We start from the raw sequence: 72089 nt of genomic DNA on the forward strand, positions 1-72089 counted from the left end.
CCCCTCGGTGCCATGAAACCCACGGTGGGAATGCGCCATTGGTGGGACCAGATGATCCTGCCAACCACAATGGCCAGAGAATGTCACCCCTCCCCCCTTTAGTCAATGGTTTTTTTTTAGTCCATAGTTTTTAGTCATTTGCTACAGTAAAAGTTTCAAATTGTGAAACCATTCTTTCAGCTGATAATCGGACGTTTTAACCCTTCTCTAAAGCTACCAGAGTCTATGGAAGTAGTAACATTTTTCAAGGAGGCTTCAAATCCACTCAGTTTGGCAGATATGGCTCCTGCTCTGCCCAAGACCGCAAGAAACTACAAAAGGTCGTGAATAAGACCATAAGACCATAAGACATAGGAGCGGAAATAAGGCCATTCGGCCCATCGAGTGCACTCCACCATTCAATCATGGTTGATTTCAACTCCATTTACCCGCTCTCTCCCCATAGCCCTTAATTCCTCGAGAAATCAAGAATTTATCAATTTCTGTCTTGAAGACGCTCAACGTCTCGGCCTCCACAGCCCTCTGTGGCAATGAATTCCACAGACCTACCACTCTCTGGCTGAAGAAATTTCTCCTCATCTCTGTTCTAAAGTGACTCCCTTTTATTCTAAGGCTGTGCCCCCGCATCCTAGTCTCCCCTGCTAATGGAAACAGCTTCCCTACGTCCATCCTATCTAAGCCGTTCATTATCTTGTAAGTTTCTATTAGATCTCCCCTCAACCTCCTAAACTCCAATGAATATAATCCCACGATCCTCAGACGCTCATCGTATGTCAGGCCTACCATTCCTGGGATCATCCGTGTGAATCTCCGCTGGACCCGCTCCAGTGCCAGTATGTCCTTCCTGAGGTGTGGGGCCCAAAATTGCTCACAGTACTCCAAATGGGGCCTAACCAGTGCTTTATAAAGCCTCAGAAGTACATCCCTGCTTTTGTATTCCAAGCCTCTTGAGATAAATGACAACATTACATTTGCTTTCTTAATTACGGACTCAACCTGCAAGTTTACCTTTAGAGAATCCTGGACTAGGACTCCCAAGTCCCTTTGCACTTTAGCATTATGAATTTTGTCACCGTTTAGAAAATAGTCCATGCCTCTATTCTTTTTTCCAAAGTGCAAGACCTCGCACTTGCCCACGTTGAATTTCATCAGCCACTTCTTGGACCACTCTCCTAAACTGTCTAAATCTTTCTGCAGCCTCCCCACCTCCTCAATACTACCTGCCCCTCCACCTATCTTTGTATCATCGGCAAACTTGGCCAGAATGCCCCCAGTCCCATCATCTAGATCGTTAATATATAAAGAGAACAGCTGTGGCCCCAACACTGAACCCTGCTGAATGTAGCCCAATCCATCACACAAACCAGCCTCCCATCCATTGACTCTGTGTACACTTCCCGCTGCCTTGGCAAAGCAGCCAGCATAATTAAGGACCCCATGCACCCCGGACATTCTCTTTTGCACCTTCTTCCATCGGGAAAAAGATACAAAAGTCTGAGGTCACATACCAACCGACTCAAGAACAGCTTCTCCCCTGCTGCCATTAGACTTTTGAACGGACCTACCTTGCATTAAGTTGATCTTTCTCTACACCCTAGCTATGACTGTAACACTACATTCTGCACTCTCTCCTTACCTTCTCTATGAACAGTATGCTTTGTCTGTATAGCATGCAAGAAACAATACATTTCACTGTATGCTAATACATATGACAATAATTTTTTTTAAATCAAATTCTAGATTTATTCTCTTATTCATACAATGCATCTTGTGTGTGAATGACTAATGAGAATCTTTCAGACCATGACCAAGACTTTTCCATCCAATAATTTAAATAATACACTTTTTATATTTATTTTTCCCATAACTAGTTTGATTTATTCGCTCTTACATGATGATGCTTACTCATACTGGAAAATGGCACCAGAGTTTTCTGCAGTCTGTTATCCTCTCATCGAAGTTCTTACACTAAGCCGAGACAATAGGGTGAATTTTCCCATTCCGCCCGCCATGGGAATTGGAGCGGGCGATTATGGAAAGGTCTATTGACCTCGGGAGGGATTTTCCAGTTTCGGGGCAAACACGGCTGGAAAATCCCACCCCACAAGTATGAAGATGGTGCTCTCTATAGACACAGATATTGACAAATGTGCATTTAGGCAAGATGCATGATGGCATGACTGGAATGGTATTGAATATGTGTCATCATCCCAAAAACAAAATAAAAGGATAAATTAGTTGGAATTGTTTTGGGTGTGGAGCCTTTCAGATAACAAACGAGATTTCTATACTTTCCATGGACAAAATAAGTTGACAGGTAACAGCCATTGATAACTATGTGGTGAACCATCGTTGGTTCCCACTGTGGGATTGTTCTAATGTTGTTGTTGGGCTAGGGTGGGATTGATACACCTGTGGTTGTAACTGTTGTGGCACATCCCAGTCGGGCTCCACCTCCTGGGAGAGGTATAAGACCCCCTGCTCGGGCAGGACCTCTTCAGTCTGGGATAGTGTGTTAAAGTTCTGATAGTTCCATTGTTAGTTAATAAAAGTCTTCTTTTACCGAAGCTTTGTGCCTCGTGTCAAAGTGATGCGCATCAATTTTATTAACTAACATTAAACTCTCGACGGAGGAAAAAAAAAGAAAAGAAAGGAGAGTATGGAGCAAATCCTAAAGCCAGAACGTCTGACGCTAGATCCACGTGCGGTGGGCGCTTCTAACACCTTCGACCACTGGCTGAAGTGTTTTGAAGATTACCTAGCAGCCTCCGCAGCGGTCACCACAGACGATGACAGACTCCGGGTCCTCCATGCGAGGGTAAGCGACACAGTCTACCTCGCGATCCGTGCGGCCACCACTTACCCGAGGGCCCTCGAGCTTTTAAAAAAGCGCTATACGAAACCTCCTAACGAGATCCACGCTCATTACCTCCTCGCTACACGACGTCGGCAGTCGGGCGAAACCATGGAGGATTACGCCAATGAGCTCTTGCAGCTAGCCAGGGGCTGTGACTGCAAAGCTGTATCGGCTGAGCAGTACATGTACGACCTCGCCCGAGATGCATTTGTGGCCGGGGTCGGGTCTTCATACATCCGTCTCAAGCTGCTAGAAAAGGGAAATCTCAACCTGACCCAAGCTATGGAATTAGCTGAAATGCTTGAGGCGGCTTCGAAGAGCTTGGTCCTGTACCCGGAGGACCACGTGGAGACAACGTGGCAGGAGCAGTCGCAAATCCCTCCTCGCCCCACGGGCTTGAAGTGCAGTGTTATGGCGTGCTCCCATGTGGACCAGACGACGGCTGCAGCCCCATGCGGCCCGCGGTGCTACTTCTGCGGAGGAGCCAAACATCCACGACAAAAGTGTCCCGCTAAAGCGGTCGTCTGTACCTTATGCGGTAAAAAGGGGCATTATGCGAAGGTGTGCAGATCAAAGCCCAAGAACGGCAGTGCGGCCTGTGACCCTTCGGAACGGGGATCATCACCATCGTCGTCGAAGTACCCACGGGGTTCGTCCACGTGCGAGTCCAGGACGACGCCATTGCGGTCGACGGAGTCGGAGGAGGATGACCACCAGGAGTTGCTACGTTTGGCGCCCTCACCCATGTGCGATTCATGGGGGCGGCCATTTTGGTCGACGATGACCATGAGCGACCAGCAGGGGTCCTCAGCATCGACCTCAGCTGCCTGCAGTGACGTTCACGGACCAACAGTGGCGTCGATCACCCTGGACCAGGCTAAGCATCACAGGCTTGATTGTTCGATGATGGATATACAGGTAAATGGTCGTGCAATTTATTGTCTGTTTGACAGCGGGAGCACTGAGAGCTTTATTCACCCTGACACTGTGAAGAGGTGTGGACTCCAGATTCAACCTGCCAAACAGACAATCTCTATGGCATCAAGGTCCCGGTCTGTCGCTGTGCTAGGACGTTGTGTGGTAACTTTGAAAGTGCAAGGCACAATTTACGAGCGATTCAGGCTCCTTGTGTTGCCGCATCTTTGCGCACCAATTCTCCTCGGACTAAACTTTATGGTCCACATGAAGAGTGTGATCCTACAGTACGGTGGGCCACTCCCTTCGCTGACAGTGGGGGAACAGCTGCAGTCTCCAAATTGTCCAAAGCGCCCCGCCTGCAATCTTTCTACATTAAAGATCACCACACCCTCTTTATTTCAGAATCTGGTACCAGGCTGCAAGCCCATCGCTACTAAAAGTAGGCGTTACAGCACTGAAGATCGGATCTTCATCAGATCTGAGGTTCAGCGACTCCTCAAAGAAGGGATCATACAGCCCAGTGATAGTCCGTGGAGAGCACAGGTTGTGGTGGTCAAGAGCGGGAACAAACCCCGGATGGTCATTGATTACAGTCAGACCATTAATCGATATACGCAGCTGGATGCGTATCCCCTCCCGCGCATATCTGATATGGTCAATCAGATTGCGCAGTACCGGGTGTTCTCCACCATAGACCTTAAGTCCGCCTACCACCAACTCCCCATTTGCCCAGAGGACTGACATTACATGGCCTTTGAGGCGGATGGTCGTCTGTATCATTTCCTTAGGGTTCCATTTGGTGTCACCAATGGGGTCTCGGTCTTCCAGCGTGCTATGGACCGAATGGTGGACCAGAACAGGCTGCAGGCTACATTCCCGTACCTGGATAATGTCACCATCTGCAGCCGTGATCAGCAGGACCATGACACAAATCTCCAGAACTTTTTACGCACTGCATCTCGCCTGAATTTGACCTACAACAGGGAGAAGTGTGTATTCCGTACGCGGCGGTTAGCCATCCTGGGATACGTGGTGGAAAACGGGGTCATTGGCCCTGATCCAGACCGTATGCGCCCCCTTGCTGAACTCCCCTTGCCCGCTAGCGCAAAAGCACTGAGAAGATGCCTCGGCTTCTTCTCCTATTATGCGCAGTGGGTCCCCAACTACGCGGACAAAGGCCGTCCGCTTATTAAGTCCACGACTTTTCCACTCACGCCAGAGGCCCAATTGGCCTTCAAGGAATTGAAACACGACATCGCGAAAGCCACGATGCACGCGGTAGACGAATCCATTCCTTTTCAGGTGGAAAGCGATGCATCTGATTTCGCCCTGGCCGCCACACTAAACCAGGCGGGCAGGCCCGTCGCGTTTTTTTCCCGCACCCTCCAAGGCCCCGAAATTCGGCATTCAGCGGTGGAAAAGGAGGCCCAGGCCATTGTGGAGGCCGTCAGACACTGGCGCCATTACCTGGCGGGAAAGCGGTTCACCCTGATCACGGACCAGCGGTCCGTGGCGTTCATGTTCAACAACACGCAGAGGGGCAAGATCAAGAATGATAAGATCTTGCGGTGGAGAATTGAACTCTCCACCTATAACTACGATATCATGTATCGTCCAGGGAAACTCAATGAGCCCTCGGATGCCCTCTCGCACGGAACATGCGCTACTACGCAGGAGGATCGCTTGAACGCCCTCCATAATGACCTGTGCCATCCTGGGGTCACTCGGCTCTACCACTTTGTCAAAGCCCGCAACCTGCCTTACTCGGTGGAGGACGTCAGGTCGGTGACAAGGAGCTGTCGGATTTGCGCGGAATGCAAACCGCACTTTTACCGACCTGACCGGGCACATTTGGTCAAGGCCACTCGCCCCTTCGAGAGGCTGAGTGTGGATTTTAAGGGCCCCCTTCCCTCAACAGATCGGAACGTGTACTTTCTGAACATAATAGATGAGTACTCCCGGTTCCCGTTTGTTGTCCCCTGCGCGGACACGTCGGCTGCCACGGTGATCAGGGCATTCCGTGATCTTTTTACCCTGTTCGGGTACCCCAGCTATATCCATAGCGACAGGGGCTCGTCGTTCATGAGTAATGACTTGAGGCAATTCCTGATCTCATACGGGATTGCCTCTAGTAGGACCACAAGTTACAACCCTAGGGGTAATGGACAGGTGGAACGAGAGAATGCTACAGTCTGGAAGGCTGTCCTATTGGCGCTGAAGTCCAAAGGCCTTCCAGTCTCCCGTTGGCAGGAGGTCCTCCCTGATGCGCTTCACTCCATTCGCTCCCTCCTGTGTACGGCAACCAATGCTACTCCCCACGAGAGGATGTTCTCATTCCCTCGGAAGTCGTCCTCGGGGATATCTTTACCAGCCTGGTTGACGTACCCAGGACCCGTCCTCCTGCGGCGACATGTAAGGGCCCGCAAGTCCGACCCCTTGGTTGAACAGGTCCACCTCCTCCATGCCAACCCTCAGTATGCCTATGTGGCATATCCTGGCGGGCGAGAGGACACAGTCTCGATCCGAGACCTGGCGCTCCCATACCCCCAGTGACGAATCCCTTATCCCTTACTTCTCCCCCGGACGTGGCGCGGACAGCATCGGGACCAATGCTTAACAGGTTTACTCCAATGCACAGCTTGCCTGAGCCCCGAAGATCGGCGCCATCGCAGAATGTATCAGGATCCCCTGCACTACCGCTTCATCAGGGTCAACCGGCCTGTGAGTCCGTGGGAGAACAGCTGGACGCTGTTTTGGGGAGAACGCCACCGCAAGCACCTACTCCGGTGTCACCGCCGGTATTGAGGAGGTCACAACGATGGTGCGGTCCTCCAGACCGTCTGAACTTATAATCTGTTGACATTTTAGTCTGTTTTCGTACCCCGCCGGCCTTTGTTCTCAAAGGAGGGGTGAATGTGGTGAACCATCGTTGGTTCCCACTGTGGGATTGTTCTAATGTTGTTGTTGGGTTGTTCTAATGTTGTTGTTGGGCTAGGGTGGGATTGATACACCTGTGGTTGTAACTGTTGTGGCACATCCCAGTCGGGCTCCGCCTCCTGGGAGAGGCATAAGACCCCCTGCTCGGGCGGGACCTCTTCAGTCTGGGATAGTGTGTTAAAGTTCTGATAGTTCCATTGTTAGTTAATAAAAGCCTTCTTTTACCGAAGCTTTGTGCCTCGTGTCAAATTGATGCGCATCAAACTAGATTATCTATTTTGATTGCTAATTCATACATAGCTATTTTGGAATTAATCCAATATCCAATAAAAGAGCTAATCTTCAATTTAGAGACTTTTATGGTCAGAACCTGTGCAATATTATGTGGGAATAAATCATATTCTTTAATCTGCTTTGTGCTATATATATGCAGGAGTTCTTAACAAGATACACATCAATGAAATACTGTCAGATTCAACTGAATAATTGCTTATTACCTACTGTGCAGGAACTGTTAATGGTTAACACTTATTCTTTTTTAAAATCTTCTAGAGATCATTTCTACAATTTGTAACTTGAAAATTATGCTCATACAGTGTCTGATCTGTCCTTATGAGTAATTGAATCATAGTAGCATTAAACATAGAAGAAGGCCTGTGCTGAATCTTTGAAAGAGCCATCCGTCTGAAAGATGTGCTGGTTAGATGCATTGGCCATGCTAAAATCTCCCTCAGTGTACCCAAACAGGCACTGTAGTGTGGCGACTAGGAATTTTCACAGTAACTCCATTGCAAAGTTAATGCAAGCCTACTTGTGACAATAATAAATAAAACTTTAAAACTTTAAACTTTAAAACAATGCTTCATATTCTTCTACTGATTTACCATTGCCCTGCAAATATTTCCTGAACAATTATATATATATCCAATTCAATTTAAAAGTTACTATTGAACCTGTTTCCATCACTCTTGTATACCAACAACTCACTGGGTGGTATCTTATAATATTTTTTCTCAGCATCAGGCTCAAAATGAAAGCTGGCATATAGCTCTCCAGTTGCCCACACCAGTTTTCTCTCCAAATCTTGATCCTCTCTGAATAAAATAAATGAGTGGGTGGGGTTGATGCTGTCACTCTGGTGGGGCAGGGCCTGATAGAGCAGGCAAGCAGCTCCACAGAGACTGGAGTGTGCCCAATCAGAAATGAAGATCAGCCCCCCCTCCCCGCCCCTGCCCCTGCACCCCCCTCCCCACCCCTGCCCTGCACTCCTCATCAGACAATCATCAGTGGCTCTCCCTGCCGCCACCAGAGAAATATCACCAGCATTCCCTCTCCCCTCAGTGCCCGTTCCCTCCTCCCTCCTCCACTGTGTCTGAAAGTTCCTGCGTCAATGCTCGTCCTCTCCCCTCACACAATATTCCTCATCCCAATGGGGCTCCCACAATGGCCCGTCGGCAAGTTTGAATATTTTATGAGGGAGGAATCATGTGGCAGAGGTGTTGGGTAATGATATTAAAATTTATTCAAATCCATTAAAATGAGGTTCTTGCCCTTTGTGGGCGTGAACCTCATGACATCACCAGTGAGGAGCAGCGTAAATCAGGAACCTCGCTCGAGAGAAACATGTTTCCCAATTCCCTCTGGACTTTCCACCCATGTTGCTGTTCTCTCTGATAGCGAGCATGGACTGAAATTGCCCCAAGAATGTCAAAAAAAAGTTCTCCTCATCTTTCTTCTGGTTCCATTGCCTTCAATATGTGTCCTCTGGTTAACAAGTCTCTGGTAAGGGGAAACCTTTTGCTCCCTTTGTATTCCAGCAAACCCTCATAAAATGCTCAACCTCTCTATTTAATTTCCACACTAAAGAGAACAATTCCACTTTCTTTAAACTATCTACCTTGCTGAAGTCCCTAATCCCTGACGTTATTGCAGAAAACCTCCTCTACATTCTCTTCAAGATCTTGACTTCCATCTGAAAGTATGGTGCCCAGAATTGGACTAACCAGAAATTTATCAAGGTTTGGCATAACTTAGTTTATTTTGTACTGTATACCTCTACTGATGAAGCCAATAGTCCCATGTGCCTTTTTAACAGCCTTATCAAGTTGTCTTCCCACCTTCAAAAATTTGTATAGATAATACTCCAGGTCTCTCTGTTCTTTTATCTCCTTAAAATTGTACGATGTAGCTCTGTTTGCTTCTTCTTGGTCTTCATCACTTCTCCACGTTAACTTTCATCTGCTTTCTGTCCCTAATCTCATGGTTTTGATTTTACTGAAAGATTTATCGCATGCTAACATATCAAACACTTTTGGAAAGACCAGACAAATAACGTTAACCACATTAACTCACTGTTACTTCATCAAAAAATGTCACCAAAATTTCAAACACAATTTCCCTGTGTCAATGCAATGCCAGCTGTCATTTATCAAACCATGTCTGCCCCAGATTACTGTCTGGAAAAGTTTTCCCACCAATGTTCGACTAATACATCTGTAGTTTCTGGGTTATCCCTCTTCCTTTTTTTCAAATAGACATTAACTGTTCATGCCTCTCCAGTACTCTGCTGTCACTCCCATATTTAAGGAGGATTGAAAGATTGTGGCCAGGTTCTCCATTATTTCCATGCTTACTTCCCTCAGCAACCAATCCCATGCCAATCAGGTGCTTTCTTCATCTTGAAACACTGTCAACCTTTTAAGTACCTCCTCTTTACCTATTTTTAATCACACCCAATTTTTCTCCTTCCTATTGCTGTGACATTGGAAGAGTCCTTTTGTTTTGTGCAGATGGATGTTAAGTATTATTTTATTACCTTTGCTACTCTCTGAGGGGCGTTTTCCCATCCTGCCCTCCACAAGAATTGTAGCAGGCTGGGTGGATGATGCAAAGTTCCATTGACCTCGGGTGGGATTTTCTGGTTTTGGGTTGAGCACAACTGGAAAATTCCACTCTCTACCTCCACAGGAAGTTTCCCCTTTTGACCCCTAGTCAGCCCGATCTTTCCTTTGACTATCCCTTTACAAGTTATAGATTCTCGATCTACTGGTCCTGCCAATGTCGTAAGAAGTTTAACAACACCAGGTTAAAGTCCAACAGGTTTATTTGGTAGCAAAAGCCACACAAGCTTTCGGAGCTGCAAGCCCCTTCTTCAGGTGAGTGGGAATTCTGTTCACAAACAGGGCATATAAAGACACAAACTCAATTTACATGAATAATGGTTGGAATGCGAATACATACAGCTAATCAAGTCTTTAAGATACAAACAATGTGAGTGGAGAGAGCATCAAGACAGGCTAAAAAGATGTGTATTGTCTCCAGACAAGACAGCCAGTGAAACTCTGCAGGTCCACGCAACTGTGGGAGTTACAAATAGTGTGCCATGAACCCAATATCCCGGTTGAGGCCGTCCTCGTGTGTGCGGAACTTGGCTATCAGTTTCTGCTCAGTGACTGTGTGTCGTGAAGGCCACCTTGGAGAATGCTTACCCGAATATCAGAGGCCAAATGCCCGTGACCGCTGAAGTGCTCCCCAACAGGAAGAGAACAGTCTTGCCTGGTGATTGTCGAGATTGCTACCAAATAAACCCGTTGGACTTTAACCTGGTGTTGTTAAACTTCTTACTGTGTTTACCCCAGTCCAACGCCGGCATCTCCACATCATGCCTGCCAATGTCAACAGGTTTTCCTCCTGTTCATGCCATCTGGCAAGAGGGAACCCATGGTGGTGGGAGGCAGGGTCCCATCAGTGGGTGGAAGATCCCAACAGCGGGAACAGCCCAAAAATCCTGCCCATTGTGTTCCATTCAATGTTATTAATCGTCTCTAAAACACTCACTTTGCCCCACTTATTTCCTTTTTCGGTTCTCCTCTGCACTTCCTGTATACTGCCTTATCCCCCATTGTATTATGAATCTGACATTTATTATAAGCCTAATTTTTCTGTTTCATTTTAATCTCTATATCTTCAGTCATCCAGGAAGCTCCAGCTTTGGATGCCGTTGCTTTCTCTCTCAGAGGAATGTATCTAGTCTGCACCTGAACGATCTCTTCCTTGAAGACTTGTCATTTCCCATTTACTCTTCTGCCTGTTTGCAATCTATCTGGATTCAGATCCCTTTCCAGCTCACTGAAATTAGCTTCACCCAGTTGAGTGTCTTTGATAGCTCCTTGTCCCTTTCCATAATTAAAAATTTAAACTTTATTTATTAGTGTCACAAGTAGGCTCACATTAACACTGCAATGACGTTACTGTGAAAATCTCCCAGTCGTCACTCTCCGGCGCCTGTTTGTGTACACTGAGGGAGAATTTTAGCATGGCCAATAACCAGCACATCTTTCAGACTGCGGGAGGAAACCGGAGCACCTGGAGGTAACCCATGCAGACACGAGGAGAACATGCAGACTCCGCACAGCCAGTGACCCAAGCCAGGAATCGAACCCAGGTCCCTGGTGCTGTGAGGCAGCAATGCTAACCACTGTGCCACCATGCCATCCCTCCTCCAAACCTAATGATATAAAGAGCAAGGGATAATGTCATGAAGAGTTAATGGAATTTAGTCAAGAAGACTAATTGGACTTCTCTGTTAATATTTATTTGTTTGAAACCTTTTGCTTGAATTGGTGATTTAACTCTAATTCCTGTTTGGGCTAATAGTAATTTTCCCTCTTTTGAGTCCAGGGACTCGCTCTGCAATTTCATAACCATTGCCATTCTTCATTTCTTTTCTTTCATCAAATGTGGGCACTACATGCAAGGCCAGCATTTGTTTCCTATCCCTAATACCCCTTGAAATTATTGGCTATTTAACAGGACAGTGAAAGGTCATCCACATTGTATGGGTTGGGTGCCACCTCTAGACCAGACAAAAATAGCAGATTTCCTTCCCTAAAGAGCATCTATGAATCAGATTTTTTTAATGACAATCAGTGATAGTTTCATGGTGACCCAGACTAACTTTCAATTCCACAATCATCCCCCACCTAACTTCCTTGCCAAGGCCCAATCAGGCATACTTGCTGGTCTTCCTGCCCATAATGACCGCCTGCCAGCTAAAACATTGCAGCCAGGTGTCAAGTGGAACTTAAGTGGCCATCAATTGGCCATTTAAGGACTGCAATTGACACAAAGACAATCAAGCTGCACAAAGCCTCACCTTCTGCCCGCTGACCAGGTCAGGGCAGGCAGGTAAGTGGTGGAAAAGCACCTACAGAATTTTAAGGGCTTGCAAATCTGCCCCTTGCGAGACTGTAAATATCTGCACTGGGATAATTGATTTTTCCCTATAAATCTGAGTCAAATATGCATTCCCCTTTAGTCACTTTTTATTTCCACAGCATTCCCCATCACCTTACTGAATTTTCCATCGCACCCGACCTACAATCACTTTCCAATTCACTGAGACAAAGGATGGAATATTCCAGCTCTGCTTGTTGTTGGCCAGGTCACCGAATCTCCCACACTGGCTCCTGCCACAACAGCACCAGAAAGTCCTGGCAAATCCACCAGCATAGACTTGCATCCCTCTCTTTCCTCAATTCACACTATCCATTTTCTGCCCCAACCCTTGGCACACTCCATAGGGTCTACATTAGATGCTGTTGAAGACAGGCCTGAGGATTGGAATGTCGGACTGATTTGCACCAGTTCATTGTGATCTGCATCCTATTGTTTTAAAGGATTCCTTAGTTTCCAGACTTCCCGGGGTTTTAGAATAGTCGCTGCAAATTCAAAGGTAGAAAATGTAACTCCAGTAGTCACAGGCTCAATAACACATTGGTTAGCATTGCTACCTCACAGTGGCAGGGACCCAGGTTCAACTCCAGCCTTGGATGACTGTTTGTGTGGAGTGTGCATGGGTTTCCTCCGAGTGCTCCGGTTTCCTCCCACAGTCCAAAGATATGCACGTTAGATGGATTGGCCATGCTAAATTGCCCCTGTGTGTCCAAAGTTGTGTAGGTTATAGTATTAACTGGGTAAATGTGTGGGGTTACGGGGATAGGGCAAGGGTGGAGAGTCAGATGCTCCGTTGGAGAGTTGGTGCAGACGAGATGGGCTGAATGGCCTCCTTCTGCACTGTAGGAATTTTATGATTCTATGGATCAAGAAAGGAGAGTGAACTGTTGTTTAGTTTGATGATGCTAGCATGGAAAAGGTGAGAATCTATTATTAGAGATATGATGACAGAGCATTTAGAAAAACATAACCTCATAGTGCAGAGTCAACAAGTTTTAATGAAAGGAAGATCATGTTTGAAAACACCTGTTAGAGCTTTTTGAGGTTGTAATTAGTTGGGTAGGGTGATGGTTAGCTCAGTTGGCTAGGTGATTAGCATAATTGGAATAATGCCAAATCCTTGGGATTCGATCTCCGTTCTGGCTAAGGTGGTCTTAGGGCTTACCTTCTGCCCCATGTTAAAAATCACAAAATCACAGCACAATCTATGGTTCAATGACCCTCAAATAACCAAGGATGTGGCCTGGAGAAAAAGGAGAACTAGCTGGGTAGATAAGGAAAATGAATGGATGTAATGTACCTGGATTGTCAAAAAGAATTCAGTAAAGTTCAGAAGAAAAGGATAGTACACAAAGTGAGGGTTTATGGGGTTGGGCGTAATATATTATCATGGATTGAGGATTGGTTAACAGACAGAAAATAAAGAGTAGGAATAAACAGGTCTTTTTCATGCCGACACGGTGTAACTAGGAGGCATATCAAAAGGATCATTGCTTGCACCTCAGTTACAATCTATTATCAATTACTTTGATGAGGGAATAGAGTATTTGCTGACAATACGAAGCCAAGTTGGAAAGTACCTGTGAGAAGGATGCGAAGAAGCTACAAATTAGGTGAATGGGAAAGAATATGCCAACTGGAATATAATGTGGTGAAATGTTAGTTTATCCACTTTGATCAGAAAAATAGGAAAACAGAACAATTAAGTTTGGAGCAAGTGGTGGCAATCATGTTGAAGTGGATCTGATCTGGTATACAGTGAAGAGTTGGGGTCAGTTTAGCTCAGTTGGCTGGACAGCAGATGCAGGGCAAAGCACAGGTTCAATTCTTGTACCGGTTCAGGTTATTCATGAAGGCCCCGCCTTCTCAACCTTTCCCCTTGCCTGAGGTGTGCTGATCGGGGGGGGGGAGGGGGGGAAGCAAAAAGCCCTCCAGTCAAAAGGCAAGGGAAGCAGATAGCCATGGAGGTCATACTACATGGATGTGGATGAAGTACTGCAAGTTCAATGACCTCACAAGAGGTCATTGAACTTGCAGCCTTTGGATTAGATAGGGTGGATAGTGAGAGCCTTTTTCCTCGGATGGTGTTGGCTAGCACGAGGGGACATCGCTTTAAATTGAGGGGTGAGAGATATAGGACAGATGTTAGAGGTAGGTTCTTTACTCAGAGAGTAGTATGGGCGTGGAATGCCCTGCCTGCAGCAGTAGTGGACTCGTCAACATTAAGAGCATTCAAATGGTTATTGGATAAACATATGGATGATATTGGAATAGTGTAGATTAGAGGGGCTTTAGATTGGTACCACTGGTCGGCGCAACATCGAGGGCCGAAGGGCCTGTACTACGCTGTAATGTTCTATGTTCTATGTCAGTGAATGCACCTTCAAATGCCTTGTCACATCAACTGCACTGTGAGCCTCATACACTGCTCAATTCACCACATCCCCTTCACTCACAGGCAAACATGTTTGATCAATAATTTACTTAATATTCATATATTTCACAGTGTCCTCGCTCACCTTAATCTTTGTGTCTTTCTTCTTTCAGCTACCTAGAAGTATAATCTGACCAAGCAGTGGTGGAACCCCACAAAGAAAGTGATGGGGAAGACACAGTTTTGTCACTTAATTTCACACTTACAGTCAGTAGCTCAAATACTGACACTGATCGAATGTCAAAAGATAGCTTAGAGTTGGGATTTGCATGGGATCAGACACTAGATATGAATGGCTTGTAACCAGGGCAGGTGCCAGAGATGGTGCAGATGCCAACTCACTGGACAGTGAGGTCATACTGGGTGGTACTGAAGAAGACTCAGATGACCATGTGCATTAGGGTATCTTTTAGAAAGCTTATGGCCTTGTCAAGAAGAATGACAAGTCCAGCACCAACTTGGCACAGGGCTTTGTGCAGAATTTAGAACTCATCCCCTCCAGACTGGAAGTGATAGCCATTGCAGCATCTGATGGCCGGGGTTGCATCTCCCATTGCAGCACAAGCAGCAGCTATTCAACATCTGAGTGCTGCAGTGAGAGTTGTCCTGCAAATTCAGATGCTATCACGTAAACTGAGATTTCTGCCATCATGACTGAGGGTTAGTGCAAAGAGACATGTGGGCTCATTTGGAAATGTAGTAATTTAACCACCAAAAGATGAGTAGGATTGCTGAGCCACCATCCTGGTGGAGTGGCAGTGACTCAGTGATGCACATATCTGTTAGCCTTTCTCAGGAAGACAGCATTCATCCTCCCGCTCACACCATTCTGCCAATGCCCTTGCCATTGCCTCATAGCAAGCAAGCCTAGACTGCTGCCACCCATGCCATGCAATCTAAGCCAGGCATCTAAACCCAAGGCCACTTGAGGACATCTGCAGTCTCCTCCACTAAAAGACAGCCACTTTCCACTCTGCAGCTATTGGAGTAGTGAGCACCAGGATCAGGTAAAGGCATACAGAAGACAAGCACTAAGGGAGTGCACAAGGGTGATATGTTTGCTTTTGCGTTCAATTTGGCATGATTTCATTTAGAAATGTGGTTTGGAATATTTATTTTGTTGGAGGGTGGGGGAGTATTTCTGCATCGTGGCTGAGTGAATTTTTTTTAAATACTTTTCCAAGTCAATCAAATCAAATCCAATTCAGAGTCTCAACAAGTTGAGACATTTCAGATCCAGGCTGACAAGACAGGGCGAGCGACCAAACCACCCTGTCCTGGGCCTGATCTACATGAGCCAAGCTGATTGGAGGAGAGGGAGGTTCCTCTTCCAAGACTTGAGCTCATTTGCATCTTAGCCAAAAGGCCGAGATGCCGCTTTTTAAAATTGCTTCATATGAAACATATGAAGCCTCAGCGTAACCTAATGACCTCAACCAAGTGCGGCCGACCATGGGCCGCCGACCATACTACACTTGATCTTAGCCAAAAGGCCGAGAAGCGATTGTGGCTGAGTGAATGCTGTGATGATCAGTGACAGAGATAAGAAAAGGTTTGGGACTGTTGATGAATGGGGAATTGAAGTTTTAGTTGCTCTCACATTTGGATGAGTATGACCTATACCCTCACCAATGTGTCAGGTGCTATTTTCCCTACATGCCTGTGTGAGGGCACTGCTGACACATTGGAGATTGTAGGACATTGTTAGCACTCAGAAAATAATGCGCCCAACTTCTCACCCTCTTTTGCCCTTGTCTCCTCAGTATTGCTCTATAAGGACCATACATTGACATTCTTCTCTCTGACCAACACCAGTCTTGGAATTTTCTCTCTCCCCCATTTTTCTTATCCAGGATAGCGCTCCATTTTTAATTCTTCAGGGCTCTAGATCTTGTTGCAATTCTGAGGAGTTTCCATTCAAAATTAGGGCATTGACAACAGGTAGGATCCTTGAGTGGCACTGACAAGGGAATCCCACAGTACAATGTGAGCAGTTCTAACAGCAGTGCTGAAACAGATAAGCAGAATGCTGGCTGTTCATGTTGAATACAAACAGTTAGTACGTGTTTGTGCAGATATTTGAGGATGGCATTCCAACGTTCTTTATTTCTTTGGTCAGCCCACTGACTGCGAAGAGGTTTTGCTGATTTTCAAACAGGATCCCTGTTCAAATATGCACACGTTGCTCCTTCCAGAGCAGCTGTATGTACACACATAGATGCATACATGAGTTGTGCCAGTGTCTATGTCCAGCACAAACATGTATCCCTTTTCCCAGTAGTTTAACGCAGAGTGATTGTCCAATCCCTCTGGTGGTGCTTCTAAGTATTTAGATCTAGTTCTTAATAGGTAGACATGAGGCAGAATTAATTTGTCCAAGCTCAGAATGTTTGTCTGGGGATGAATAACTCCAACATTCTCTAATAGTCTTAACCTAATCATAATCCATCACTAATAGACATTCCTTCATAGAAAATGGAACCAAAGGCATTCATTATGATTAATTGAAGCTGGTCCCTGGGGGAACTCCATACTACCAATTCTGATGAGCACTGAGCAGTGAGTGTAGACCTTGTGTGTTTCATATAAAAAGTTTCGTATAAAAATAGATTTGAAGACAGTAAGGTAGAAATTAATGACTGTAGTGAGCAGCATTAACACAATTGAAGTTGATCTGTATATTAAGAGATCCCCATTTTAACACCAATATGCTAACATCTTTCTGATATGCATGAACTGGGTTCTGACCTTCAGTGTTGTGTATAAGCTTTCTTCCAGGGAGACCACACAGTCCTGCCAGAGACAAGGGGGATAAAATAAACTCCTTTATCAAGAGCACACTTAGCAGCAAAATAACTAATGTCTAATTGACTTAGGGCAGCACAGTGGTTAGCACTGCTGCCTCAAAGTGCCAGGGACCCAGGTTCAATTCCGGCCTTGGTGACTGTCCATGTGGAGTTTGCACATTCTCCATGTATCTGCGTGGGTTTCCTCCGGTTTCCTCCCATATTCCAAAGATGTGCGAGTTAGGTTTTTTTGCCCATGCTAAATTCCCCCTTAATGTCAGGCGGATTAGCAGAGTAAATATGTCCGGTTACGGGGATAGGGCCTGGATGGGATTGTTGCTGGCAAAGGCTGGAGAGACCAAATATCCTCCTGCCCTGTAGGGATTCTACGAAATCAGTAAGAATGGCTCCACTTAAACTAATAATCATCAGGGAGATACCAACAAGCTTGACAATAAGGGCGGCACGGTCGCACAGTGGTTAGCACTGCTGCTTCATAGCTCCAGGGTCCTTGGTTCGATTCCCGGCTCGGGTCACTGTCTGTGTGGAGTTTGCACATTCTCCTCGTGTCTGCGTGGGTTTCCTCCGGGTGCTCCGGTTTCCTCCCACAGTCCAAAGATATGCGGGTTAGGTTGATTGGCCAGGTTAAAAAATTGCCCCTTAGAGTCGTGGGATGTGTAGGTTAGAGGGATTAGCGGGTAAAATATGTAGGGGTAGGGCCTGGGTGGGATTGTGGTCGGTGCAGACTCGATGGGCCGAATGGCCTCCTTCTGCACTGTAGGGTTTCTATGATTTCTAATATCACAGGAATTATTAGAAAAATAATCGCAGAGAAGCATTGCTAGAATACTGACAGTATATGCACTGTAATCTTTGATTCAATCTCTGTTCTGCACTAAACTTGATGATCTCAATCTAAAATTGATTTTTGCATTGACAGTAAGGAAGATCAAAAGTAGACAAGTTGCCGTTCCTGATACCAGGGTTGAGGTATTTAAGTTATGTGGGAAGATTGGAGAAAGCGGGACTGTTCTGCTGACAACAGAGAAGGAAAAGAGAGGGTAAATAGGGGTAATAAAAATAATAAAGGGTTGTGATAAAGTAAATAGGGAGAAACTTTTTAATCTGGTAAATTTTGGAAACTGAACATTCTTCTATTTACCGCAAACATATCAATCATATGATAAGGATTGACTAAACAATAATGTGGGTCATTTATTAAAGATGAAATTATATACATACAGTGTGAACTGGGATGCTGAGAAGGCACATCTGCCTTGCAGGGCTGCTGCTGTGTACTGAATACAAAGACATGGGGTTAAACATCATGTCGAGCAGTGGGTAATGATTGGCAGCAGTTTATCTTTAATGTTACATGTACATCATATCATAACACTGCCCTTTTTCCTATACTATAGGTCTACTTTTTAAAAAATCAAATGATTCACATGACAGCAAAAGAAAATAGCATTGTGTCTGAACATGCCCCTATACAATGCAATAAATTTACTAGTCTCTGAAACATAGTTCACCTACCAGACTTAGCTACAGTGATTGTGGTTGGAGGCTGTTGCATGTTTTCTGAATGGTTAGGCATGCTTTGTTTGTGCTGCATCTTCGACCATGTTTGATTTGGAATAGGGTTGCTCAGTGTTTTTTGTTGTGGTATTGTTCTGATTTGGCATCTGTTTCTTTGCATTGCATTGTCATGTCATTTGTTGTTCATACTTGAAATGATCTTAGTTCTGGGCATATGCTGACAATTACTGCTGAATTCCACGCGCCATCAGTTAGATGTTGTACTCAAGCTTTTGTCTGACATTCAGATTGGATAATTTGTTACCCACAGGCTGGTCATGGACATCTTTGATCTTCTCCTGTTTTTTGATTAATGCAACTCATGCTCCTGGGAGTAATGGTGAGTGGTAACTGGGTAGATGTGTCCACACCTATCTGCCAGATAGTGATTTTGCATTAGTTCTGCAGTACGATGAAGTTTGTGAGTTTGGAATCATTGGCTTGATTACCATGGATGGTGACCAAGGACTGGAGGCTGCACGCCAGTTGGCCTATTATCATTGGACACCTGGTGTCCACAACATGAAGTATCAAGGGGGAACCATGGTGAGTTTTTGAGGGGACATTCAAGTGTAATGGATTCCAGGGACAGAATCTCCATGCACTTGTACGTGGTAAATTTGGCAACAGTAGATTGAACCATCACTCGCCATTTCTGTGGATAAATATATTTCCGTTTGTGAAGTAAAAAGATGGTATCTAGTTTTGCATACAGTATGTGCCATCCCCGTACCTGCAGGTATATAATCTGGATGGTGCAAAGGTGTTCTGTTGATGCCACTATGCCAAAAACATTATTTGATGATTACTGTGTAGAAAATCCACTCACTTTGTGTATCAATGATTTAGTTTTCACCTGAACATACAGCTTCACTAGACATTTTGTAGATTTTGCCTTGATGTTATTTGTTATGTGGTTTTTGTTAGTTAAAATGCAGCATCTACTTGGCCCATGGTTGTGGCTTCTTGTGACATCAAACCACTTATTCCGGCGATAGCTTTCTACATTGGTGCTTCCTGTGAGTCTGATGCTACATGTCTTGCATACATCCTTAAAAGCCAGGAAATTTCTGGGTGCATATATGAGGCTGCATCATACACATTGCTTACTAAGCTTGCCTGCATTGGCTATTGTGCCAATGCTGGATGAATTACATAGACTCTCAACCTAGTCATATGACTTTGTTCCTGTGTCAATTTTGCAGTATCACATCCACGCTGTAACCTTTGAGTTGATCCAAGAGTCTTTTTAGAATACTTCTATTTGAGTAGATGTCATCAGGAGTTTGATTATTCTGTCAGCCAGCTCTGACATCTTGGACTTGTAATCATGTTCCTGCATCTACTTATGAATTCATAAATGGCCTTAGTCATTTGTTGCCTAAAGACCTGAATTCCAGACAGTACATTTTGGAGTTGAGTTTCACTTGAAATTGATCTCTGAGTGTTGACCAGGGATCACAGGTTTACAATAATTGGTTAAAGAACCTCTTCGTTGCATAAAATATTTTTTTCTTATGTCATCTGATTCTTTTGTCAATCACATAAAATCTGTGTCAGTTTTTCTGCCGATAGAAATAGTTTCTATCTACTCTGTCTAAACCCCTTAATATCTTGAACAATTCCATCAAATCTCATCGCAATCTTCTCTTCCCTGGGACAATAACCCAGCTTCTCTAACCTATCTACATAACTGAAGTCCCTCATTACTCAAACCATTTTCATAAATCTTTTCTGTATCCTCTGTAAAGCCTTTGCATCTTTTATGAAGTGTGGTGCCCAGAATGATTTGAGTTGAGGCCGAATTTTTTTATTAAGGTTCATCATAACCTTCTTGCTTTTGTACTCTATTTATAAAGCTTAAGATCCTGTATGTCTTTTCTCAACTTGCCCTACCTCCATCAACGATCTGTAGCTATACACCCCAGCTTTCTGTGTGTCTACACCGATTTAGAATTGCACCCTTAAGCTTATACTACTCCTCTTCATTCTTCCTACCAAAATATATCACTTTGCATTTCTGCTTTAGATTGCTTCTATCACGAGCCCACCCATTCTACCAGCCTGCCTACCTCTTTATGAAGTCTATCACTATACTCCGCACAGTTCGTGATACTCCTGACTTATGCCTTATAGATGATAGAGAGTATCTGAATGCTACAATCTACCAGTTTCAGAAAATATAGATCAATTGAATTTCAATTGGTGTGGAAGCTGATTGGATACACACACTTGCTAATTCAAGATGCAATGGAGATGGGGGAGATAGCTTAATGGGTTTGAGTGCTGGGTGGAAACTGTTTCCACCCAACTAAGAAGATCAACTGATAGACTCATTTCTACTCAAAATTCAATTTTCTGCTTGGCTGACGTTCACCGGGAAATTTGCTGATACCCAAAGGATAAGCACACAGTCTGTTCCAGTACTTTGCAACCATCTACTACAAACTCGGAATTGTTAAATTATAGCACACACTGCTAACCAGTGCAACAAATTAGAGGGTGTATTTCTGGTTTTAACTACTGGGTGTACAGTTTAAATCTTATGTAAATGATCTTGCATCTCGCATTCAACCTTCAGGTATCACCACCTATAATTTGCTTTGGCTTTTCCTAATTGCCAACTGAAGGGCCAAAAGTATAAAGAGGTAGAGCTAAAGCCACTCATTTCTGATGACTGACCTAACCTGTGTAACATTGATTCTCCCCAAGAGGCTAGATATTTGCAAGCAACTGCCAATCTATCGAAACTGAACTTCAAAATTAGCCTCTAACTGACCTTGGGCCACACCTTTAGGGCAACTGCCCCCATAGCGTGCCAGGAATGGGGCTTGAAAGGAACACGTTTTAAACACAGCTCCCTCACAGTGCGAGCAGTGCTCCAGATCCAACTACCTGCAAGCAAAAGCATGAGAATCATAGAATCTTATATGCAGAAGGAGGCCATTCAGCCCATCAGGTCTGCGCCGACCACAATCCCACCCAGGCCCTATCCCCATAACCTCATACATTTACCCTAGCTAATCCCCCTGACACTAAAAGACAATTTAGCATGGCCAATCCACTTAACCCACACATCTTTGGACTGTGGGAGGAAACCGGAGAACTATGAGGAAATCCACGCAGACATGGGGACAATGTGAAAGCTCCACACAGACAGTGATCTAAGCTGGGAATTGAAGCCGGGCCCTGGCGCTGTGAGGCAGCAGTGCTAACCACTGTGCCACCGTGCCGCCAGAAATTGGCAGGCTCCTGATTGGTCAGAATGTGGAAGGCTATTTCTTGCTAGCCAATGTAAATTATGTGAGTATATGCCTCCTGAATGCAGGAAAACCCCCTCAATCGTATTTTTATCCTAGATGTTAAAAGTAACAATATTCCAAAATAATGTATAAGTGATATCATGTTACTGTTTCCCAGGCTTTTTTGAAATAAATTATAAAGAGGAAGAAAATAAACTTATTACAGGGCTGATAACATGGCCCAGGTGTAGCAATGTTGGGTCAATTACTGGTTCACTGATGCAATTGCCCCGTGCCCCATGTTATAGGATAATCAGCGCATGTGGTGAACCATAGATGGTTACCACTATGGGTACTGAACCATAGATGGTTATCACTATGGGTACTTGTACATATGTTACTCTTGTTACTGTTGGGGTTAGGGTTGGGGTGTTCCACCTGTTGGCATTGTTCTGTGGTACACTCCGGTTGGCTCCGCCTTCCTATAGGAGTATAAAGGTCACTGCACTTCCTAGTGACCCTTTAGTCTGGGATTGTATTGTTAAGCAGTATGCTCTATTCTTGTTGCTAATAAAAGCCTTTATTTCCCGGGTACGATCCAGCCTCCCGAGTGAATTAATCGCGCATCAGCGCATTTCAATACATTTATGAAACCCGGAACACATAGTTCATATTCTATAATGCGCAGGGAGGACCAAGAGGTTGACTCAAGTTTTCCACTGATAGCTACTCCTAAAGGGCTGGAGTTGATCACACTTGGAGAAACAGTTTAAAAAATAAAATATGGCAGAGCAATGAATGAAGGTGGAATGAAAATCTACTGTAGGAGATGCCATAGAAAAGGGGAAACCTATGGAACAGTAGGGACACCCTCCAGTCATAATTATTTCTAGAGTAGCAGAGTTGGGGATGATAGATAGAATTAATACTGTCTCAGTCATGATGAGAACTCTGGGAGTAGGTTTGGAAGAATGTTATCGGATTTGCAAATTTGAGAAGATACGTGTGTTCACACTTTAGCTAATTTAACAGTATTACTTGATATTATTCCAATATAAACATGCACAGCATTATTGACAGACAACTCCATTTTCTAAATGTTCATATGCTTCCTAATTGCATAAAACATGCAGGGCAAAAATTCACAGACCCATTCTGTGACAGAATGTCTGAAGGAATGGAAGTGCTGCTATGCCTGTGATTTCTTCTCGTGGCTCTACCAGAGTACCCAGAATCAGAATGGCATCTATGAATTGTAATATTTCCAGCAGGCTCTCATTCCTGTAAGGACACCATCTCAGAGTTCACCAAATGGATGAGAGATGATTCCAAGAAGGAAGGTTGCAACACTAGCAAGGCATCCAAAAGAACAAGTCATCTACCTCAAACATTATTTTTTAACATGTGATGATCAAACACCTGCCCCACTTCTTAAAAATGGGCTAATTTACCTAATGCTGCCAGCAATCGCCTGGAGTGTTCCAGGCCTATACCCAAGACTAGACACTCCACTTGTATCAGCCATTTGTCCGAAACACCAAGTGTTCTTTTTGTGTCCACAGTGCAGGAAACTCAGACGGCAAGGACCAGAGGAATTCCAGCTCAGAAGTCAATCTATGTTGCTCTATTTCTCTTGATGTCAGGGAGCTGCTAGAACTTATAACTGCTCTAGCTCCTCCCAGAACTGTACTATAATAAAGGATCAGTGACTGATGCACAGTCAAATAAATATCTTAAATTCAACAATACATCTTTAACCCCAAGGATCCAATTGAAGGGAAGCAATATCATAGGCAGCACTTATGCACCCAGACTTATGCTAAATTCATTTTGGGGCATCTCCTAATTTACCCAAAACATGGGGTCCTAATGAGACTCAAGGCATAGCAGGTGTACAGTAATAACTGCCACAGATGATTCTGTGATTAGATTATGCTATCATTCACCATTAGCCACTTACAAGGCAACAGATATGTATGTGCAGAATACAGGAACTGGGGCCCAATGACCTGCAACACTGCAGGAAGAAAACTACATTCATGGCCCCCCCATTTTACATATTGTATTCTCAGCTTTAGGCAACAGTGACATAGCAAAATTGCGGTCATGTATGATCTTCTGGGTAGAAATTATTCAGGATGCCATTTTTTAACAATGTAATGTGCTTTATTTTAATTAAATATCTTAAAATGACACTTTGGGGTATTTATACAAGCATACTCAACAAGTCAATAATAATAGCAACAGTAAGAAAAAGGTAGGAATTCTGGAACTGCACAACAAAATCTTCAGGAAAGAGAAAAGATGAGCTAACATTTCAGCTGGAGAGCATTCATCAAAGTGGAACACTAACACTCAGAATATTTCCTCACACGGATTGTTACTGAAAAACACACCATGTCAGTAAAAATGAAATATAGCTTATTTACTTTTGTTTCCTCAGTGACCACTTCACTCATGACCTTGTCAAAAGAGCGATCAGAGACAGTGCACCTGAACAGCTACACGGGCGAGACGGATTGTCTAATGTATCATGTCAGCTGGGCTGTGTTAGCCAGTCATTTATACTCCCCAGCAACCAACAGAGCGGAGCGTGAAATCAGTATTGACAATGCTCTCAATCTCACTCAGTCACAGATCAGCAAAATGGAACGTTGCTTTTAACAAGCTAATCTCACTAACACCAGCCCATCAACCTTTGAGTTCTTTTGTACTTAGCAGTGTGACATGTTGTTTAGTGGAGGTCAGTTGAAAGCTGTACTTGATTAAGGGAAGCCTCTGGAGTCTGAATAACTCGAGGAAGATCAATACTTTCCCATCCCAATACTGGCATTTTCCTTCCTGGAATTGAGCTGCAATTTTCCATGCTTTTTCAGGGTAATACGATCCAGTTCCGTATACTACATCACTACATTTACATCCATTCCAATAATTTCCATTGTTTTTTACCCTCTGTTTTAAAAGGTGTTGACCCTTGCTGGGTATAACACCATCAGTAACAACTGCCCTCTTTCAACTTGGCCATTGTTGATTGTGTGGGACACAGACTAAGATTGGTTTCAGGCTCAAATTTAAAATTCCCATCCTTGTGTTTAAATCCTTCCATGACCTCTATACACAAGCACTACAACTCAACCATTCATTTGCACTCCCCTGATCTCTATAACTCACTGTTTCCGGTGTTTTGTGATTTGTTTCATTTTTACCTTGCCACACCAACATTTATTGCTCACTCCTAAGTGCCCTCGAGAAGGTGGTGGTGAGTCGCTTTCTTGAAACACTGCAGTCCATGTGGTGTAGGTATACTTATAGTGCTGTTAGGAAGGGATTTTAACTCAGCAACAGTGAAGAAATTGTAATATTGTCCCACGTCCTTAAGAGCACAAGATGTAGGAACAAAAGTAGGCCATTCAGCCCATCGAGTCTGTTCTGCAATTTAATGAGTTCATGACTGAAATCATATGATAATCCTTAATTCCACTTCCCACCTTATCCCTATAATCCGTGAGTCCCTTCAAAGCTTGTCTATCTCAACATTGAACATACTTAATGACCCAACCTTTACTGCCCTCTGCAGTAAAGAATTTCACAGATTCCCTACCCTCTGAGAGAAGAAATTCCTCCTCATCTCTGCCTTAAATGTTCGCCGGATTCTCTGTCTCGTTCCTGTGCTCCATCTCATCGGTGTTTGAGATCCGACCCACTACTCACAGCACCAGGGACCTGGATTCGCCTTAGGTGACTGTCTGTGGAGTTTGCGCATTCTCTCTGTGTCTGTGTGGATTTTCTCCGAGTGCTCCACTTTCCTCCCATACTCCAAAGATGTTCAGGTTAGGTGGATTTGGCCATGGTTAAAAAAAATTGTCCTTAATGTCCAGAGATGTGTAGGTTAGATGAATTAGCCATGGTAAACATGGGTCACTGCCTGTGCGGAGTTTGCACATTCTCCCCGTGTCTGCGTGGGTTTCCTCCGGGTGCTCCGGCGGTCTTCTTACAGTCCAAAGATGTGCGGGTTAGGTTGATTGGCCATGCTAAATTGCCCCTTAGTGTCCCGGGATGCGTAGATTAGAGGGATTAGCGGGTAAATATGAGGGTTAGAGGGATTAGCAGATAAGTATGTAGGGATATGGGGATAGGGCCTGGGTGGGATTGTTGTCGGTGCAGACTCGATGGGCCAAATGGCCTCTTTCTGCACTGTAGAGGTTCTATGGTTCTATGGTTCTAAATGTGCAACCCCTTACTCTGTCTCCCACAAGGGGAAACAATTTAGAAACAGAGAAACATAGAAAAACTACAGCATAATACAGGCCCTTCAGCCCACAAAGTTATGCTGAACATGTCCCTACCTTAGCGATTACTAGACTTACCTATAACCCTCTATCTTACTAAGTTCCATGTACTTATCTAAAAGTCTCTTAAAAGACCCTATCGAATCCACCTCCACCACCGTTGTTGGCAGCCCATTCCACGCACCCACCACCCTCTGAGTGAAAAACTTACCCCTGACATCTCCTCTGTACCTACTCCCCAGCACCTTAAACCTGTGTCCTCTTGTGGCAACCATTTCAGCCCTGGGAAAAAGCCTCTGACTGTCCACTCGATCAATACCTCTCAACATCTTATACACCTCTATCAGGTCACCCCTCATCCTTCATCTCTCCAAGGAGAAAAGGCCGAGCTCACTCAACCTATCCTCATAAGGCATGCCCCCCAACCCAGGCAACATCCTTGTAAATCTCCTCTGCACCCTTTCTGTGGTTTCCACATCCTTCCTGTAATGAGGCGACCAGAACTGAGCACAGTACTCCAAGTGGGGTCTGACTAGGGTCCTATATAGCTGCAACATTATCTCACGACTCCTAAACTCAATTCCTCAATTAATGAAGGCCAGTACACCATACGCCTTCTTAACCACAGCCTCAACCTGCACAGCTGCTTTGAGCGTCCTATGAACCCGGACCCCAAGATCCTTCTGATCCTCCACTCTGCCAAGAGTCCTACCATTAATATTATATTCCGCCATCCTATTTGACCTGCCAAAATGAACCACCTCACACTTATCTGGGTTGAACTCCATCTGCCACTTCTCCGCCCAGTCTTGCATCCTATCAATGTCTCGCTGCAACTTCTGACTTCCCTCCTCACTATCCACAACACCTCCAACCTTTGTGTCATCAGCAAACTTACCAACCCATCCCTCCACTTCCTCATCCAGGTCATTTATAAAAATCACAAAGAGTAAGGGTCCCAGAACAGATCCCTGGGGCACTCCACTGGTGACCGACCTCCATTCAGAATATGACCCATCTATAACCACTCTTTGCCTTCTGTGGGCAAGCCAGTTCTGGATCCACAAAGCAATGTCCCCTTGGATCCCATGCCCCCTCACTTTCTCAATAAGCCTTGCATGGGGCACTTTATCAAATGCCTTGCTGAAGTCCATATATACCACATCTACTGCTCTTCCTTCATCAATGTGTTTAATCACATCCTCAAAAAATTCAACTTCTCAACATCTACCCTGTCATGCCCCCCTGAGAACCCTATATATCTCAGTAAGGTCACCTCTCATTCTTCTAACTCCAGTGAGTACAGGCCCAACCTACTCAACCTCTCCTCATATGATAATCATGAGTGAACCGTCTCTAGACTGCCTCCAATGCCAGTTTTCTAGGTGTGGTCTAGTATAGTAGTCTTGTATAGTTTTAGCAGCATTTCCCTATTTTTATATTCCATTCCCTTTGAAATAAAGGCCAACATTCCATTTCTCTTCCTATCACCTGCTGAACCTGCATGCTGACTTTTTGTGATTTATGCAGGAGGACCTCCAAATCCCTCTGTGCTGCAGCTTTCTGCAGTCTTTCTTCATTTAAATAATCAGCTCCTTTATTCTTCCTACCAAATTACATAACTTCACATTTTCTTACATTATATTCCATCTGCCAAGTTTTTGGCCACTCACTTATCCTGACTATATCCCTCTGTAGACTCCTTGTGCCATCCTCACCACTTGCCTTCACAATTATTTTTGTGTCATCCGTAAACTTGGCAATAATACATTCACATCCCTCGTCCAAGTCATTAATATATGTTAGCCCGTAACTTCCAGTCGGAATCCTGACTTACATGGATTGAGCGCTGCACATGCGCATCAGGACGATATAGAAGTCCCGACACATGGACATGCACATCAAGCTTAAACCTCCAATTCTGTTTTTTAAAACTGCCATTACTGCACTGAAGTCTCTCCTTAACTTCCCTTACTTGCCCCGATGATAGGTGAGTATTTACACTTACTTATTTACACACTTTTCTTTGGTCTAGCTGCAGCGAGTAGAGGCAGTAGACATTCTTTGGGTGGGTTAATTTTTTTATAAATGTTTTTAAAAAATGATTAAAATATATGTAATGAAAGAAAGATTTTGTTTAAAAATTATGACAACTTTGTTATGACATAATAATTCCAGTAAAAAGTACATTCATATATAGCAGGGTCGATTTTAGTGTCTGGAATAAGTTTCAGCTAAAGTCCATTTGGATTTTGCCATGTATTTTAAGCCATGTTTATCCCAATTTTAAGAGTCTCCCTGAAGCAATGCTGATCCATAGAAGCCTCTTGGTGAAATGAGTTCTACACTTACAGTGGGAAGTATGCAATTTGGCTATTTCAAATGCTTCAGGTAAGTATATTCCCTTAAGATGACATGCGAGTCTCTCCTGTAAACTGATTTGAACTATCGCTCTGATAGATATTGCAGAATCCAGTACAGATTGAAAATCTAGTCATGTTCCACCACCACTGAAACATACTTTTAGCTGGCTTCTTAAAATCACTAAAGCTCTTTTGAACTCTTGCAGCAATGTTCAGGAGCTGCAATCTGATTGCAATTCCCCTCTCATTAATAGCCAATTTTCACTAACACTCCACAACCTGAAAATCTTTTTCTTAATCCCTCTGGTTTCCCATCTCTTCCTTTAAGACAATTCTTAAAGCTCACCTCTTGACCAGATTTTTGGTTGCTCCTAATCTTTTCCTTATACTTCTGTGAAGCACTTTGAAATATATTTCGACCTTAAAAACAAGATATAATTATAAATTATCATTGTAGTGATAGTAGTGCAATGCGGGTGAACACCAGCAGCTCAACTCAAGTGTACGAGTGAGGCCTGAGGACTAATTACTATGCATCCATGTTTCAGGCTGCCCGTGTAATGCCAAATCTGGACAATCTGAGTTTTATCCTTAAAAAACCTTCAGTCACCAGAACTGCTAACTGTGCTGCCTTATTCCTATAAGATACCAGTACTGTAACTGTCCATACTGTCTTCAGCATCTTTCCCCTATAGTTTGATTAAAGGCCTCAAGGGTTGCAGACCTTTCTGGAGGTATCTGAATGCTAGCTCACTTATGCCCATAGCTCCAGTGTCGGCCTCCATCTTCAGAGTTCTCCATCAGGACTATCTCAATAGAGGGTACCTTGTTGAGTTAGATCTGGTTTAACGTATTCGTTTCAGATCCCTTATTGGGTTCCTCAGCCAGTTGGTTTAATGGTGTTACTTTAACCATCATTTTTTCGTGCATTCTGTCCTCCCTTCTTTGCTCTGCGCCAAGCCTGCAACTGACTCTTTCTCTTGCAGCGAAGCGCGTGTAATTTTTTCACTGGCTACGTTTCCTGGGAGTGCTTCCCCAGCACTAAAAACAAGCTTCCATAGCTGGTGCTGCATTACCTCTCTCGGGCTCTGCTGCACCCTCACTCAGGCTACTCCTCACAGCAGCCATTTCCAGCCACAAATGGTACACCTTGTTGGGTACACCTTATAATTCATTCATGCATTGCTCAGCAGATTTAGTTGCTTGGGCCATCTCTACAGCTTTACCAAAAGAGATTTTAGTCTCAGCCAGCAGCTCTTTTTGTACAGTGAAGCTGTGGATCCCACAGACCAAACAGTCTCCGAACATCTCTCCCAAAGGTGGGCCAAAATGATAGTGTTCTGCTAAGCTTCACAGTTTCGCTGTGGACCCAGAAACCACTTCCCCTGGTTCCCTCACAGCAGAATGAAACTTATGGCTCAACATGATGATTGAAGGTTAGGGATTAAAATGGTCCTTGACCAGTCCCTCTATTTGATTGAAAGACTTTGGGGGTGATCTTATGAAAACATTTCTAAATCCAGAACGAATCAAAAATGCAAGAGTTTCTGATCCATTTTTTGGGTGAGTCCAAATCTGGTATCATATGCTTAGAGCGGGAAAAAAGTGCAAACTCCGTTTCTCGCCTATATGGGGAGGGGGACAGGACTTAATTCACCAGAAAGCTAGCTGATAGCAGCAGAGGGCGCAATTGCACATGTGCAGATCTCTCTGCTCTGAGCAGCAGAGAGACCTTTCACACACTGCTTTCAATTGGCCTCCATGGCCTAAACCCAGCACACACCATCCCCCGCGCTATTGCAGGGCCCCATGACTGCAGGCCACCCCCCCCACAGTTGAACCAATTGACCCCTGCACTCTCCCAATCAGACTGATTGACCCCCACCTTCCCCGGCCAGATGGATCAACCTCCGCAACCCCCTTAGCCAGACCTATTGAGCCCATACCCCACCCCCCCCTGGCTGGACCAATCGACCCCCTCCACCCACCCCACCAATCACAACTACAGAGTGGCAGCAATCCCCTCCCTACCACCCACACCCTCCCACTCTGGCCAGACTGGTCAACTCCTGCACCCCGCCCTGGGCCAGACCAATTGACCCCTGCACTCCCCTCACCGATCGCAACTGCAATGCAACAGTGGTTTCCCTTCCCATCCACCGATCACAACTGCAGAGTGGCAGCATTCCTCCCCCTCCCCCCCACCACCCCCCCCCCCCCCCCCCCACCCCCACAACAATCACAACTGCAGAGTGGTAGCGGTTTCCCCTTACCCCCCAATCAGTTTGCCCCCCCGCCACCCCCCCCACGTCCGTTCTGGCCGCACCCTTCCAATGGGCCCTGCCTCTTCAGGCCCAGCCGCCAGGATGTAAAGCTGGCACTGCCAGAGTACCAGGCTGGCAGTGCAAGGTTCGCACTGCCCAAGCAGCACCCCCCCCCCCCCCACCCCCGTTGCCCCCGACATCCCCGGGGGGGCCTCAATGGCTTCTGGCCTCTGGACCAGCTGTGATTCTTGCGGGGCAGAACCTTCCCCAGCAAGGCCACACAAGCAATTGAGCCTCATGCCGGAAATAGGTGCAAGGCTGATCTTGCTGGATATCCTGTGCCAGTAAAGTTGCGAGAGGCAAGAAATCGGGCACAAGCCTGATTTCTTGGTTCTCTCGCAATCTTACCAGTTTGCCTCAACCATCGGCCGACGGGCGCAATGGTAGGATCGCCCCCTTTGTGCCTAGAGCTTCAGTTGATGTTAGGCTCCTCAGCAGGCTGAAAGTTTGTGGGCCAAAGACAATGAGTAGTATCACCTTTTGTTTGTCCTCAGTAATGATTTCATTTGCCTCAAAGAAGTAACGCAACCTTTCAATATATTGCCCCAGCTCTCAATTTCTGGGTCAAATGACTCTATCTTCCCGATTAAAGTCACCTTAAGGACATCTGCACTTTTCTCTTCTTGGCTTCAGCCATTACTTTCCCCCCTCTAACTGTACACTGCGGTCTCCTAATGACTGATATAGCTTTTCATCGTCACCTGTGTAACAACTGGAGGTGACTCAGTGCGCCTCCAACAACAAGAAGGGTTTATTAAACGAATGTAACCATATACATGCTAAAGATCTGACAGAACATATGCACAGATCTACTCTCTTCTCCTCCCTGACTCCAACTGAGGTTCTCCCAGTCCCAGGACTTGCGCTTTCGCTTCCAGTTGACCCCAGCTTCCTGTGACTCTGCTCCATAGAGTATGGCCTGATCACGTGGCTCACAAAGGATCACCCCTTAAAGAGGTCAGAAAACCATTAAGTAAGTAGTGCTGTCAGAGTTGACAGCACTACTTACTCACCCAATGCTGTAGCAGCAAAGCAGGCCTCCCTACTCTGACTGTGGTCCATACATACCTGAACTGGTAGATATGAAATAATGTCAATTGGAGCTGTGAAAGCCATTGAAGAATCAGTCATACTTGCTGTTTGTTGGAACCAGTGAAGGAAGATTAAAAATAATCGCGCTGTGCAGAATTGTCTGATAGGGTGAGTGCTGCCTGAATTTTAAAAAGCACATTGTTAGGTCAGGATTTACTTTAACTCAGGTAGGAGATTAGAAAACTCTGATGCTGACACGTTCCTCAATCAACAGAGGTGAACTTGAATGTGCAATGATGCTCTCAGCTTCCTGCAGTGCCCATTCTAAGACAGGGATGAGTAGCTCCAACTAAATGTTTCATCAAGCCATTTAATATAAATTATTTATGTTATTATTAGTGCGTGTTATTTGCTATTTCTCTGCTCCAGGAAACTTTGCTTTCGAGAAAGTGGGGAGGGCGGTTCCTTTTCTCAGTAAATAACCTTCTCCAGCACAACTCACATCTTTCCCCTTTTATCTGTCCAAAATACCAGGGGGAGCAGGACTAGGGACAGGGAATGGGCAATCAGAAATCACAGCCCATACCATAGTCACAGGTACTCTGCAACATGGTTGCACACCAGGTCTCATGAACACTGCACACCCCAAGGAATCACACTGGGAATTTGGCTTTTATCTTTCTGCTGCGTATCACCACAGATGTTTTGTGTTATATCTGGCTTTTTTTTCTAAAAGGATGATGAGAAAAAACAAATATTTAATGCAGTATTTCATTCATCCTATAGTACATCATTGGCGGTCTTGTTGAGGAATCACCCGATGTTTCACCTGCTCTTGAGGTGAATGTGAAAGAGCCCATGGTATTTTCCAAATAACAAAGCATTAGTGTCCTGGCCAACATTCTTTCCTCAACTGACAACATCTGAAACAGATTATGCGGTCACATGTTGTTTGTGGGACATTTCTGGGATGGAATGTCTTGCCTCTTTTACTGACAGTTAACTGTGTTTCAGAAATAATTATATGTGTATGTAAAGTGATGTGGTAAGTCACTGGATGAAAGCAAATATTTCTTTATTGTTTTTTGACAACAAACTTCAGAGGGAAAATGACTTCATGTATATCTCCATTTCACAGGGAATTTTATATCCGGCTTTGTATAACAGTGTGCCATGCATTTCACACAGGGCTTACAGGAAGCTGAGATGTATGTTATTTGGAGGGGCTTGCCTAACAATATTTGTCCCACCATCCTTGCATGGTTTCATTGATATTTGTTCTGGGGAAGTGGGAATTGCTGGCAAGGCCAAAACGTAGTTCCCACCCTTAATTGCCTGGAGAAGGTTGTGGTGAGGTGAACCACTGCGGTCTATGTGGTGTGGGTACACCCACAATGTTCTTGTGGAGGGGGTTTCAGGATTTTGACCCAGCGATGATGAAGGCACGTTGATATATTTCCAAGTCACGATGGAACCAGACTTGGAGGCGAATTTGCATTTTGTGGTGTTCTCATATACCTGTTGCCCTTGTTTTTCTAGGCTGTACATTTGGGAGATGCTATCAAAGGAGCCTTGGTGAGTTACTGTTGTGCATCCTGTAGACATACACATTGCTGCCACTGTGCATTGGTAAGGGAAGGTGTAAATGTTTAACGAGGAGAATGTGATGCCAATCAAGTGGGCTGCTTTGTCCTGCATGGTGTTGAGGTTTTTGAGAGTTGTTTTAGCTGCACTCATCCAGGCAAATGGAGGGTATTCTTTCATAGTTCTGACTTATGCCTTTTAGAAGGTGGACAGCCTATGTAGAGGCAGGAGGTGAGCTATATGCTGCAGTGCTTAATTAGTCCATGGCACGGCTCTCCAAAGTTTGGCATGAGACTTCAGATTTCAGCATGGAGGATTTTGCAGAGTCAAATTGTGAGGGTGTGTCTTTTTAGTATCTTGTACCTTAATCAGTGATACAACTATGTAGCTTGATCGGCCACTTCAGAGGACATTTAAGGATCAACCACATAGCTGTCAGTCTGGAGTCTCATGTAGGTCATAACGACAGAACTCCTTTCCTGAAGGAAATACACTAGTGAATTAGATGGGTTTCAATGATTGGTTGGTTCATGGTTACCATGGCTGAGAATAACTTTTTATTTCAGATTTATTAATTGAACTAAAATTTTCAGAATGCCATAGAGAGATTTACAGTATTCGCCCAGGCCTCTCCATTCCTCATCCAGTAACAATAACAATCTACTGCCCATTTGCTAAATAACTTACATTTACATGAAACATTCCTTCCTAACAATTGGAGAAATCATGACCACAACGCTTGCATTCTAAAATTGCAAGGCATGACTAAATTCAGACAATTAATGACAGGTACCAGATTGTAAATTTCCACCATCTTTGCCAGTTTATAATGGGGCCTGAATTGCAGCATATCAATGACATTGCAACAAAATCACATCAGTCAAAAACCAAGCCAACCTTTTCTTTGAATCTGCTAGCGATTCTTTTATTTTACACTCTTCACTCTTAAAGTGACCAGCTGAAGTTGGGGAACAGTTCCAGACAGTCATCATTCTCCATTAACTCACCTAATCAGCCATTCTTCATGTCCGTACTGGCAGGCAATATTACTGTGTTTGTCATACATGGGTTGGTCCAATTCTGTCTTCAACCAGCCTCCACACCTGTATAATTTCCAGCACAACTGTCCGTTCTTCTGGCTGCAAATGTCAGCAGAGCATATCTCCCTTTGTATCATTTCATCAGTAATCTTGAATCCAGTGCAGCATAAGTGCAAAGTTGTAACTACATTACCCCCATAATGGTTCTTAAAGCAATCAATTTATTTCTTGCTTGTTATAAACATATCGTACCAAGGGCAGAATTTGAACCTGCAAGGTGTAGAAGTGTGGGGAGATGTGCTGGGTGCTAGAATGGACAAAGAATTAAAATGTCAAACAATGCCAGTGTGTGAGAAATCTGACTTGATTGCCTTTTGTGTGTGTTCGGAGGTCCACAGGAACCTCTCCCCCACCCGCTCCCCTGCCCTGAGAATGATGTGTCTGATATTTAATATGTTAAAAGGCAATTAAATGGAAATGTAGCCCAGCACTATGACTTTAACTACAAGCACTTTTCCAGGGTTTCAGGAGACTCAGACTTTCATGGAAAATCATTGCCGACTCCTGCGGCCTCCTGCAACAAGTGAATCGGGGAGACACAATTGCCAGTTCTCGTTAAGGTCACCGTAGCCCTGAACTTCTTCACTTCCGGTTCCTTCCGGGGATTTGTCAGCAATATTTGTAGAAGCTCACAATCGGCTGTGCACAAGTGTATCTCCCAGGTAAATCATGCCTTGTTTGCAAAGGATGCTCCCTGCATCCAATTTGTTACTGTTGAGACCAATAAGAAAGAGAGTGCCTTCACATTTGCTACAGTGACTGGATTCCCAAAGATGCATTGAGTCGTGGAGTGCACACATGTAGCAGTCAATGTGTCCTCAGAACAGCTAGCAGTATTTGTCTGTCGAAAGAGAATCCACTGTTCAACTGAAATGTGACCATCAGAAGGTTTGCATGCATGTCTGTGCAAGATACCCTAGAAGATGCCATTGTGTCTTCATTCTGCACCAGTTACATCTCTCATAGTCCTTTCCACACCAAACAAATTGAATGGGTGGTTCCTTGGGGGCAAAGGTCACCGTCTGAGGATATGGCTGATAACACTTGTGTGAATCCCCACCACTGATTCAACCAGAACCACATTAACACAAGGGTGATTATTGAATAAGTCACTGAGTTGTCAAAGATGCAGTTCAGGTGCCCTAAGGCCAACCTTTAGTATGCAATGATAAGCATTTGTAAAATGAGAGAGATCTGCTGTGTCTTACAAAAGGTAGCGTTGCAGAGAGGACAGAACCTGTAGGGTAAGTAAGTAATGACCGTCCTGCATCCTTAGAGGGCTAGAAGAGGAGCAAAAGTAAAAGCACAAAGATGAGGAGCCTGATGTGGTCGGAGTGACTGCAGCTGTTTACCCAGCTGCCAGAGAAGGCTGCAATGGACTCAGCCAGGCACAGTTCAAATCACCTGAGTGTGTGAAGCGATACCGTACTGAACTCACTGCTGCCATCCCACTGCCCCATGCCTCCAAACACAGATCATTCCGACAATCAATAACCCCTTCATTTCATTCACATCCTTTGTTTCTCTTCTATTCTAAACACATATTCTCCTCATGGCTAATGGCCATTTGGAAGGCAAGAGACAACAATGGAGATGACTGGCCAATGGAAAATTAAAGCTTATGATTCATTAATAGTTTCAAATACATTAAGGCAATGAGATAGTCATAAACACCCAAATGAATCTCTGTTCCCCATTACTAGTATGTGGTGCTACCTCCAAATTAGAATTAACAAAAGAAAATTGTTCAAAATCATCATTTGCAGATGTTCCTAGTTCAGTTAATGTTGACAGAAAATCCACATGAATGATTGTTATATAACATGTGGCAGTGATATCTAGTTCTGTCAACAGTTATCTGGAAGACTCCTATCTCTCCATTACCAAAGGCCATGGACTCTGCCATCCTTCCAATCATCATTGTCTCCTCATCCACAGTCGTTAGGGTGGACTTCTGTACACTCTCCTTGGGTGGCACGGTGGCACAGTGGTTAACACTGCTGCTTCATAGTGCCAGGGACCCGGGTTCGATTCCCACTTGAGTCACTACCTGAGCAGAGTCTGCATGTTCTCTCTGTGTCTGCGTGGGTCTCTTCTAAGTGCTCCTGTTTCCTCCCAAAGTCTGAAAGACACATTGGTCATGCTAAATTCTCCCTCAGTGTACACGAACAGGTGCCAGAGTGTGGCGACCAGGGGATTTTCATATTAACATCATTGCAGTGTTAAGGTAACCAGTTACATCTCTCATAGTCCTTTCCACACCAAACAAATTGAATGGGTGGTTCCTTGGGGGCAAAGGTCACCGTCTGAGGATATGGCTGATAACACTTGTGTGAATCCCCACCACTGATTCAACCAGAACCACATTAACACAAGGGTGATTATTGAATAAGTCACTGAGTTGTCAAAGATGCAGTTCAGGTGCCCTAAGGCCAACCTTTAGTATGCAATGATAAGCATTTGTAAAATGAGAGAGATCTGCTGTGTCTTACAAAAGGTAGCGTTGCAGAGAGGACAGAACCTGTAGGGTAAGTAAGTAATGACCGTCCTGCATCCTTAGAGGGCTAGAAGAGGAGCAAAAGTAAAAGCACAAAGATGAGGAGCCTGATGTGGTCGGAGTGACTGCAGCTGTTTGTGACATGAATAAATAAACTTTAAACTTGTAGGGAAAGATGCAGATGATTATGAGACTGAAAAATGGAGAGTTTGGAGGGGATGGAATAACAAGATTTATGAAGAACGACTATGAGGAATGGTTTCATGGTTGCTGTTTAAAGTTTATTTATTAGTCACAAGTAAGGCTTACATTAACACTGCAATGAAGTTACTGTGAAATTCCCCTAGTTGCCACACTCCGGCGCCTGTTCAGGTCAATGCACCTAACCAGCATGTCTTTCAGTCTGTGGGAGAAAACCAGAGCACCCGGAGGAAACCCACGCAGACACGGGGAGAATGTGCAAACTCCACACAGACAGTGACCCAAGCGCGAATCGAACCCGGATCCCTGGTGCTGTGAGGCAGCAGTGCTAAACACTGTGCCACCGTGCCGCCCCACTTTGGCAATAAGATGAGGATTGTTGGATGTTTAGGTGAGAATGTGAGGAGTTGATTCAAGAAAGATGAAGGAGTGAAGCTGCAACGCATGTTGGTCTGAGGAGTGCTGTGCAGGAGAAGATAGGAGCTATCAGAGTGAGGGGGCTTGCCCTTGAATGTAACATGTCACTCATCTTTCCTGTCCTGATGAAGTCACTGAATATCTTGGGGTGCTGTGAGGCACCACACTCCTGCTGCTCTCATCTTCTGTTACTTCCACCCAGGCCTGTTTGGCTTCTTCCTTCCATCCATGGCCCTCACAGCTTACATCATGACTTCCAGGGAACAACAGGGATTTGGAGCTAAGAGGCAATTTTCCCACACTAGGCATCCATCCTTCTGCTTGCTCAATCCTCAGTGGGAGACCTGCATTGGAGCCAAATCACCTGCCGGGGTCATTTTAAATAGAGATATTTTAATTGATGGATGCGGATCATCATCACACTTATATTCTTGTGATTGATCATGACAGCAGGGATCACCAGTAAAAGCCACTCCACAGTGATCCCATTTCCACAACCATGCACTTTCTGTCCCTCCCCACTCACCCCCTGCACCACCACATAACTACAAGCAGGTCAATTACATGAACTTTCTGCCTTATATTTCAAATTAAATCACAGACAAAGGACCGATCATCCTCTCTCAGCATATTGGGTGTACTAAGAAGAGCACGCCAGGAGTTTTCCTTTGCAAGTAATAGGCCAATTTGATTAGCTGGACACTGTCTGATGAAGAATGGTTATTTTCCTCATTAATGTAAGCATGCCATAAGCTGTGAATAACATGTTGACTACCATTGCAATATGTAAATTAACTGACCCAGGAAACATGTGAGCAAATCCCTTCAAACCAATTTGAAAAGCAGAGGTTGGCTGGAGTGTGAGTTTTTCTGCAGTAGAGGCTGAGAGATGGGAAAAATAAAACTAAGGTGTCACAGGCAGCTGAAGAATTCTTATCTACCTTGTAGGGAGAGAAAGCAAAATGTGAGTCATCTCAAACTACTTTTGCATAAGTTCCAGCTTTTTCCTCTGTGCAATAGTACAAGCAGTACTTGCGACTCGGTCACATAAGTTGACTAAATGGCTTTTGTAAGAACAAAGTGGAATTGAAGGGCTGGAGAGTAAAGCTTAGTGCAAAAGGGCAACAAAAAAAAAACCATTCAGAATTATTTTGTTCTTTCCTTGTGAGACATTATAAGTTGTACTGTCTAACTTTCTACTTTGTGGTATAAATAGTAAACAGATGCAATTGGAGAGAAGCATTCCTCTAAACCTAAATTTGGGTCTGTGCTGTTGAAAGGATTGAAACTAAATCAAACTGACCATAGACGCAATGGTGCGTGAGGCTCTTCAAGTTGATTAAATTCTCATATTTTACTCTCTTTACCTTTTACTCTTTTTTTTCATGCCATGTTAAATTACATTTTTTAATGAGATGTCTGTTCTGTTAGATATCTCCAAGCAAGGCCATAAGCTCTGTTGGCTCCAACTTTTGCTGGCTGAAGCCTTTCTGCCTTGTTAGGTTTGTTTATCACACAGTCATTAGCTCATGGTCGACTGGAAAATTCAAGTGAGTTAAATAAAAGATACCAAAAAAGTGTAGACAGTGACATTACATTGTTATAGCCACTGGCTGATTTTTTAAAATTCAAATTGAGGTCTTAACATGCCACATGCAAGCTCATCTCTTCCAGTACAGGCATGCCCTTTGACCTTATAACTATAGCTCTGTGAAAGGGATGGGGTAACTGAGTCAATGTGAGATGTGATGCATCAATAAAAAGCAAGCTAGCCTGAAGCCAAAGCATTTGTCTGTGAAATGGGACATCATGAGATGGTCGACAAGGGAGGGTTCAGATAGAGTACAAGGATAAAAGTTTGAAGCAGATTGATGAACAAAAGCTGCATTTGCCTTCAGATGAAACAAAGGTCAGCCGATTATGAATAGAACTTCACTAACAAGACAAATGCCACAGCATCACCAACAAAGATGCCATACAGGAGAATACTTGGCATTTGCTGAAAATTAAGATAAATTTCTCTTTTTTCATCATTTTCTCCAATTCACTTTCAAAATGGTGGAAGTGATCAGTTTTGAAACACGCAAGTTCATCATCTGTGGGATCAGGAAAAACAAAGTGCGCCAGTAATAATAATAATTTCACAGTTCTGATGCAATGAAGAAGCTGTTTAACTATTTAGAAAATGAAAGGTTTATTACCCCAGGTATGGAAAAATCCATTTTCTTTTAATTAGATGACCAGCGTGCTTCAAATCCTGTTAACCTATTTTATTTCGTATGTGCTTCTGAGCTGCTTTATGGAGAAATAGGACACCATTTTATTCTGGTAGGTCGCCACACAAACATTCTTCAAAGGCCGTTAGCGTAGAATGTGTGACAGAAATTGAAACCTGAGCATCTGTCATTATACTATTACTACAGGGAGTACAGAAAAAGGTATAAAGCTTTAAAAAATAAGGTTAAACATTACTGTAAAAGATGAATGACAAGGAGCAAGCCATACAGAGTACTTGGAAGTAAAGAAAGAGACACCTTCACCCAGGAGGAATTTGATGGTATAACTGAGGATGTAACACCAGGGATTGACAGAGCCAAAGGAAGGGGCGGGGGTGGTGGTAAGGTGGGGGAGGGGGGGTGATGGTGGCTGAGAATGTGCCAACTTCCCAGTTGGTTTCCAAGATATGGGACCTAGATAGTTCGCAGGTACTTGTCTGAAAAGAAAGAGGCTTAAGGAACACCACATCTATGCATAGGCTACAATTCAGAAGGGATTCTGAATTAGAAGTGTTCGGTCATAACCACAGACATTTTCTTCACAACATTGCGTTCCTGACCCCACAGATCCCTTAGCAAGCTCTGAAAGGAGCTTGCTGATGAAAGGTCGCAGACCTGAAACGGTAACTCTGTTTCTCCCTTCACAGTTGCTGTCAGATCTGCTGAGTATTTCCAGTGTCTTTTGTTTTAATTTTTTGTTCTTAAAGGAGTTTAATGGATTCCTGTCCCCCTCATCCCATCAATCCTTTAACAATTTCAATCTGCCTTTAGATCCCGAGACCACACCCAGGGCCGCAGTTTTGAAGTCTTGCCCACACTGGGTCTTGGACATGCAACCATTTGAAAATCCAGCTCCTGGTGTCGGGAATTGTAGGTGCCTTTATTCAGAAAGATATGTGAAGAGTTAGTAATGTGATCGTTACTTTAACAGGGTGGGTATTTAAAATGCTCCTCTTGCAACCGCTTGCCATAATGAAGCTCGGAGTAGAGAGTTTGCTTTGGGAATCTTGTGTGAGGCATGCAGATGATGTGGCCCACCCAACGGAACTGATAAACTATAACCAGTAGCTAGATACTGGGGATGTTAGCCTGAGCGAGGGCACTGATGTGAGAGCGCTTTCCTGCCATTGAATTTGCAGCATTTTGCAGAAGCATGGCTGGTGATAAATTCTCCAGGTGTTTAAAGTGCCTGCTGTATGTAATCCATGTCCCTGACGGATACATGGGACAGGTAGTGCAACATCCCCATAGACCATGAGCTTGGTGCCAGGTTTGAGGCCTTTGCCATCAATTCCTCAATCGGCCGAAGGCTGCATTGCCATACTGGAGCCGATGTTGAGTTTCATCGTTGATGTCTATCCTTGCTGAGTAAGAAGTCTCACAACACCAGGTTAAAGTCATCGAAGGAGCAGTGCTCTGAAAGCTTGTGCTACCAAATAAACCTGTTGGACTTTAACCTGGTGTTGTGAGACTTCTTACTGTGCTTACCCCAATCTAACACTAGCATCTCCTTATCCTTGCTGAGAGGAGGCTCCCAAGGTATGAAAAATAATCCATGTTGCTGTGGATCTTGTTAGTCAAGGTGGCAGTGTTGCACAGTGGGAGCAGATTGGTAGAGGACCTTTGTCTTCAGATGTTTAGCCTAGGGTTTATTCTTTCATATGCCTCCGTGAATGTGTTAATGCAAAGTAGCAGCAAAACTGACCTCAAGGAAATTCAGGATTTCAGCCAAAGTTAACTAGAGGGCATTGGAAGTGTAAATCTAAAGCATGGAGTTGCTGCAGTACTGAATCTCATTTTTGGTGTATGATAGACTAATGGAGACTCACAGAGGAGTTCACAACGTGCTTGAGAACTCAGGAGGAGCATATTAATGGTGCAAATTACCTCTGTCCAAATTAGCTGCTGAAAATAAATTCTGCATCATTTATATAGCAGTAATGCACTGAAAATGGTGAAGAAATTTGCCCCAATATATTAATGATTCATCATATATCTTATATTCTAGATAGAAAGGTTATTTTCTTATGCTTCCTCCCTCATCATTGTCAGGTTCAAGTACACAGACTCTTTGTACGACTGCTTTGCTGTCCATTCATGTGGGAATGATAAAATCAGACAATGGAGAAGTACCAACAAAGCAACATGAAATTGATCTCATCAGCATCAATTAGATCAGATTGTGTCAAATCAGTGGGACAGCTTAGCCTGTCAATGACCTAATTCATACATTAAAGAAGATCTACAATTCTTCTCTGTTGAATGAAAACCTCCCCTCAATTATAAATGTGAAAAAATTGTGATTAATGATTTTTTTAAAAAATGTTTTCAGTGAAGGAACCCAGGTTTAAACTGAGCTAAACGGGTCTTTGAGTGTCTCCTTGTTATGTAAGTTCACGGTGAAATGAAGGTGCATTATGTGAACATGAAGCCACGACACAACAATGCTCATAATTTGATACCAGTCAGTCAACCTGAATGAAATGTTGGCTGCTGTGAAGGAACAGAAATACCACACATTCCCACTGCACGACACTGATAATTCACTCGATGTTGCATTGTCCATTCCTCAACAGTGGATTTCCTCGCTTTGATAAATGCATTAGGATATTTAATGTATCTGACCTTAGATCACATCACATTGAGATTCATCTCCCTTCCTGAGATACAGTATTGAAGCTCGAACTTACTTCACCCCTTCCTATTTCCGCTGTTTCCTCAGCTCATATTTTCCACTCCAGTTTCCCATTAAATAGGTTGATTATTTGTCAGACGGGACACATGCAGCAACACGCTGCAGGTGGTTGTTCCTTGTCAAGTTCATAATCATTCCTACTGAACTACACATCAGCACAAGGACATCAAATGTTACGGAGAGGTTATATTACCCCAGGTGTCACATGCAATTGGCTGCATCCATATCAAGATAAATGTTTCTTTTTAGTACACAGCCGACCTTTCCAATCAGAAAAATATGCGATTATAACTTCTTCATTATATATGTGTAGTTCCTAGTAGTGCCAATGTGTAGTACCATTGAGAGAGCTGCCGTGATTTTTCTGTTTTAATGTGCCCTCTGGAAACTCACTGGAAGGTTCACAAAGTGCGAGAGAACTCATGAGAAGCCTTTTGTCATTGAATCATAGAATCCCTACAATGCAGAAGGAGGCCATTCGGCCTATCGCGACTGCATTGACCACAATCCCACAATTCCCGTAAGCTCACATATTTGCCCTGCTAATCTCCTGACACTCGGGTCAATTTGCCATGGCCAATCAACCTAACCCGCACATCTTTGGACTGTGGGAGAAAACCGGAGCACCTGGAGGAAACCCACGCAGACATGGGGAGAGTGTTGCAAACTCCATCCAGACAGTGACCTGATGTCGGAATTGAACCCGGGTCTCTGGCGCTGTGAGGCATCAGTGCTGACCTCTGTGCCACCGTGCTGGCCCAAATGGTGTAACAGCTGAAAAACAATTGTTTGGCTAGATGATCAGAGAGGGGTATCCACTGCACCAGTGGCTGATCACAGATCCACCTCCCTGCTACCCTTACTGAACATCAATGAAGTTCATAGGATGGTACCCGAGCAGCCCACAAGTACTCAAAGGCAGCCCAGCTTGCTTTGATAGATAGAAAAAAGGAAGCCCTAATACAACCAAGGTGTCCTGAAGCATTGCATTTAGCTGCATGAAGCGTGATTTTACTATTAATAAATAACTCCAGAATAATGCCTCTGATGATGATAAGGAATATGAAGAATTTTAATGAGCCTACATGTGCTCACCTTGTGGCCTACATCTTTAATACTCATCCTTCTGTCATGACAGAAAATGAAGAACATACTTTAATATCAGGTGTGACAAAGTCTTTGTGCAGAGGGCACAGTGTAGTCTTTATCAATCTTACAGTGTGAACTCACTCCTAGGGAGTAGAAACTGACAATCAGTGCAGAAAATTATTTTTTAATGAGTTTAATGCAATAGTAATTCCTCAGGGGGATAATTAATCACAAAACGGGCTAAAGGTTCTGAATCAGCCTCTACAGAGAAGGTGAAAAGCCAGCAAATCTTGCAACAAGGTGGGAGTGGACCATTATTCAATGTGCTTCTCAATGACCTTCTCCATGCAACCGTACTGTAACTAATTGTCCCACAAGTTAATAGCATACCTGACATTCATTAAGTTATTTACCCACCGATCAAATATTATTGTTGCTTAAAGGAGGTGGGGGATTATTGTCCACAATTCAATCTGTTTCAGTGTTCTTTATGTTTTACCATGTAATAAAAAAGAAAAGGCTAATAATATAGTGGTTAGAGTGAACTTCAAGGTGACCTCACTGATACGTTCAATATAATGAAGAATATTGGTGCTCAGCAGCAGTAGCAGTGATCTAAATTGGTCAACAGGCACTGATGCAGAATTCACAAAGTTGATTCAAGCAAATTAATTGTTATATGACAAAAAAGTTCAAATATATGTGAAAACAGAGGAAACTGGGAGTAAGAAGAGATGTGAGTCTAAAAGAGAAAGAGAGTTAATATAAGAGGTGGAGGTTATTAATTATCAATCTAATTGTTGTTCTTCTGGTCTTGTGTTTGATCTAGGATCAAGCAGCTATTAATTCACATTCAAACCACCACCTAAACCATTCACTCCCTCTATCACTGGAGCACTGAGCCTGCAGTGTGTACTCTCTATAAAATGCATCACAGCAAACCACTAAATCTTCAGCAAGAGCACCTTCCAAACTCTGAGCTTCTAAGAACAAGGGCAGAGGGTGCATTTGAACAATACCACCTGCAAGTTCTTCTCCAAGTCACATAACACTCTGACATGAAGCTATATAGTGTTTCTTCACTGTCACTGGGTCAAAATCTCAGAACAGGATTAACAGCATTCTGGGTGTACCTACACCACACAGGCTGCACAGATTGAAGCTGGTGGTTCACCAGCACCTTCTCAAGCGCAATTAGGGTTTGACATTAAATGTCTGCTTTCTAGGGATATCCACATCCCATAAACAAGTAAAACAAATGTTGTGCAATAAGTTAATCAAAGTGGACACTGTAAATGTAATAAAGGGAAAATTTAATGACCTTTCGCAGAGTGAAGGCATTTATAGATACGGTGAAAGATGGGCCTTATCTATCGAAAAGGAGATGGCCTTGTTGGGTCTAATTGGCATTTCCTGTGAATAAAAATTCTTATCGTCTTCTGTTTGATCACAGCTCAGAAATCATGCATGAAATCAAATATGGAGGGTATTTACCAATGATTGGGGGCTTTCAATCTGACGTCATAACAATTATGACATAACAATTAATAGGGGCGGCACGGTAGCACAATGGTTAGCACTGCTGCTTCACAGCTCCAGGGACCTGGGTTCGACTCCCGGCTTGGGTCACTGTCTGTGTGGAGTTTGCGCCTTCTCCTCGTGTCTGCGTGGGTTTCCTCCGGGTGCTCCGGTTTCCTCCCACAGTCCAAAGATGTGCGGGCTAGGTGGATTGGCCATGCTAAAATTGTCCCTTAGTGTCCTGAGATGTGTAGGTTAGAGGGATTAGCGGGTAAATGTGTAGGGATATGGGAGTAGCGGCTGGGTGGGATTGTGGTCGGTGCAGACTCGATGGGCTGAATGGCCTGTTACTGCACTGTAGGGTTTCTATGACTTTCTATGACAATTACCTTCTATTTGTGACAGTTCACTGTGTCACATTGGTCGTCACTGGCAGTTTTATTGATATTGAGATAATACAAGAAATGTCACAGTGTCACAACTAGACTTTCAGAAATTCAATTTATCAAAGCACAGTGTGATTGAAAGTCATCATGGGGGTCCACCAATCTTCCACCATAATTTTGACACTGGGCAGCACGGCAGCACAGTGGTTAGCACTGCTGCCTGACAGTGCCAGGAACACGGGTTTAATTCCCGGCTTGGGTCACTGTCTGCATTCCCCCATGTGTCTGTATGGATTTCCTCCGGGTGCTCCGGTTTCCTCCCACCGTTTGAAAGACATGCTGGTTAGGTGCATTGGTCATGCTAAATTCTCCCTCAGTGTACCTGAATAGACGCCGGACTGTGGCGACTTGGGGATTTTCACAGTAATTTCATTGCTGTGTTAATGTAAGCCTACTTGTGACACTAATAAATAAAAACTTTTTAAAACCCTAAAAACTAGAAGACCAGTAAAGCCCACAGGGAATGTTGGACTTGGTCAGTTATATAATTTCTCTCAGGGTCTGAGGCAGCTGGTCCGTGAAATGCCTGAAAAATTTCAACCCCAATGTGAAAAATGCCAGTTTGTCACACTTGTTTATGTCAGTAAATGTATTTATACAGTGTGAAAAGCATCACTTTATCACACAGGTACCTGTCAGTGAATCCATTTATACAGTGTGAGACATGTCACCTCTTATCCAACTCAAACTTTTTTGACTCATGTCAATTTTTTTTAAAGATTCATTTCAGTTGACGTACTAGCTTCCATGGAGTAGAGCTTCAGCCCTCATCTGTCAGAGAGAGGAAAGTGGATTGCAGAAGTTCTTCAGTCCCTTCCTAATGGAGGCCCACTGACAGTTCTCTAATGGACAGTATGTCAATTCGCTATTGCAGTCAATAGTGCAATTTTAATCTGTGTTGCAGCCTCACCGGTAACAATTCATGCCAGATTAATCATCCATGTTTCTAAGTAGCACAGGACGGGTTCAAGGTACTTCTCCACACCATCAAACTGTTACTTTTTTGGAAATGTAAAGAAACAAAATAAAATAGCCAGAAGACTCTGGAAAGAATTGAACAGGCTAACAATACATAACTATTTTCATAGGGTGAAACATGGAATACGTTATTGCAGCTGGTGCATAGCCCATCGCGTCTCCTGCCTCCCCAATTTTGTTGTGTAAAGATGCAAAACAAAAGCCAGTTATAGACAAGTTTGTTCTAGTGATCGGGGCGCCCTTTAACAACATCACTCAGATCTCAGTGGAGCCAGTTCCCGGCTCTTAGCAGCCCCGCCTTGCCAGGCTGATGGCACGAGCCACGTTCACTTTATGTTTTGGCAGTTAGAGTGACAAGATCTGGAGAGAAAATTGGCCAGTGGAGCTAGAGAGTTCCATGCCAGTTTCCTCATCAGAACAGACACTCTGCCAGATTCTCATAAGATTCCAAACTACGTGTTTGGTTTGGTCACACACCCTGAGTGTGTGATTGTGCTGATTGGTTATGCTATAGTTTTTCTAGGGTTGGTGACCTCAGTATGGACAAGCTGATACATTCCATCAGTGTACCCAGTGGATGCTGGTCTTGCTGCACAGACCCATGGTTCCATGGAGGAACCTTAATGTCCACTGGTATAGGGAGCCTCTGTTGTAGGCTAGGTGACTTGAGTGTTATGGCATCAGTTGGTGCTCTTTCTAATACCTGTGGAAGGTGACAGCGGTTTTGTACATACTGGGCACTGTCCAAAGCTACCACGTACCTGCTCAGTTGGGGCACATGTATACCATCGCCAACTTGTTGTAGCTGCGTGCAGTCTGGATCCTGATTTTTTGACCAGGTGTTAAAGGGCTGCGTCTGTGGGCATTGTAATCATAATGCATCTTGCTTCTTAATCGGTGTTCCAGGAGTGCCCCACACGCAGGTGCCTCTGGTGACGTTATTGAGTGTAGTAACTCTGAAGAGAAGTAAGGACAACGAATTGCTGGCCACGCAGTATCAGTCCATCCTGTACTGTTAGATCATCACTCACGGCGAAGAATGTGCAGAGTTTGTGGGGAAGCTCCCTTGAGGACTCTGGCCAGCCCTTCATTATGATATCTTGAAGTTTTCTGCATGTGATGTCCACCTGGTAAGGCATCTTTGTGTTCCTGGATTCTACCAGAGGAAAGCACTACTATGGTCATGATTTCTAGGTCTTCCACACAATCTGCATGATCTATAGTGGGTAAGAAGGCTCTGGAAAGGGTATCATTCAAATACAGCTCCTTACCATGTTTGTAATCAATGCTGAGATTGGAACCTTACAGCTTTCGCATCATGCATGAAGCCACGCAAACACAGTGTGAAGAGACTTTTTTAGGATAGTTATGAGTGGCTGATGATGTTTCAACAGTCGCAGGATGGCCATATATGAGATAATGAAACTTGTGACAGGCGAAGATTGAAGCAAGGATTTCCTTTTCGATCTGTGCATAACGAGTCTCAGTGTCAGTGAAGCAAAGCCTATTGGTCTTCCGTTCTAAATACAGACTGCACCAAATTTATGCTGGGAGGCGTCTGCTGGAAAAGGTGCAATGTGCTCGAATGTCAAAGTATCGTAGCACCGTTGGGGCTGAGAGTGCCTCTTTGAGTCCGTTGAAGACCGCTATGTGGTGCTCCTGCCAACACTATTTGACATCTTGGTGGAGGAGCTGATGAAGGCATCCAGTGACCTTACTATAACAAAGAATGAACTTAGAATGATTATTTATCATAGCAAGGAAGCACTGTAAAGCATACTTGTCCATGGGAATGGTCATCTGTTGTATAACTGTTGTCTTGTCTAGATCTGACTTTACACCATCGACTGTGAGTAAGTGACCAAAATAGAGAACCTGGTTGACCCTGAAGCATCAGCTGTATGCTTCTGTTTCTATCAATGATGAGACAAAGATGTACATCATGTTCTTGCATAGTATGATCCCAGACCAGGATGTCAACAATGATAATTTTACACGGTTGGCTTGCAAAGAGTTGCCTCGGAAGAAAATGATGTCTGCTTACCAGAGACATGTGTGTGGTAAGTTTTGAGGATTCTTCAACTAACAGGATCTGCTAGATCCCACATTTCACATGCAGGATGCTGAAAACCTCAACACTGAGCACGTTTACCATCAGCTGTTCACTGTCTTCACAGGATCATGAGGTCTGAACAGTGCCGGGTTCAAGGGCACTGGGTCAGTGCAAATTCTGACTGTGTCATCTTTCTTTACTGCAATCACCATTGCTGAAACCATTCTATGGCCTCATCTATGAGAGTAATGACACCCAATGTCATCATCCGATGCAGCTCACTGACTACTTTCTGCTTTATGGCTGTTGCTATTCTTCTCAGAGCACACACAGTTGATGGCTCCAGCCATAAGTCTCGTGTGGTAAGTAAAGTCACCATAGTCCCAAAGGACCATAGGCTGGTGGTGATTTAACCCGAGACTCACCACACCTCAAACGAGGGGCAAGGTTGAGAAGGTGGGCCTTCATGAATAACCTCAGCCAATACAGGAATTGAACCCACACTTTTGGCGTTGCTCGGCATCACAAACCAGTTGTCTAGCCAACTGAGCTAAACCGACCCCCATCTCATAGTTTGCCAATGACTTCACAGTTGAAGAGATCTTTGTACTCCATCATTTCTGGGGCCTGGTGTTACAGAGTGTGTACATCTGGACCAAGTTGGATGAGCCCCAGTGTGATGCTGTCCCAAAGACCTAGCAGTGTCCTTACATTCTGTTTGACTGTATGAGACTTGAAACTGCCCTGTGTGCAATGGAGAGTGGCCACAACTTCAACTTGTCTGTAGTAAACCGGGAGGTCCATCTGGGTATAGGGCTCCGGTGCTGCGTATGAGTCTAGTTCCCATAGCATTCAACTGGGTAATACTTTGCACTTTCCTCCAATATCAATCTTTACCGTCATGTTCAGCGTGGTGAAGGCCTCATCCATTTCTGTGATGGTGTCAATGCCTTCATGATAGATAGAAGGTTGTTGGAGGCTCAGTGGTTTTGTTGATCTGGTTGAGCTCCAGTTCGCTCACCTTGCTGACTCCTAGCCTTGGAGGACTGACTGGTTGCAATGTGGCTGGTGGCAGTGGAAGGCTGCTATGGTTTCGATCTGCAGCATTTTGCAAAATGAATGCACTTGTCACATGTATTGCAGCACTGTTCTGAGGGCGATTGCCTCCGGGGTATGGCGTGTTCTGTACCACAATAGCTTCTCTTTCCCACCTGGAGTCCTTGCGGCTTTTTTCAGATTGTTCGTTTAACATGCAGATGTTAATGGCTGTTTGTAGTATTCAATCTTTCTCTTGCAGCAGCTGTTTAGGGCCAAGGTCACTGTGGGTCCCACAAACTATGCGATCCCTGACTAATTCATATGCAAAATGCACATTTTCTCACTAAGATTTTCAAGGTTGCTTTGTAGGATTATATCAATTCATCTGCTCTTTGGTTTGTAGAGTTAAATATGTGCCTGTTGACTATCATATTCTGTTTTCAAACTATTTTTAGAATAATTTTGGGTCCTCTTTATCCTTCTGCAGTTGAAAAACAAACAACTCAAACTTCTCAAGGGCCTGAGGCTTACTAGGTTTAGTAAGATGTTAACTTTGACCTTTTTTGATTTGTAAGGTAATCCGGCAACGCAGTAGATGCGCCACTCCTTTTCAAACTTTGCCCAACTGTCCGCAATGTTTTAGTAGACCACGAGCAAGTTGGTGGGGCAAAGTGCTAGTGCCATACTGCCAACGCCTGGCTCTATGTGTAAGTGCTGGGTTGCCAAAGGCTGGTGACCAAGATCCTCGTAACAAGCAACATTTTATTTACAGCTGAGCCGCTACTCTTTGCTTGTACTCTGCCCGTGCTCTGGGGAGAACACCTACACTCCCACCATGTGACCCTTTTAGTAGCCGTGCCATCAGATCACTCAGTCTACAAAAATTCCAGAGATTTGAGCTGAGGCAGCCACCAATGGTAGATGGAATGTTTATGAGGTCAGAATTGGAGGGGTGTGGATATCTCAGTGGAGTATAAAGCTGGAGCAGAATAGACCGGAAGAGATTTACAAATTTATATGTTTTAAAAATCAAATTGTTGGTTAACCTGAGCCTAACATAAGTCAGCAAACACGGGGTGATGGATGAATGAGCCTGCGTGTGAGTTATATGAATAGCAAGTGTTTTGGAATACCTGAAGTTTCTGCAGCATGGAAAGTGGGTGGCCAGCCAGGAACGTGTTGCAATAAGCAAATCTAGAGATAAAAAAAGACAAAGATGAGAGTTTCAGTAGCAGATGAGCTGAGGTGAGGTGGAGTAAGGCAATGTTATGAAGGTGGAAATAGGCGGTTTTTAGTGATGGAACAGATAACTGGTCAGAAGGTGATCTCAGGGTCAAATATGTCCTCAAAGTTATGAACAGTATTTCAGCCTCACACAATTGCCAGGGAGAGATGTGGCATCAGTGGCTAGAGAATGGCATTCTTGGGGAGGACTGAAGACAATGACTTTAGCCTTTGCAATACTTACTTGTGGAAATTTCTGCTCATCCAATACTGGATACTGGATTAAAAAATTTGACAATTCAAAGATAGCAGAAGTGGCAAGAGAGTTGGTGGTGAGGTAGAGCTGGGTGTCGTCAGCACACCTATCTGACCTAACACTGTGTTTTCAAATGATGTCATGGATAGACAGTATGTGGATGAGAAGTAGTCTGGGATGGAAGAGCTGATATGTGGCTATAACTTGTAGATAATGAAGGAAGCAAGTGGATGCAATTCCACCTAGCTGGACAATGGAGGAGAGGTAGAGGGTGGTGTGCTCAACCATGTCAAAGACTACAGATAAGTCAAGAAGGAGGCAAAGGGATAGTTTACCTTAGCCCCAGTTATAAAAGATGTCATTTTGATAAGTGCTATGTCAATGATGTGATAGGGGATGAAACCTGATTGGGGGGATTTCAACGTGGAGTTCTTGGAAAAATGGACATGCATTTGAGAGATGAGAAATTTTGGAGAGGAAAGGGAGGTTGGGATGACAGTATGCAAGGACATACACCATGTGCAATGTGTTTGACAGCCAGTTACTTTGAATCATGCTATCAGTTACCAATACAAACCCAAGTTCTGACAAAGTCATGTTGGACTTGAAATGATAACTGTTTCTCCCTCTACAGATGCTACCAGACCCGCTGGGTTTTTCCAGCATTTTCTGTTTTTGTACCAATATAAAATTGTTAGGGGAGTGTGCATGTAAAGATGCTAAATATACACAGCCTGGGATATTGAGTTCAGTGGAATTGGTGGAATTTTTTTTAACCTGCCAAGAAGAAAGTAAGGTTATTTACTTTAATTATCTTAACTTTAGTTATTTAATTATCACCAGTATTGCTTACTGGTGATGATTTTTTTTTTGAAATCCCTATGTAGGTAAAACATTAATTTGAAAGAATTAGAGATTGCATCATTTTATTGTGTTCTACTTGTTCAGTATAAAACATCTAGGGTGGAATTTCCTCTCTTTTTTCAGTGTAAACTCAGGTGGGAAAAGCAGTGTGTAGCCTGTTGGCTGAACTGCTGGTTTTTCCTGCCAATTTTTAAACATTTTGTAAAAATTACCCTGGAGGTGGGTCCCACAACATCATGCTCTGAATGAGGCCTCCCCACTGGCAATCTCGGCTTCTGACGGATAAGGGCACCGTTAAATAGATTAAAAATGAATAAAGGAACTTCCCCGCGCGGACACGGAACCATACCCCCTTCCCCACTGGAACCCTACCCACGGACACAGAACCCCCACCCCCCAATTCCCCTCACCCTGAACCTCCCAAATGGAAGCGTCCCTCCACCCCAACACCCCCCAGGTACTGCCCCCTGGCTACTGCCTGGGCATGACCCTTTCCTCCATGGGGGATGTACTTACCTGTGTGCACCCAGCAGGTTCTCCATTTCTAAAACCCTGCCAGGAACCCCAGCAGGATGTTATCACCTGGCCATATGTGGGAGGAATTTTCCAGTGGGGAGACCCACTAATCACAGTTAAAGGTATTATAATTAGATTTCTGTCATTTCATGGTGCGAACTCCATTATTTCACTGGTGGCGGGGGGGGGGGGGGGGGGGGGGGGGGCAATCAAGTGGGGAAATTCCACCAGCAAATAAACTGTTTTGGGACTCCCCCTTGATTCTCTGGCTCCTCTGCCATTCCCACCCACATACGGAGATCGGGGCAGTAAATTAGCCCCCCCTCCCCAGTTTAGATACTTTAAGTTATGCAGTTTGTTTTGGCTTGGTCATTTTTCCTGACAAACTACTGTCCCATCAGCAAGTTTCCACTTGAAAGTTCCTGGACATGTTGCCTCCCAAATCCTGCAATTTTCCACTTGAATTTCTCCAATCAGGTTTCTGCCCCTGTGACAGCATGGAATGCTTAAAATCAAAGTCACGAGCAATTTTCTGTGACCATGATTGTGACCGTGGTACATTTTCCTTCCTTGAGCTCTCAGCAACTTTTAATATAGTTGACTAAACTAGTCTTCTTCAACAGCTCTCCTCAGTTGCCTAGTTCAGTCGGGCATCTCTTGAGAACAGTGGAGAACGGGAGAGCTCATCCCTTTGCAAGAAAAACAGAAAGTAGCAGAACGTTCATGAGAACTGGTATTGGGAGTTTTTACAAGCTGAATCTCAGCCTGAAGTATTTCTTTATTGTCATGAAAGGGAAAACGGATGCATTATCCATTCTCTGATCTCTCAATCTTCACTCTAAGTAGAAATCAGTGTGTTAGGAGGGATTGATTTACTCAGCATGGTATCTCTTCCTTTTAACCATGATGTAAAATGCCTTCCAGTGCCTCATTTTATTTGAAGTTAGCTTCCAGTCCCTGTGTTCCCCTATGAAATTTATATCAGTTACAAGCTATTTTCTACACGCTAGCTTCAATTTGCTTTTTGTTTTCTGTCCTGAAGCACTGACTACTCTGATCCTATCAAAGCGCATCAGCATTATCATTGTCTCACTTTTCTAAGATGCTGGCAGCTTCCCTACAGCCTGATTCTATTGGACTCTTAGTCTTCCAGCACCAGCTCAACACTGCCAGGTCTGCAAGGTCACTGCTGAGAGATGAAGCATTAATGTACCCTTGATGTGTCATTGCCAATCTATCACTGGATAGAAAGGAGTTGGAGATGCCATGGTCTTTAACAATCCGAAAGTATTTTAAACAGCAACTGTGCTAACACAAAGGCAACTGCAGAACACCAGCCCTTGGGTAGAATCTTCTACTTTTGAAATACTTACATTTGTTGCATTTTGGACTCATGAACTTGCACGCGTCAGAGTTATACTGAAAGGGGAATCTTCCAGGAGATGGCTAGTTAAGCATGGTGGATGAGTTGGAACACGGAAAATCGAGGGCCACTCCAATAGAGACTAGCAGCTCCCACTGCAAGATCACTAGGAGCAGTACATGAGAACCAGGCTGATGGAGTGGCAGGGATAGTACTGCAGCTGCCATTAACACCTGTGAAACCAAGGCCAGTGCAACTAGGAGGTCGCCTATTGTTGCAAGATTTGGTGAATGGCAAGCTGGCAGCAAAACACTGAGCTGAAACTACATAGAGCCTTAAAATGGTTCAAGCAACATTCCACCGGTGCCCAGGGCTTGAGTGCAAAGGTGCTCATATCAGTTTACTACACTATGACGTAAAGCTTTACACCTACCTGCAGCATCATCACCAGAAGGTTTAAAAAGCTGGGATCAGACTCCAGGAGTGCTCACACTCTCTGCTCCAGGATCAGATTAGGATCATATTCCAAGAATGTTCAGACCCTCTGCTCCAGGATCAGATTGGGATCAGATTCCTGGAATGGTCAAAACATCTCTGCTCTGGGATCAGACTCCAGGAATGTTCGCACCCTCTTTTCTCTGGGATTTGATTGGGATCAGATTCCAGGTATGTTCACACCCTCTCTGTTCCGGAGTCGGATTGGGATCAGATTCCTGAAATGGTCAAACCATCTCTGCTCTGGGATCAGATTGGAATCAGATTCCTGGAATGTCCACACACTCTCTTTGCTCCGGGATCAAAGGTTTAGACTGAAGAAGCAAACCGCAGCAGCTAGAGATTCATTCCCTTAAATTTTCAGGAGAATATCACACCAACAATGTAACTAAGAGCACCATTCACTTACTGATATTTAACATAAATTGCTTATAACTTAAATGGGAGTGATGAGTGAACTGAAAACAAGTTGAATCTGAAGTTGAACCCGTGTGTAAATACACAGCAAAATGGTTAGCATACAGGAACAGAGAGCTGAGACAGAAAGTTACATTGAAAATCTCTGAGACACTGATTGCTGCACACTTCCAGCGATTTAAAAACTGTATAAATGTCATTTTAAAATTAGCGTTTGTAAAATTCAAGGTAGAAAGTCACAGGTTCAAGGCAAGCGGTGGTAAGTTTAGGGGAGATGTGCGGGGAACGTTTTTCACACAGAGGATGGTGGGTGCCTGGAACATACTGATGTGGAGTTGGTGGAAGCAAGCATTTTAGCAGCGTTCAAGGCATATCTTGATAGACACATGATTGGGAGATGAAAAGAGGGATAGAAATTGCATTTGGGCAATAAGTAGTGGGGCTAAATAAGGATTAGGAATCGGCGCAGGCTTGGTGGGTTGAAGGGCTTGTTCCTGTGCTGTATTGTTCTAGGTTCTCAGTAATCTCAGTACAGATTTTTTCCAGCTGTCCATTGATTTGAATAGTTTTGATTTCAGTTTTTATGATTGCTCACTTAAAAGCCTCGATTAGTGATGGGGCAGCAAGGCCGTCCACAGGCCTCTGATTAATGGCAACCCCTGCCACCAAACTCACCAAGGGGGAGGTCAACAGATCGCAGCCAATGTTTCAGGCCTAATAAAAGTTTTTATTTTAGCAGAGGGAGAGGTTCAGATACCCTGGTGAGGGTGCCAGAACCTGAAAAAGCTGTTGACATTTTGTCTTGTTTCAGGGAGGCAGGGTTTCTCCATTTATCATCCCGGTGGGAAACACAGTCTGATTGAGGAGGTGAGTCCAATTCCAAGGGTGTATTTTTATATTTCACCACTATTCCTTCTAGACAGTGAAACCTTTCATTTATGAGTAAGTTGTTCTGGAGAAAAGAAATTCTAAAGGTTGCATGTGATATTAAATTGCAGCAACCTTTTTTTGGCAATTATCTATTTAGGAAGTCCAAAGCGGGGCACGGTGGCACAATGGTTAGCACTGCTGCCTCACAGCTCCAGAAGCCCGGGTTCAATTCCAGCCTCAGGTCATTGTCTGTGTGGAGTTTTCATTTTCTCCCCATGTCTGCGTGGGCTATCTTTGGGTGCACCGGTTTCCTCCCACAGTCCAAAAATGTGCACGTCAGGTGACTCAGCCATGCTAAATTGCCCCTTAATGTCCAAAGCTCTGTAGGTTAGGGGATTAGCCATGGTAAATGTGCAGGGTTACAAGGATAGGGTGGGGGATGGGCCTGGGTAACATGCTCCATCAAAGAGTCGGTACAGACTCAATGGACCAAATGGCCTCCTTCTGCATGAATATGAATATCTATGAATAATGGTTTCCCAGTGTCAAATTGGAGCTTTGAAAATCGTGAGCTGAAACAGGAGGTCACAGCTTCCAGAGTGAGTTAGCCAGTGCGATTCTCAGTAGATGCCACCAGTTAATCCTAAATGCAGACTACCAAAGAGTTTCATGCTTTCAACTAATAAGGAAAATCCTGGGTGATCTTGTGGTGTGGGAGACTCTGGAAAGGGGCAGAAGCAGAGCACCTGAATTTGGTGTGCAGCGCCACGGTAACATGGGAAAACCAGTACGAGGCTAAGGCTGGAGCAAGGGCAGGCCAAGGATAGACGTGTTTCAGAGGAGGTTCACTAAATTGATTCCAGAGTTGAGGGGTTTGTCTTATGAACAGAGTTTGTGCAGCTTAGGCCTATATTCTCTAGAGTTCAGAAGAACGAGAGGTGATCTGATCAAGGTATGTAAGATGATAAAAGGTATTGACAAAGTAGGTGTAGAGTGAATGCTTCCTCTTGTGGGGTAATCTAGAACAAGAGATCAAAGGATAAGAGGTAACAGATTTAAAACAGAGATGAAGAGAAACTACTCCTCTCAAAGGGTCATGAATCTATGGAATTCACTACCCCAGAGTGCGGTGGATGCCGGGACGTTTGGGTAAATCTAAGGAGGGGAAAGGTAGATATTTAAGTAGTAATGGGTTGATGTGTTATGGAGAACGGGCAGGAGAGTGGAGTTGAGGCCAAGACAAGATCAGCCCAGATCATATTGAATGGCGGAATAGGTTCGAGCGACTGAATTGCCCACTTCTGCTCCTAGTTCCTATGTTCTTATAACAACCACCCATGAGTTTGATCATTTTTAGCGGTTGTGTGAGAGTGGGGGGACAGAAGAGCGATACACTGCTCACGAGGTCTCATGGCACTCACTGCATACCGTCTTATGGATATTTCATTGGCCCTGACTGCACTGCATTGGACAATCTGCTATTCAGAACTCTGTCAGCTTGATCAGTAATAGAGTTACCAAGTGACTCAGTGATAGACCCAAATTCCCCACACAATATATATTCTGTGTCCTGTCAGTGCTTATTCCAAGTAGTGTTTAACATGGACGAGTACTAATTCATCAGTTGAAGGAGGATGATAGGTGCTAATTAGTGTTGCCAATCAGCGGGACAGGAAATATATAACCAGCAATGGAAATGAAGGAATCTGGAACATTGGTTTATAGCTATAATTCTAAAAATATGACTGTCAGGCTATTACTTAACTATTGGACAGGTCTTCCACTTTTGGCACAAGTCCCAAGACATTAGTAAGAAGTCATATTGTTGTGTAGGACTCTAATACCTAGGTTGATGTTAAGAGGCCGATCAGATTTTATTCTTATTATAAATAATTCCTGTATTATTTTTGTAGCTGTTTGATAAAAATGAGGAGCTTGTAAGGACAATTTCAGAAGTCAGTTCAAAGTCAGTCATATTACTGTGCGTCTGGAGTCACACATAGGCAGATTAGACTTTCTTCCATTAATTAACCAGTTGAGTGTTTATGGTAATCTAACAGCCTCAAGGTCGCCATTCCCAATAACTGTTATTCCAGGCCATTTAATAAACTGAACTGAAATTCACGACTGCCAGGGTGGGATTTGAACTCATATCTCCAAATAATTAGTCCACACCTCTAGATTGATAGTCCAGTAAATATAACTATTTTACTACCTTACCCTCTTTGCCTGCCATAGGAGGTCTTGTAGTGCAGTGGTAGCATCTCTCCCTCTAGGCTCTCCCTCTTGGATTCGAGACCCTCTCCAAGATCTGTTGGCCACGGAAGGAGTGCTCATGTGGTGATTCAATGGATTGATAATCAGCCTGGCAATCCTTCCACCACTTCTCCAACAAGGGAAGGAAGTGTGTGATGATACACTTCAAAAAAACACTTTGCCTGCCAAAGTCAGGTGTGAACCAATTTCTTGGCCTTGAAATTGTATCATAAAATATTAGTGCATGAATACCTTGATGTGATTGTCTGAAGTTTCTCTCACTGTTATTTTAGTGGAGCTGTTAACATCCTCAGTATTAAATGAAACCTTAGACAAATATTTTAAGTATTAATATGCTGGCAACCAACAGTGTAGTTATAAGGTTCTAATTAATAATTCAGTTAGAATTTAACACTTAATACATACCAGATGGGAGTGAATTGTTTCCTGTGTGTACTGTAATTGTAGAGGAGCTGGCAGTGAGACACACATTTTTTTGTCAAGTGCCAGTCAGGAGTGCAATGTTCCTTTCTCAAAGGCAATGAGGCATGGGAGATAAATATTGGCCTTGTCAGTGATGCCCATGTCCCATGAACGAATAAAATAACACATGTTCAGCATGGGTGGGAAGCAGGCAATTTCAACCAACTCATTATATGTTGTCCTCTCCTTGGTTTTACTTTCCATTAACTTCAGTGGAACTGAAAACTGGGCAACATTGGCCCCAATGTGTGGTAGATTTTCTCTGGGCTAGTTTCAAAGATATCTGTACTTCAGCCTGGTCTAACTTTGAGCCTAGATTGGCCAGAAAGCTGTTGAAATATAAGGCATGATAATTGGACTCTGCAGCCAGGATTCCTGTCCTTGATCACTATCCTGGAAGGTAAGGCAGGATTTCCCTTCACCCCAAGTTTTAGGCTGGAATTTTACCGCCCGCCCCGATTCCGGGAGTGGCCGAGGCTTGGAGGGCAGTCTCCATGGGCCTCAGGTGGGATCGTACGAACCTTGGGCGGACATGCCGGTAAATTTCCACCCTTAGTGTTTATTTATTAGTCACAAGTAGGCTTACATTAACACTGCGATGAATTTACTGTGGAAATCCCCTAGTCGTCATACTCCAGCGCTTGTTTGGGTACACTGAAGGAGAATTTAGCATGGCCAATACACCTAACCAGCAGTGTGGGAGGAAACCAGAGCACCGGAGGAAACCCACGCAGACACGTGGGTGTGCAGACACCGCACAGTGACCTGAGCCAGGAATCGAACCTTGGTCCCTGGTGCTGTGAGGCAACAGTGCTAACCACTGTGCCATCGTGCCGCCCATCTTATTGATACTCAGTCTCTGGTCACTGAAGTAACAAAGGGAAGAAAAAAGAAGAAATCCTGTGCAACAACATAACAATCCAAAGAATCTGAAATTATTTTGTGTTTGGTTCATTTTGACAAGGATGAAATTATTTACCAAATTTGGCAAAGTTAAGAAGTATTGTCATAGTTGTCATGCCAGAACATCAAATCTTCCAGTTTTGCAAAATCTGATATTGTTGCCATTTGTAATCGACACCAGAGTGTCACAGGAGCCGAATGACTTGAAGCAGATGATATTATTTAACAATTTGACTCATCACCATGGGTATCGAACATAGTAATTGCGCAGTGCAAGAACTACAAATTTAGACTATCCATCAGTCAACAAAGCAATCAATACAGACAAGTATCCACCCCTACAATGAAAGAATTATCAGTATAGTCTCACGACTCATAGTCCTCACGAAGCTCAACATGCATCAGAGCAAAACCAATGTCTTTTGTTATTCACAAACATGTGTATCAGTACTGCAGAATGTCCCATGGACTTAGTTCAGCACCTAGCACATTCCAGACAATGATTTCTCCAGCCTTGATTGATCACCATAATCAATCCCATTGCCTCTGACTCTAAAGGCCCGATATTTGCTGGAGTTGGATCTTCAAGCAGTGAGGATGTGTGGATACCAGTACTGGCCTTTAACTCCACAGCACGCACTTCATAAAAAAGTCTGGATCCCTAGCTGGAAGGCAGCCTGATCGCTGCAGCAGAGATGTAGCTATTTTGTGATGTTGGGGTAGAGATTATGGGGGGTATTACAGTGTGGCCTGTACTGTCAGAAATTACTATGCGGAATCAGAGACAGATCATGGGCAGCGATTGCCATTTGGGAGGGTGGTGGTTTGAGATCGCTGGTGGTGTGGGTCCGATGTTGGGGTTGGTAGCCATTGTTCATAGTGGAGAGGGAATTCTGATCTGGGGCTTTAGCAATCATTGATGTTTGTGATCATGGGGACGGAAGCAGGTTAGCTTGACGGTCTTTGAAGAAGCTTTCATGCTCCGTGAAAGCGACTTAACTTTTCCATGCAGCAGGTTTCACTTCCCTTTAGCTGCCACATTTCCTGAAGCAGCCTCATTAAAATATCCCATCTCCTGGAGTGCACTGATCATCCACTGTCAGCCCTACCACCAGAAACCTCAAAGTGGCTGGTTTGAAGCAGCTTAAGTGTACTTTAAGTTATTTATTAGTGTCACAAGTAGGCTTACATTAACACTGCAATGAAGTTACTGTGAAAATCCCCCAGTCGCCACACTCCGATGCCTGTTCAGGTACACTGAGGGAGAATTTAGCATGGCCAATGCACCTAACCAGCATGCCTTTTGGATTGAGGGAGGAAGCCGGAGCACCAGGAGGAAACCCACAGAGACACGGGGAGAATGTACAGATTCTGCACAGACCCCTAGCTGGAAATCGAACCTGGATCCCTGGCACCATGAGGCAGCAGTGCCAATTGGATTTGAAACCCTCCCCATGCCCAGCCATTTTTGGGGGATAAAATTAGCTGAGAATGTCCCAGGGGTTTCTATAGAATTTCAAAAGACAAACTTGTCGTTAGTTAACCAGCACTTCCTGACTTACTGCCTCGTCTCTCCGACTTTTTCACCTGACTGATGTCAAGCACTTTGAGCCTTAGCTCTTTACCTAGGTTTCTAAATAAATAAATGAATAAGTTGCACATGTCAAACTTGCTGCGAGCTAAAATTCAGTTAAGGTGAGAGTCATCTACAAGATTTCATGGTGATTTGTGAAGATTGGAGTTGGTGTGTGCCGCAGGCTGTGAATCAGACACACATGCTATTGGGAAGCTGAGAATCTAAGGAAATATTTTGTGATTTATATTTTCTTTTTTCCCACAGTTAAGTTATCCATATTAAAAGTTATATCTTTCACTAGCTGTGAGCTCCATTATCGTGGTTGATGCCAAAATGACAGGCAGTAACGGTAATGGTTTTGGACACCACTGACAACTCTGCACCTTCTGAAGAGCCAGCCCAGATTATGTGCTCATCCAGTTCTGACCTTTTGAACATTTCCAATTTTAATCCCTCCAGTGTTGGTGGCTGTGCCTTCCCCTACCTAAGCCCTAAGCTCTGGAATTCCTTCCCTAAACCTCTCCATCTCTCACTGTTTTAAAGCACCTTGTAAAATCTACTTCTTTGACCAGCTTTGGGCCAGAATTTATAAGGATGGCTGGGGCTCAGTCCCCACCATCCAAAGTGTCAGCGGGAAACACATCCCCAACAGCTCCATGACCCCCACTGCCATTTTACCCATAAGACAGGATTGCCACTATCAGTCTGGAGGAAGACCCAATATGGAGAGCTGTTGGCCAATCAGGTTGGCTGACAGCTCTCCAGACCCTCCAGCAACAGCTCTGTAGTGGCTGGAAGAGGCACTGCATGGAGATGCCAGAACCTAAGTCACAGGAACCCAAGGTCCAGGTCTGGGGTCTGGGAGAGTTGCGAAGGTCTGGGGGGGCGGGGGGGGGGGAGTCCAGAGGGCACATGGCTTTAAAGGGAGCCTTTAAAACTGAACCTCTAGTTAAAATCGTGCTTTTATTTTGAAGCAGTGAGGATGCATGTGGGAGAAAGGACTGTGTTTTTGCGACTTTGGTAGGAAAAAAAGAAGAGAATTAAAAAACTGACTGTCGTAGGATTGAGAAAAAAGTCATTCTTTTCGTCTCGCATGCAGCAAAGCAATTATTGGGGGACAATTCAGACTTATTTAACAAGAAATCAAGGACAAAAATCATGTTTTCAGAATACAATATAGCTGAATTTTTTTACCTTTAAGATATAACCATTCACAGAGTCATTGCAGATGATGACTGATGTGTACATGAATTGTTCATTCACATGACTGAATAAAATGTATATTATTAAGGTAATTTATGTCAGGCCTGTCTGGTGCATTGTGTTCATGCTTTAAGATTTAATCACTTCCATTTTTACCAGCACAGCAGCACCTTCACTGTAAGATATCTCTTTCCCCGTAAATTCATCTAAAAGACTTGTTGCGAGTTAAGTAGAGCTCACAAGGAACACAGAGGCTGATACCATGTCAAGAGCCCACCCCACAATTAAACTCCAGACTCTCCCTGCCCTGTTCTATTACATGTTCAACTCTGTGAACAAGCAGCTCTGCTGAGTTGCTGCAGAGGCCTTTGTGCTTTGTCAAAACTGAAGTTTATTTGTCCCATCTGGTCTCACTGCTTTACTGAAGAATAGCAAAATATATTTGGTGCCAAGTACCAGGAAACATTGGCATGATTGGTGTGCAATCCATGACTTCTCTAATCCCACATTCTTATTCAGGAAATATACTGTCCATGTTTCTCCTAAGATCAAAATAGGCAGCTTCCTTAGTTAACTTAGAGATGAGCCATAAGAACTGAGCAGATAGTTCTGTTGACAATATTGTTCCAGATCCAGCTATTCCAGGGTCAGTCAGTCACACAGAGATGAGGGTGTATTGCCAGGGGTTCAGTAAGCCAATCATCCACATACTAGGAAATTGTATTACCGGGGGTGAGTCAGTCAACCACACAGTGTAGTGCTTGTTTTATCAGAGTCAATTATTCACATAGTGGGCAGAATTTTATGCCCTCCACCAAGGCAGGTTTGAAGGTGGGGTGGCATTAAATGGGACAGGAGGGTGCCAGGTGGGGACCCTGTCACCTACTATCTCTGCACCAATTAAGCTTGTGAATGGCCTTCCCATCCCACCACCAGTTGAGACCCTTAAGTTGGCAATTAATGCCCATTTAAGGGCCTAACTCCACTACCAGTGATATTCAATCAACAGTGGGTGGAGAACTCGCAATGCAGGGAGCCTGAAGAGCAAATAATTGTAAGGTTTGCTTGTAGACCCACAGTGGGTTTCCCTTGATGCCTGATCAAGGAACCCAGCATCAGAAAAGAGAGGAGGTGCTGAACTCCCTCCCCCCCAACCTCACTTCCTGAACACCATCACACTGTCACTCAGCTGTGGTCTGGGTCCCTTGCTGATCTTGAGCCTCGGGTAGTTAAATTGCTGGCAGCTACCACCATTCCCACTGTTTGCAATGAACAGCAATTTTCTGGCAGCTCTTGAGGGTGCTTCATTCTGGGGAAGGCTCACTATTGCTCATTTGGCAGAATTTCCCCATAAGAAGTGTCATGAGGCTCTCACCAATCCTCCAGTTGGCAGGCATCATGAGAATTAACTTCCATGCAGCATTTTAGCTGTATAACCAAGGAGACAGGAAGTAGTCACACAGAGATAGGGTTGGAGTGTACGTGAATCAATCAGTCTTTTTAAAGTTTATTTATTATTGTCACAAGTAAGCTTACTTTAACACTGCAATGAAGTTACTGTGAAAATCCCTTAGTCACCACGCTATGGCGCCTGTTCGGGTACACTGAGGGAGAATTTAGCATGGCCAATGCACCTAACCAACACGTCTTTCAGACTGTGGGAGGAAACCAGAGCATCCGGAGGAAACGCACGCAGGCATGGGGAGAACATGCAGACTCCGCACAGACAGTGACCCAAGCCGGGAATTGAACCTGGATCCCTGGCACTGTGAGGCAACAGAGCTAACCACCGTGCCATCGTGCTGCCCGTCAGTAATAGGGCTTGGTTATGGTGGATTAGTCAGCTACATAGTGACAGGGCAACGTTATCCTGAATCAGTCAGCCTGTCCACCATCTACGCAAGTCAGGAGTGTGATGGAATACTCCCCATTTTCCTGGATAAGTGCAACTCCAACAACACTCAAAAAGCTGAGCATCACCGAGGACAAAGCAGCACAATTGATTGGGACCCCATCCACCCCTTTGAACATTCACTCCCTGCACCACCAACACACAGTAGCAGCAATGTTTACTATCTACAGGATGCACTGCAGCAACTCACAAAGGCTCCTTCAAACACACCTTCCAAACCCATGACCTCTGCCACTTAGAAGGACCAGGACAGCAGGTGCATAGGAACACCATCAGCTGGAGGTTCCCCTCCAAGCCATCCTGACTTGGAACTATATATCGCTTTTCCTTCACTGTCACTGGGACAAAATTCTGGAGATCAAAGGTCAAATTCTGATCCTATCCCCACCCAAATTCCACATGCAGTTTCAAGGAAGAATCAGGATCATGGACTCTGGACAATTTTAACACACTAAGGGGTATTGCTGCCCTGTGAATTAGTATTTTGTAAGTATGTGTTATCTCAAATGGAACACATTCCATCTTTTTACACTGGTTTCCCACCACCACCCCTCCCCGCCCCCATCTTTCAGATCAAGCACTTCCCACTAATAGGTTCAATGAGTATCAAAATCCTGACCAACCAACAATGTAACAACCTCCTGAAGGCGGTACACTGGTGTCTAGGTCCATGGGTCCACCTCAGTTCAGTGCCAATCAGGGACCGAGTTGATGAGGGCCCAGAACATACATTATTGCCAGCACCAACCTGTCAATAGTTCAGCACCAAATTAACAAACCTGCTCAGAATTAAAAAAGTAGTGTGGGAAATAGAAATATGCCACTGGTGTAGAAACATGTTTTTTTCAATATTATATTTAGCCAGCAACAACTATATGGGACAAGATAGAAGACATTTTACTCTGTGTCTAGCCTGTGCTGCACTTAACCCTGAGAATACTTATTGTGCAATGTAGAAACAACTTTAATCTGGATCTCGCTATGTACCTGGCTTGGGAGCACTTAACAGGATAATGTAAGGGGAGACTTATTGTACAGTCAATCCATTTTGTGTCTGTGCTGAGAGTATTTGAATATTGGCTCTGGGGTAAAATAAAATAGAAAAGAATTTCCGTTCTGTAATCGTGACATCTCGCTCCACAATAAGCAATAAAATTCACAAAAACAGAAAAGTAATGTTAAAAGCTTCAGAGCCTTGGGGAGAATCAAATCAGAAAAAAAAATGCAGTGTAGCCTTATAGAACTGGACAGAATGTCCCCACATCCAAATATGACAATTGTCAAGTGGAATTTACAAACCCTGGTTAGGAAACAAATATGATATTAAGGAGAGGAATAGAGCAACTCTAATCTAGGAATAAATACTTTACCCAATATAATGAAATTAATTAATCAATTTTAAAAATGTATTTATTAGTGTCACAAGTAGGCTTACATTAACACTGCAATGAAATTACTGTGAAAATCCCCTGTAGTACTAAGACCGGTGGGATTTACTCCAGTTTTTACAAGAATTCGGCACTTAGAATTCTTTTGGGAGAATTCCACCCATTATGTATGTTACAGGAGTAATAGGAAGGGTCATTTACAAGTGTGATGCAGAGTGAAGCCGTCAGGACAGAATGTGAAAAAGAAAACCACAAATTAATTTAACTCCTTTAAAAAAACTGGATGAGGAGCCCGACAAGAGACCTTAGTTGTACACTCTAAACCAGGTCCAATGTAGTAAAGTGCCCCCTATAAAGATAGCCTTGATGGTAAATGGCAAATCTTTTAAAATGGAAACCAACACAGGAGCCACGTTATGGTATAGGGGGAGAAGACATTTTGTTACCTTCAAAAAGTCCTCCAACCATTGAGATTGAGTGAGTCAGAAGCCATATTGTCTACATATACAGAAGAGATATTGAGGACCTTGGGGTCAACAACAATTACCGCAACCTAAACAAACAAATGGCACAGCTACCTGTCCTGGTAAATGAAGGTCAAAGACTTTGCCTAATGATCCATGACTGGCTCAAACAGATAATATTTAATTGGTTGGAAATATTATACCTACGGAATGGAGATTTTCTGTGTAAATATTCTGGTTTTCCAAAATGAGCTAAGGAGAATAAGGGTGGGCTAAATCTTGATGCAATGCAGATTCGGATAGAGCACCAATCATTTAGGATTGAGATGAGGAGAAATGTCTTCACTCAAAGGACTGTGAATCTTTGGAATTCTTTACCCCAGAGGGTTATGGGTGATCCATTGTTGAGTATATTCAATAATGTAGACAAATTGTTCGTCACTTAGGGATTCAAGAAATATGGGGAGCATAGGTGAAAATGAAGTTGAGGCAAAAGAGGATATTGATCATTTGATCATATTGAATGGAGGAGCTTGAGGGACAATGTCTGCAGCTATTTCTTATGTTCTTATATTCTTATGTTAACATATGTGCAAGGGCTGAGTGGCTGTGCTCCCTTTTAAGGGCCCATTAACATCATGGTGCAGCCTTGATTGATTCTGCACCTGGTCAGTCCCTGATCCAGTTTGTAACTTGTGCACCACCACCACCAACATCCCAAATTGGTCCTTAAGGAGCTGGCAAGAATTATTAATTGATCGCAATCCCAAATTGGGTATGTTTCTGGGACTCGCCTTCCCCATCTTGAGGAAAATCGGCACTGGCAAGAACAGCATCATACAATCAACATGACAGCTGGCGACATTATCTTTAGCATTCGTCTACCTCCATTTCTGCTCCCATTGAGATCGAAAACCCCTAATTTCAGTATTTATCCAATTCTCACTTGAAGGTTATTATTCAATCTGCTTCCACTGCCCAAAATGAAGTACGTTGCAAATTGTAAGGCAAAGAAATTCTCATGTCAGCTCCAGTTCTTTTGTCAATTCTCTGAGTCTCCTCTAGTTCCTGACTCTTCTGCCATTGGAAACAATTCCTCCCTATTCATCCCATTAAAGCTTTACACAATGTTGTTCAGTTTTATTAGGCCTCTTCTTAACCTTCTCTACTCTAAGTTTCTATTGTCTCTCCACATAACTGAACTCTTCAATCCCTGGTACCATTTTAATAAATCTCCAGGTAACTGAACTCTTCCATCCCTGGTAACATTCGAGTCAATCTCCTCTGCAGCCACTCTCACTCCTTAACATACTTCCAAAGTGCAGTGTCTAGAATTGGCCACAACATTCCAGCTGGATCCTAGCCAGTGTTTTATAAAGGTGCAGCACAACTTTCTTGCTTTTGTACTCTGTGGGAGGGATTTTACAGCCTCACTCAGCCAAGAGCAGAAATTCCCACCCGAGGTCGATGGAGATTTCTGTTTTCGGACCCTTGCCTGCTCCAATTCCATGGCGGGTGAGGCAATAGAGTTCGGGCCTATATATCTATTAATAAAGTCAAGGATCCCATATGGCTTTCGAAGAGCCTTGTCAATTTGTCCTGTCCTTCACCAACACTGTCTGCTTTCTGTCCCTTAGGCAACTCCATACTCAAGCAGCCATTGTCCCCTTAATTCCATGAGCTTCAAAGAAGAACAAAGGAAATTGCCTAATTCAAAGGATAAGAAACAACGTAATAGTAATTTCTCCTAGTTTGTACCAGCCAGGATCCCGAAACCAGATGTTTTGCCGACAATCAGCAAATATTTTTCTTGAGAAAGCAAATGGCAAATCTTTGAACTCCTCACAAGCAATGCCCAGGGACCTAAGCTTCACATTATCTAACACAGATTTTGGAAAACAGTTCTGAAGTGAAAACAATAAGTTTCCCATGATCTGGAACTACAAAAAAAAGTAACCCTTCCAAAATCAGTCATGAAACCTGACTGTGTTGCAACCAACTTTGAAAAGTTACATTCTACTGCCAGACCCTGTTTACTCCTTGTCATTCTACTGTAAGATATCCAGGAAGTTTCTTCACTGTCGCTGGGTCAAAATCCTGGAACTCCCTCTCTACCAGCACTGCAGGTGTTTCTTTTCAAGAAGACAACACACCACTACCTTCTCAAGGGCAATTAGGGATGGACAATAAATACTGGCCTAGCCAGGTATGCCCATATCTCATGAACAAATTAAAGAAAAGAGTTCTCCAAACCATTTGGATTTGTAAATACTTCTGAGTGTAGTGGTTTTTCATTATGGTTCTATGGTTCTGTGGTATAATCCGTCTTGTAGGTTTGGTTCATCCATCTGGCTGCATTAAAATGCTCAATAACACCAACGTGTGGGTTCAATTCCTATACTGGCTAAGGTAGTTCTTGGCATCTGCCTCTCCTACTTGCCCCATTGTGATCTTATGTAATCATTGACTGATGATTAACAACACTTGGAACGTGAAGAACACTACACTGTGAGAATTAAACCATCTCTCTTGCATCTGGGAGAATGCTGTGGGAATTTTTTAATCGTATTTTTGTCAGATGTAGTTGCTGAATTTTGGTTATGTTTTTCAAACTGCTAAACATACTTTGAGTTGATAATTTTCCCCCAAGCAGTAAGTGATGGTCCTGATATATTGTTAATTGAACACTGGATGCACTCCAACACCACAATCCTGCCCCCACCCACTGCATGAAGCCTATAGACCTGGTAGTTGATGGACTCCTCCATCTCGCATATCATTCTGTTGAAGGCTTCCGCCACCTCTGCCTGATGTTCCTCCTCCATCTCTTGCAGCTTTCCTAACATTTTGTGCAGGACCAAAAATAGAGGCTCTTCATCCAACTTGAGCATTGCTGATACATCTTCCCAGCAGTCCTCTGAGTGCCGGTGATCTGAGCTGACCCCACCTCCTCCCGCTGTGGACACATATCCGTGTCCATATATCTCTGGTGACAAACCAGAGAGTGAGGCCCTGCCTGAACTACGTCGAGTAACCACTGAGGTGTGTATCTCTGCACTGGTGGAAGGCGCAGTGACTGTTCTGATTCCTCCACAGATGCACTTTCTTCTTTCTCCCAGTGTCCTCGGTCCTCTATGGGCTGGAGCAACTGCTGGACACTGTATCATCTTCTTCCCTTGCCCTCTTCCTGCCTGCACCTGTAAGTGAGAGAGGAGAGAGTGAGTGACTGCATTAGCTGCTTCTAACAGGGACACATGGCCCTTAGGTTTCTATGTGACTACATTATGCATGGATCTTTGCTGAATGGAGGCTGCGCACTGACCTCTCCATCTCTGCAGGCTCAGTCTGTTTCCTTCTCTGCCAGCTGGACTGCCCACTCCTCAAAGTCAGTGAGGTCCTTCACATGAGACCGAGCCCCTCCCATCTTCTCTCCCTTTACTGTTATGCCACAACTTTTCCTGTGCAAAGGGAGAAGATGGGGTTGAGAAAAATTGGGTTCCATCTATCTTTCTCATGCTTCCAGTCTTCCAAATAAACCCCTGGATTGTGTGTCATATCATTGATGCACCCTCCAGAGCGGTGAGCCCATGCAGGTAAAAGGATAAAGCTCATAGATGCATGTCACTACTGGTGCTTGCTGGTGCCCTCAATGCCTACCCCCCTTCTCCCAACACCCCAGACTGCATCTGTCTCTCTGTATGGAAGGGTCAGGGACCCACTGTGGCCTCTCCACCTGCAGATTTAATGGACTGCAGTGAGGCTATGAGGAATCAGGTTATCATGTTGAGTCACTCTTTTAAACATGGGCTGCACAGATGGAGCCCTTGCCCCTGAGGGCCATGCCCTGTACCATTCAGTGGGCTGAGTAGGATTCTTTAATGTCCCTCACAGTTAAGTTTGCTAAGACCATGACAGCTCACAAATGGAGCCTGGCCACTAGAATGAGATGCAGGGCATACATGGATACTGCTCCCCACAATGAATAAGGAAAGGATGAAGAGATGTTTCTAAAATAAAATATATCAATTTCTTATTGATGCAGAGACATACTGTGGAATTGAATACACTGTTGGCAAGCAGCATCAGCACAAGAATCAAACAGACCCAGGACTGCCAAGCAGTAGTCCACAATTGTCAACAAGATCACCAAAGCAACAAAGGTAACGTTTTCCCACTGATGCGCGATAAATCACACGGAAGGCTGGATGTACCCGGGAAATAAAGGCTTTTATTGCCAACAATAACGGAGCTACTATATACAATATACAATCCCAGACTAAAGGGTCACCAGGCAGAGCAGTGACATTTATACCTCTCCCGGAAGGCGGAGCCAACTAGGGTGTACCATAGGACTATATTAACAGGTAGAACAGCCCAACCCCAACCCCAACAGTAACATATCTACAGACTCATAGTGCTGGCCAAACCATGGCTCAGCACTCCTGGTGGTAACCAACCCACTCACACACTTGTCATTCTACTGTAAGATATCCAGGAAGTTTCTTCACTGTCGCTGGGTCAAAATCCTGGAACTCCCTCTCTACCAGCACTGCAGGCGTTTCTTTTCAAGAAGACAACACACCACGACCTTCTCAAGGGCAATTAGGGATGGACAATAAATACTGGCCTAGCCAGGTATGCCCACATCTCATGAACAAATTAACCACACCCACTCTGTGTCCAATATCATCTTCAAGTTTGTAAAGCAATTCATCTATAATTAATCCTTCATGATGAACTTCAGCTAAGGAGGAATTGGGCAGGGATCTCTAATTCATGATCTTGCACTATGGTCACCCATTTCCTCTAAAAAATAATTACTTACATATAAATCCTTAAAGCTCCTTCCTCCCTCTAAGATTGGCACACACGTGCTTAGTTCAGTTCTGAAACAAACTCTTACAGAAGAAAGAGGTGCAACATGCCTGCGTTGGATCAAAATCCTGGAACTCCCCCCCCTAACAGTACTGTGGGTGTATCTATACCACATGGACTGCAAGTTCAAGAAGGTAGATCACCACCACCTTCGGAAGGGCAATGAGAAATAGGCAATAAATGCTGGCCCAGCCAGCGAAGCCCACATCCCATGAATATTTTTTTTAAAATCACTCAATGGAAATCCTCCCCAAAGGCTGAAAGAAACAAGAGATCATTCGCACAAAAAGTGGGGGAGGGGTGAAAAAATCTCTTTAAAAAAAACAAAAGCAATAGAATAGAATGATAAAAAACTATATAACAATATTCAATCAAATACAGAAGTATTCAATCTTTCAATAAGCTAAAAAATGATAGTGATTCTGAAAGACCTTCACATGTGATACATTTGGGCATTGAAATGGGCTATGTAGGGGAGGCCATTTCCTGCATGACATATCACTAATGTTACAAAATAGCAGTGGCACTGAATGCTGCACTTGAACTGTTTTACAGACAGAAACTTTGCTACGTTCCAGTATGCTACACTTAGCTGAGATGACCTGTTTCTGAAGGACAATGTCAATGTGAAGGACTAGAATAGCAGCTGTTAAGCAGGCAGGGCTAAGCTGCTATCGCCATCTGTTTCATTCGCTTAGCAAAAGGTGTGAGCTCTCCTTTACTTATTTGGTAAATATACTGTCGACCCAGCATGCTATTAAACCACACAGATCAGGAATGACCTAGTTGCCGAGTTGAAGATTGCATAAGATGCTGTGTCTTTGTGACAGAAGATGTTGGTCAGACAACGTGTATGTAACTCTGGTCACCTAATCATGGGAAAAAGTAATGATGGCCTAGACAGAGCAGCAAGAACAATTGACATTTATATAAGACCTCATAATGGATTTCAGAAATATCTCAAAGCCTCACACACAATGAATGATCTTGAACCCTGGTGAAAACTCCAAGTTCTTAACATAAATGCTCTATTTACCACTCCTGTAAGACACTTCACCAAAAGCTACAGCTTTGGAGGCAAAAGGCTGCTGTGGCTCAATTCAGGGCTCTTGAGATAGTAAAGAGTTCAGCCCTGAG

This window comes from Mustelus asterias, chromosome 4 (assembly GCF_964213995.1).
Source record: "Mustelus asterias chromosome 4, sMusAst1.hap1.1, whole genome shotgun sequence".
In the NCBI taxonomy this organism is placed as follows: domain Eukaryota; kingdom Metazoa; phylum Chordata; class Chondrichthyes; order Carcharhiniformes; family Triakidae; genus Mustelus; species Mustelus asterias.